This window comes from Phymastichus coffea, unplaced genomic scaffold (assembly GCF_024137745.1).
Source record: "Phymastichus coffea isolate CEN01 unplaced genomic scaffold, Cenicafe_Pcof_1.1 PCOF00077, whole genome shotgun sequence".
Classification (NCBI taxonomy): domain Eukaryota; kingdom Metazoa; phylum Arthropoda; class Insecta; order Hymenoptera; family Eulophidae; genus Phymastichus; species Phymastichus coffea.
Window position 1 is genome coordinate 177,072 of NW_026706888.1, and position 60,948 is coordinate 238,019.

General features: G+C 31.3%; 6 protein-coding genes across 8 annotated transcripts; 3 read left to right on the plus strand and 3 right to left on the minus strand.

Annotated features, from left to right (window-relative positions):
- Nucleotides 1-19,832: 19,832 nt before the first annotated feature.
- On the plus strand, nt 19,833-28,098 carry LOC131668436 (uncharacterized). Its single transcript, XM_058942606.1, has 12 exons — nt 19,833-20,123; nt 20,210-20,616; nt 20,873-20,972; nt 21,054-21,155; nt 21,245-21,403; nt 21,499-21,554; nt 25,925-26,225; nt 26,727-27,133; nt 27,341-27,440; nt 27,610-27,711; nt 27,799-27,957; nt 28,009-28,098. Exons 1-12 carry the CDS (start codon nt 19,833-19,835, stop codon nt 28,096-28,098), a joined length of 2,274 nt encoding a protein of 757 aa, XP_058798589.1.
- A 1,758-nt stretch (nt 28,099-29,856) lies between these two features.
- LOC131668390 (uncharacterized) lies at nt 29,857-31,570 on the plus strand. Its single transcript, XM_058942506.1, has 6 exons — nt 29,857-30,183; nt 30,315-30,721; nt 30,927-31,026; nt 31,102-31,203; nt 31,282-31,440; nt 31,508-31,570. The coding sequence occupies exons 1-6, from the start codon at nt 29,857-29,859 to the stop codon at nt 31,568-31,570; spliced, it is 1,158 nt and encodes a 385-aa protein (XP_058798489.1).
- A 146-nt stretch (nt 31,571-31,716) lies between these two features.
- Nucleotides 31,717-36,021, minus strand: LOC131668391 (probable cytochrome P450 12a5, mitochondrial). The gene is made up of 11 exons (XM_058942507.1): nt 35,871-36,021; nt 35,225-35,518; nt 34,865-34,976; nt 34,666-34,788; nt 34,155-34,305; nt 33,316-33,566; nt 33,057-33,237; nt 32,799-32,965; nt 32,654-32,732; nt 32,383-32,583; nt 31,717-31,827 (listed from the first exon to the last, which is right to left on the minus strand). Exons 1-11 carry the CDS (start codon nt 36,019-36,021, stop codon nt 31,717-31,719), a joined length of 1,821 nt encoding a protein of 606 aa, XP_058798490.1.
- Nucleotides 36,022-36,759: 738 nt separating this feature from the next.
- LOC131668392 (uncharacterized) lies at nt 36,760-37,462 on the minus strand. The gene is made up of 3 exons (XM_058942508.1): nt 37,363-37,462; nt 37,016-37,299; nt 36,760-36,924 (listed from the first exon to the last, which is right to left on the minus strand). The coding sequence occupies exons 1-3, from the start codon at nt 37,460-37,462 to the stop codon at nt 36,781-36,783; spliced, it is 528 nt and encodes a 175-aa protein (XP_058798491.1). The 3' UTR covers nt 36,760-36,780.
- A 463-nt stretch (nt 37,463-37,925) lies between these two features.
- LOC131668416 (uncharacterized) lies at nt 37,926-38,973 on the plus strand. The gene is made up of 4 exons (XM_058942549.1): nt 37,926-37,995; nt 38,142-38,404; nt 38,485-38,595; nt 38,710-38,973. Exons 1-4 carry the CDS (start codon nt 37,926-37,928, stop codon nt 38,971-38,973), a joined length of 708 nt encoding a protein of 235 aa, XP_058798532.1.
- Nucleotides 38,974-39,230: 257 nt separating this feature from the next.
- On the minus strand, nt 39,231-54,754 carry LOC131668415 (centrosomal protein of 164 kDa). Of its 3 annotated transcripts, none has more exons than XM_058942548.1 (11): nt 54,415-54,754; nt 50,860-51,111; nt 48,657-48,947; nt 47,951-48,361; nt 46,427-47,670; nt 46,019-46,350; nt 44,352-44,773; nt 43,978-44,150; nt 43,349-43,586; nt 42,975-43,154; nt 39,231-42,065 (listed from the first exon to the last, which is right to left on the minus strand). In XM_058942548.1, the coding sequence occupies exons 1-11, from the start codon at nt 54,491-54,493 to the stop codon at nt 41,818-41,820; spliced, it is 3,870 nt and encodes a 1,289-aa protein (XP_058798531.1). In that variant the 5' UTR covers nt 54,494-54,754; the 3' UTR covers nt 39,231-41,817. The 3 variants fall into 3 exon arrangements, with proteins under 3 accessions (XP_058798531.1, XP_058798530.1, XP_058798529.1); XM_058942547.1 differs by having other exon boundaries at nt 39,231-42,062; nt 42,975-43,175; XM_058942546.1 differs by having other exon boundaries at nt 42,975-43,175.
- Between the last annotated feature and the right edge of the window lie 6,194 nt (nt 54,755-60,948).

The window sequence follows — 60,948 nt, forward strand, 5'->3', positions numbered from 1 at the left end:
CTTCTCAAAATCTATTTTATTAGCATACGTACACGACCACCGAAGTTGTTCTTTAACGTTCAATGTTTGACTTCCCTTCCCAAAGCTCTTTCATCTCCATCACGATGATTAATTCACTTTATTTTCAGGTCAGCTTACAGCAAAACTACGTTTACGTTTTCAAATAAATAAACCGTTATTTGAAATGTTCTAATTTGCAATAAGTTGGAAATCAGTCATCCATGCTATTAATTAGAATGAAAATGAAAAAAAATCATTTTGGTATGGTTGCGCTGTAAATTACTAAGAATTTAGCGCAGTCAAAAATTGTCTTGTTCGGTTCCTAGAAAAAGTAAACCTCAAACGTCAGTGCGGTGTATTTCAAGATAAAAACGGAGAGCTAAATTTGGGATTCATAGCAGCAGCAGCAGCAGCAAGCTTAAAATAAAAGAATGTTCACGCGAAACTCTGAAAGCTAGGCAAAGTAAAAACTATTTTAACCCATCCTTAATGCATGCGCTCTATAATTTTGCGCTGCTCAAGTAACCGCGACGACCCCTCCGGCGCTCGCAATATCGAGCAAGCGCGAGAGAGAGAAAAATCTTGCACGCATACGTGCTTTTTCCGGAGTAAACCCGGGGCTGATTTCAAAGTCAGGTACGAGCAAATTTTTCGTCCCAAGATGTACGACCAGCAGTCGCTGTCTCCCTCGCCCGTTTTATCTCTCACCCTCTCTCGATTACCATAAATTAAGGCCGGATTTTAATTAAGATTCCATTTTCGAAGACTGAAGTTGAGGCGCAAAGAGCTACCTTCTTGACTTTGCTCTGCAAGCGCTAATGTTAGATAGGAAGAAGCTTCGTCTTTGATGGTTTGCCGCTTTTTTTTTTCAAAGGGCAGAATTTTGTAATGAAATTCATTAAGACTAGCTCATTACTTTCAAATATCCTGCTTATCAATAAATTGATATAGATAAGCTAGTAATAGATAAAAGATTTAACAAAGAATATTATAAATCATGTAAATTAATTAATTTTTGCTAAATTTCACAACTAATTGATATCGATAATTGAATAATCAAAACAAAACAAAACTTCATTCTGAAAAAATGTCAGTTCTGAATGTGAATTGGAAGATTAAAAAGAGAAATACTTCATTTCTTTTCTGTTTTGTTATACGTGTAAGTACATTACAAAAGCCGATCAAAAAGAATAATGCTGAAAAATATTGTATTTAATTGTTTATTAAATTTAAAAAAATTTTAGCGCTAAATGAAAATTTTTATTACAGCAATTATAATGTCATCGTATTCTAGGTGAAATACATTATTATATATAAACAAACAATCTAATTGTCTTCATAGTTAAACCAAATAACCGGCATATGAAACACTTTATTCGCTGAAATCTTTACGAGTGTTAAAATTATTTTCAAATATATATAATGCATGTTTATAATTTATTTTTTCACGTAGAACGTGATGGCGCTTTTAGTAGATGAGGAGTTTTTAGTAGGTTTTACTTTTTTTAGGATTGTTCTGCCATCTTTAGAAGTTTAACAAATATACAGGTGTTTTTATGCCGAAAGTTAACAATACATATTATTGAAATAATGAATTTTTAAATTTTTAAAACAGTTACCAAATGTAAATTTAGAAAATATTAAAATCAACTAAAACCAATCTCATGAATGAAAATTTCGAGTATTATAAAATTGATAAAATAACCCAAATGTATCTATGTTATTAATGTAAATGTTCTTTGAAGATATTAATGCTCATTTACAACTCGTTATTCAAACCCAGCAATTCTTCCTACGCTATAGCTGTAAGTCTACGATGAAACCGAATAGCACACATAACTGCGATACCAAAATCGTAGTACATGACTGTTATAGCAGCTTGGCACAATTGGCTGGAGCTGCAATCACAAGAGATTTCCGTAAATGTCTTTGATTCGCATGCTCGGACGGTCGGCGCGCAGCGACTGTTGGCTTGTATGATTTAGAGGAGGAAAGGAGGAGGAGAGCCGGAAACCCGCAGGCTGTCTCTAGCGCGCGAAGACTATACTCCGAGAATAAGGGCACGACGGTGAACCAGGCAGGCTGCTACAGCACAGCGTTGCGGCGGGTGGTTGTGGGGCCAAGTGTAGAGGTAGGTTAATTCAAGTTCCCCGAGGGCAGTGCGCAACGTCAAGTCGGGAGCGAACAACGCTGTGTTACACGGATGTATGCTAATAGAGACCTCGGCAGGATGTCTAACATCTAACATTTCGAATTGGCCCTCTCACACTGCCGCCACCGCCGCTGCTACTGCTCTCTTCTCTCTGTGATTCTGTGCATGGGCCAAGTGTGTGTGCTCCAGCGTGGAAAGGATGTCTGAAATTAGCCCTCGTTAATGACTGCGGGTAGGCTGTTATTCTCGCGCACGACGCGACGTCTCCCCACGCTTACACCTCTCTATATATGCTTCTGCTCGACTACCCAGAGATCTCTACGTGTCACTTTGTGCGATTTATTCACGGGCCGACCCAAGTGGATTTTCCACTCTCGCTTGCTGCCTGACTTCACCTGTCAAATGAACAACATTATGCTTCCATTTTACTCCCCCTCGCTTGTCTCGTAACGCGCTCTTGAATTATGCAAATTTAGATTCCTACGGTAAAAGTGTTCTACACTGGGACCGTTAGCTGTTCTCCATATACGCGCGAGTGTAAACAGACTCATCGATGCCATACAATGATTCTCTAAACGATTGACTAGATCGTAATGTGGAATGCGTTTTCAATATTCGGCTAACTAGCACACTGATTTCGTTTAATTAGTGCATCAATGCAACAGCATCGAGCAGCTTATGAGAAGTATTACATTGTGCAAACGCACGAAACATTCACTGATAATGAAGCTTCGTCATGCGTGCATTGCCTCTGCTCGTTGGTAATTCACGATCTTCAGCAGACGGGTTTATTGAGGGTGCAGGCGCCTCTTGCAAAGTTAATTATACGTGACCTGGATTCTAGCGGTTGTCACTTACGGAAGATATCGAATTTATTCATATCGATATAATTCAAATTTTCAATCGCGGAGATAAAAAAAATTTAACTGCACGTATATCTCTATTGTATATATACGTGGAGAAGTCGAATCGCTTAACGGTTCCTATATTTTCCGATAACACCGGAGACAATACATATACGTATATACATATAGGTTGACCGAAGTGAAAAGAGAGGTGGGAATGGAGAGGAAACGTGGAAGCAAAGTGGAAAGAGAAAACTCGCGTTAAAACCGGAAATGAACTTGAGAGTGCAGTTTGCTATCTCTCCAAAACATTTTCGCGACGATGGCGGCGGCGACGACGTAAAACTGTGTGGCACACGCTTTATGCGAGCAGACGTCCGAGGACGTACCGCAGATTCGCGTCGCCCGCACACACAACGCGTTGTTTGTGTGTCTCTGTATGTATATCTAGATCAAAACTTTTGATCAAGTGATGGAGCGAAACTCCCTAGTTTTGTTTCGAATGCTTATAACACATACATATACATGTACACATAGATACGCGGCAGACACTCGAGTGAGAGAGGAGAGGGAGGAGGAAGAGACGATGAGAGTATCCTCACGAAAAAGTACAGCCACGTTTTCGGTCTGCTGCTAAAAAGTTATTTGTGACGTTGCACTGTTGCGTAGAGCGAAAACGGGAGATACTATTTTCTGGTTCTGCTTACTTGCTTCGAAAGTGCTGACTTTTTCGAAAGTATTCAAACGGTTATCGTGAAACTGCATTATCGATTATTTTGTCTAATCATTTATAAGTATGATTACATACGGTTGGACAGATGTTTTAGTCTGATCTATTATTGAAAAGTTATTTGTTCTACGTTAAAAAAAGTTACATAGAAAAGTATAAAGATAGTTGCAGCAATATTACTTCAATAAGTAACTAAAGATACAAGTTTGCATGCAAAATAGTATGATCCACCAATGTATACGTATGTGTATATGAATAATAACTTTGATATTTTTGAAACGAATTATTTTCGACGTATGTTAACGTTTCCAAATTCCATTTTATCCATTCCATTCCATCTATCCATTCTTAAAAAAGCTGAAACTTAGAGTTTTATTGGTTCTTGAGGCGGCCATATTGGCGATTGGCTGTTGGAGATCGAGCATTCGAGCCTTTTTTAAGCAAAAAAATTTTTTAATTGTTATTTTATTGGCCAACATTCATTGGATTATATAATTGTACGCAAAACATTAAGTAAGGGTACGCATGCTTCTAGTCCTATAGAAAAAAGTAAAGGCCTGCCGAATAAAATTATATTTTATTCGTGATCTAATTGGGTGAAATATGGTGATGTGAGTTACTATCATGTAACAGCATGCGTGTGTGTATGAAAGCAAATAGGTATTAATAAATAACTCGAGTCGCTGTAAATCGATTTATTATTGATTGATTAAGCGAATAAAATGTAAATATAACCTTAAAATTGTCACGGATGAATGGATGAGAGATAACAATTATGTTGATTACCGAAAGTGGAAATATTTAATTTTAGTTTATATAAAGTACTGCACCAAATAAGCCATAACTGATTTCCAGTATTTTTGTCAAAACAATACATCATTTGAACTGGGGTTATCCTACAAAAAGTTTTAAGCCATAGACAAGTATGTTACAAAATAAAGAAAACGAGGTTGTCAAGCACAGCTGCGACGACGGTTCGATTTATTTCGAAAATGTAAAAGAAGAAATGAGCTTGATGTGTTGTCCACTACCTGTAGCTAACCACCTAAAAATCTAGAACATTATTAGATTTGAAATTATAATTAAATCGGAAAATATCAATTACGTACTTGAATTTTTATTTGCCAATTAATATCGATTACAGATATGAAGTATGTAAACTTAAAATTATTTTACGCCTACGGTGTATTATAGAATATTGAACTTTGTTTATAATATTTTTTATTTGATTAACAATAATAATAGATAAACGAAATAGACTACGCTTGTCGATGTTACTATTTTTGCGTCTGACTAAAATAGCGTAATTCTACTTATACTTAAGAACATGATAAAACTGTATTTCTTTTGCGACGCTATAAATCAAGACTGTCGCCTAATTGTATAACGTTCTATGATATGCAAATTGAATTGGGTCAGTACCAAATAAAATTTCTCGCCTATTTCTGTATTTTATTCTGTGAATGTAGAGACGAACCAAGCAAAAAAGATTTTATCATCAAAAAGATAGAACAAGTTTGATTTTTATCTTTACAATTTTTTTAGAAAAATAACAGTTTTCAAAATAAGATAAATCTAAACATAAATATAAAAAAAAAAGTTTGGTATTGCAGTTCCCCAGAAAGAAATTTTAACAAGAGTCAATGTTTTTCTTAGCAGACAGCCTCACATTTTCGAAGTCAACTATCCAAAGATTCGTACAGACGAAACCAAACCGTTACCGTTACGCTGAAGCCGAAAAAAAGTGAAAAAAGATTTTTTTTAAGTAAGGATAATCTATTCGAAGGTCTGGTAGCCAAAAATGTGTAATGCGCAGCAGGGACGAAACGTGAACAAAGCCGAGGACAAAAATTAGAAGGACCAGACAATGTCAGGAAGGGAAAAAAAATGAAAAGTCGACGGGCAAGTTTTAATGTAGTGAATATAATACAAAACGCAGGCAAATCCACATGCACAAGCCACGAAAAATCTTGAAGCTTAATGCTGCCTCTGTGTGTCTTTACTCGTAGGATGAGCCCGATTTTATCATCCACGAAACAACTACCGGAAAAAAGAAGCTTAACTTTAAATTATTCATCCTTCGTTCTTTTGCTCTATGTCACTGAATTATTTTCCGCCTATCTTTGATTTTTGCGCTTTTGTTTGTTTCCACATTCATTTATGAATATAATTGAAATTTCAGGTGCATGTTAGTATATAATAAATGGATATTGGCAATATTCATTGACTAGTATAATTTGATGTCAAGTGAGAATTGTTTTGTCATCCGAATTATAACAACAGTGCGACACCATATTATCAAATACTACGTGTCAATTAAAAGTCTTTTTCAAATTCAATCATATCTACAAAGCTAGAATTAGAGTTTCAAAAAAGTTCTACTCAAGAAGTGAAAATTGTCTCTCTGTGAACTTTTTACGGTGACAATTCAAAATAAAGAAGAAACTTTGAAAATGCGATATAACATTATGTTATTTTAAAGATAACTTTAGTAAGAGAATATAAAATCGATTTTATTTTATTTTTTTAGAAAAATAACAGTTTTAAAAGTAAGTTAGATCTAAAAACATAAATATAAAGAAAATAAGTTCGGTATTGCAGTTTTCCAGAAAGAAATTCTAACAAGGGTCAATGTTGTCAATAGAATTTATTTAAAGAAAGTATTTTTATTATGCTAATGCGAGTTAAATAATTACAGTGCAAGCTTTTATTCTATGAGTCATAAAATATTATCAAATTTGAACGAACCATACGTTCGATAAAATAACAATTTCCCTAAAGGGATCACGTTAAAGAAAATTAGGGAATTTAGTACAAAATTCGCTGTTCAATAAATAGTGTAAATTACTTTCCAATTATATGAACTATTATTTATTAAAAAATCATTTACATAAAATAAACTTCGTCATATTTCAGCTAACAAAAAATATTTCTACGTAATTCACGCGGAAAATTCTTTCATCTTGTATAATCATGGATTCTGTAAGAAATATCTGGAAGCTATTGGTAAAGAGCAAATTTCACTTTTTGAAATCTGAACAATATTTACTGGGTTTAATAGTTTCAACTTTTCGTGTCTTTACTCGAGTGCAAACAGAACTGTCGATGAGAGAAAAATGTTTTTAAAGAGCCAAGAAAAAGTTTTCTCTCTCTCTCTCTCTTTCTTGCTCTTTCGGTGTTCCTGATCGTTCAGAACATTTTTGCGATCAAAAGTCTGCGTCGCGTAGCAATTTCCTTGCTTGATTTACGCGAAGCCGCTCGTTGTTATATTGCTGTATACGCCCTGACGAAATCGATAATATACCACGGATTCTGCGGCCCTTATATGCCGACCACGCTCTCCAGCTTGAGTTATCGCTTTTTTCCTACTTTGATCAGACGACCATACACAGAAGGTTCGCTAGAGTATGTTGTAGGCATATACAATAGTATCGCGGAAATGCGTAGCTCGTAAAAATAAAGTTTTACGGGCATGAGAAGTATATATTTCTTTTCTTCTTCGTTTGATTGCTGACGTGTCTATTAAGTTTTTTTATCTTGTTTTATTGCGCCTCGAGCTAACTTATCATACTACGACATTCGTGTACTATAACGTTTACTATAATTTTTTTTCTGGCGACTCAATTCAAAACGTGTTTTTGGATATATTTCTGGATTTTGGAGTATTTTTCAAGGGTATAATTTTATTGTCTACTTCTATAACTCATACTGAATTATAGAGACTTAACATTCATATTAATAAACATGAATATTCATATGTTCTTACATATTTACCTTTTACATCAATCAAATAGTGTAATGCTACTCACACATAAAATAATTTCCATCCCGAAGTTTATTTGGCAAGCAATGTGAAAATACAAAATTGTAAGTCCAAATAACCCACGGGCTGAACAGAATGATCAGCTATGAAGATCTTACAGCGTAAAACTATATAAAGTATTTATGTTCATATTGTTATTATTCGCTGTTGAGAATCAATTTATATCCGAATACATAAACCACTGGTAGCAGAGCTGTCGTCTCCCAGGTTTTTTTCGTAGACTACTAGTGACCCTTAGCTTCTGGCTTGAGAATAGTGAACCGTCTACGCCTCTAGAAAAAGATAGAAAAGAGAATAGGGGAGAATCAAGTCTTTCTCTTCTGGACTTCAAGCGCTTGTGAGCTTCATATTTCTTTCATCTCGCCTCGCAACCTGAAATCACGCTCGGACGGACGCTCTTTTACGTGCTCGTAACTTAGTATCCCGAAGTGTAAGTAGTACGGATTCTATACGTGCATGCAAAGTGACTTCGATACAGTGAGGCCCTAATGGCACGACAAATTTCCAGATTTTAAGATGAGCATCGTAATAAGTAGGTAATAAATTACAAGTTTCACAGGGAACTTTGTGCAATGCTTTTTGAAAATTATATTTACAATGTTTTTATTGTATCCGTAACAATTATTTAAAAACATCGTTTGTTTATAATTATTTATTGAAAAAAAAACAACCTAATTAATTTAAAAAAATGAATTGAATATTAATCTATTAACTAATTATAACATAGTCACCTATTTCTTTTAGAATTAATCAAGTTACTAAACAAAGTACAGCTTTCGTTTATACGATTAGCTATCTAAAAAAAATAGTAATGAAGAATGTATATTATAGAATTTCACTAACTGAAAAACTAATGTTACTATGAAAATAATAATTTTCACGATTAAAATTTAAACGTGCAAACACCGCGTTGCGGGAAGTTAGCTATCAGCACAGTAATCAGATAGGATAGTCATTGTTGGGGGACTGCCTTCTTTTATCGATCGATAAATAAGTAAATACAGGAGGAAGGTTCTGCCGGTAGCGCTCATGGCTTTTAACAACGATGTTTTTGTTTAACCAATGAAATTTGTCATTTCTATGCGCTCGTTAGAAAAGAAAAACAAGAAAAAGAACAGCAGATGGCGCTTGACGATCAAGACGTGCGGACGTGTATTTCCTTGATAAATTTTATTAGATTAAAAACCAATTAATAAAAGTTGATTGCGAAAATATTCGATTTCTTTTGAGTCATTAGCGTAAATAACTAATTAATGTTTCATTGCTTTCTGTTTTAAAGAGACATGTAAATTTGGATCTCTACGCGATTACAATTTAAATTAATTTCAAAATCTTACAACTTTGCTTGTAGAAGTTTTAATAATAGAAAAGGAAAAATAAAAAAAAAAAGAAAAGAAGACAAGCAAAGGAGACTAAAAAAAGGATTGGGTGAATGAAACCTGTAGTTGAATACTTTTTGGTACACAGGGTTGAAACTTTTATTCTCTTTTGTGGACTCAAATAGGAATTTCACACTGGCTTGTCTCTAAATAAAATATCGCTTATGGGGTGTGCTCATTCTAGTCGAACTAGTTGAATTTAAATGTACTTGAACTATTCAAAACTAATATTTAGTATTTTGCATATTTCAATTGTAAATGAAACTAATATTTCAAGGAAGCAAGCTTACAATAACTAATATACATAATCTATAATAAAATGATTATTTATTTATTCACATGGAACTAAAATAAGTAAATATAGTGTTGATATAAAAATGGCTAAAATTAATTTTACGTTACCTAAGACAATGACTAAGGTTACTGAAGGGTGTCGATAAATTGCGTTTGAACTATTCAATTTTCTGAGATCAATATCGCCCAGCTGTAAATAAATTAAACGCTACCAAAAATAGTGTCGACCGAGGCTATCTTTTTTTAACCAAAATGTGCGCGTGAATATACGCATGCTTTCAAAGTTCCTGAATTTTTTAGATAGAGGTAAATTGAATTTGCAATGAGCGGAGTGCACATGTAACTTGTTTTTTTTTCATGATTTTTTGCGACTGTCAAGACGTTCTCATTTATGTAGGGAATAATTAAAGTGTGCTTTTTATTATTTTCTACACTGAGATAACTATAAAAAAAGTAAGAAAGATACACTAAAATAAATTATTCATCATGACGTACGTACATATCACATGAATATTTTTAAAAGCAGTTGAGTAATGTTCTCATTCGATATTGCACAAAGATTATCGGAGAACATTGAATATTTTCCCTCACAACTCTTGCAGTACTGTAAAAGAAAGACTTTCTATCCTAATTCCTATCGAAACATTTGTTTAATACCTACAAAATAATTGACCTTCTCAATACGAAGCCAGATATTACTTGTATTATTGTTTTAATTGGAGAAAATTTGTGCAATATTAATGAAGTAAACGGAGATAAAAAAAGTGCATATAATATCAAATCTTTCCAGTCCTAACGTAATGGGTTCTTAATTTTACAAATAACTAATATTATACTTATATAAAAGTAGTTTTTATTGCACAAGAGAATGACATTTAACAAATTATAAATTATATGTTGAATAAAATTTTTACAATAGGAAATTATTTTTCAGATCGTCTCCTAAAGAAGTGTGCCATTGATGGAAAATATATTTTTTAATCCTACCATCGTACATTTCCATTACACATTCAAAATTATTCCTTAATCCTTCAAACAGCAATGTTAAAAGATTTATTAGCATATCTCTACACATATACGCAAGCTTACCGCTTATTTGGCAAATAGAGAACTTTGAAAATGATAAAATTTTAAAATGATAAAAAATGATAAATGATGTGTTATATTATTTATGAAATAAATTTGTGTGTCCTTTATTACATATATGACTTCATTTATTGAATACATAAGGAAGGCTATGTATGAAAGGATGTTTAATACTAACTAGTAAAATAATACACACAGTTTTAGAAATAATAACGTAATTATGACAGGTTAAGTATGAAAGAAACTCTTAGTGACGAACAATCTCTGATAAATATAGATGAACAGCATATATGACATTTCTAATATTTTACATTTACTTTAAAAAATGATGAGAGCCAGATGGGGTTAAAAAAGGAAACTGGACAGTATTATTTATTGTAGTACAAAAATCGTAATAATGAATATACAGATCTGAAACTTTTTCTATCTTAAAGTACTTAGAATTAGTCAAAGTTTCATTTAATTCATTATGTGTTTTAAAATCTAAAATTGAAGTTTCAAAAACCTTATGTTCCCATAACACCTTATTTTGAAATGAACGGAATAACATTCGTAAAATTCAATTTTTAAGCCTAAAAGAATTATCATAAAAGTGCGCTATTGATTCCAAAGAACAAATTCTAACGAAGCCCTCAAAATTTTTGGTTACTTCAAATCTTAGAAAAGCGTGGTAAACTTAATTTTTCTAATAAAAACAAAGAAAATTAAAGATTTCACTGAATCCTTTAATATGACAAAAGTTTCAAATCGATATATGTATTATTAGAACGATTTTTATACGACTACAAATAAACCTTGCAATTTTATCTTTTCAACTTCATCTATCATCCTGAATAGGAAACATTTGATAAAATAATATTTATAATTACTCGGTGCTGATAATTAATAAATAATCAATGGATTCATTCATATTATTTAGATATCAAAAAATATATGACAGACTTAAAGATCTATACTACTATTGTGTGATTAAATTTATTAAAAATTTATTTAGGCTCAACGTGGGCATTAAATTGATAATGACACAGCACTAACACGAAAAAACCAGATTGTAATAGCAGAGTTCATACTCTTTGCGAAAGCAGTAATAAATCATGGGTGTATAGTTATAGGAAATACACGCAAGCCCGAGCACGATTATAAATTAAATAACATTCATCTGCAGGTGCAGAAATGTTTATTAATATCTCACTCCACGTCGATGTTAATGGATGCCAATATATTTTTCCAGTAATAAGCCCCATTAAAAACACCAATATCAACTTCATTTAATTAAATATCATCGTTGGAGTTTTTCTCTTTTTTGCACTCCCGTAGCTTTTGCCACTTCATTGCACTGCTTATTAGCGTGAATGGGAGTTCCAGCTAACTCCTCGTCAACGATTTGTACGTTTCTTTTTTCCCACAGAGCAAATTGCTTCTAGATTTTACTTTTACAACGATGGTAGAAATTTCATCTGATTAGCATCGCTCTACAGTTGTTGGAAAAGCAAATACTTTCCCGAGATACAGATGACTTTTTCAATTTTGCGCAAACTTTCCCGCTTCGTCGTTCTCTTTCATATTGGCGATGAATTTTTCCCAAGAAGATTCTTCCACTTGCCGAGTAACCACTTGTCCCGTCTCTCGGCTGCACGCGGGTATATATACCTGTAGACAGCACGAATGATGAGTTCTCGCGGGCTGTTCGAACATTTTAATCAAAGCTTGCTCTATAAAAAGTTGCTTTTTGAATACATGTACAGCGTTTGGAGCCAGGAGAAAGGGGAAATCGCGCTTAATTAGATGCTTCAGACAAGGGTGAACCGTGAGGCGAAGCGAAAAAGCGTAGCGAAGCACTGATAGCATATATCTATAAGATTCTGAGCAGAATACTCGAAGCGAAGGAAACTTTATTTTCTGGAACCCAATGATTAAATTACACTACGCACATGGGCAGCCAGAACGCGAACAGTAATCAATTCGATTTCTCTTATGGATAAGAAACCGTCACTGCGAAATTTTCTATTTCTTCCTTCCCTTGCTGTACGTTTATTATTACTTTTCAATGTCGATTTTTATTTTATCTTGTTATTGAATATTTATTTTTTCTTCTGATTCGCTTAAGAATACGCTTTGTTATAAAAAAAATTAACTACAAGTTTCATTTCATCGAAGCAATATAAAAAGTATGACATGAAAATCTAAAGTTTAACGTAATATACGCGTACTTTCATCTTTACTTAAAAAAATAATATTTTGGAATCATTTATTAGCATTCAACAATAAAATCTTCATTACATAATTTTCATGCGAAAATTTTCTAAAAATTTCATGCAAATTCTTTCAGAGATACATAGGTATCTGTACATATCAACCACGGTTCCCGCTATAGTAGTCATGAGAAGCATACAACCAATTAGAAATTCACATTGTTTCCACCTAACTTTATGCAATTTATATAACAATGAAAATATTTTGCAAAATAAAAGTATAAATTTTCGTTGGAGGTTATTTTCATTCTCATATTTCGTTTGTATTCCTCGATGAAAACTACAAAAGAAAGAGCATAAAAAAGAACTAGTATCCGGCGACCCTCCGATGTTACGGGTACACAACTTTACTTTCCGAGCACATCTTCATCATCGCGCCGCACCACCACCACCGCCATCACAACCCCTTCTGGTGCCGAACGATAGCAAAAAAGTCATCTCTCCCTCTCTCTCTTGTGAATACATTTCCTCTTCAAACGAACAGCGTCCCTAATTGCTGCCTCGAAGAAAAACGACAAGCAAAAAGAAGAGCTGCCATTTCCAAGAGGTGCAAGCTTCGATAATGGAAAAATTCTTGTACACATGCAACGGCACTTTAGAAAGATAAAAGGCAAAGTATCGCTAGTTCAGAGAAAAGGAACGAGAAAGAAAAAAGCGAAGATACAAACAAATCCATCGCGATCAGCTCTTCTTGTTTCACGAGACTCTGAGGCTTAATTAAAAGCGATGGAGAATAGAGATTGGTATAACACTCTCTGGGGCATTGACAGATGACTACATCTTCTTGTATTTTAACTCTTTGTTCTTTTTTCCGCTGTCTTCAACAGCTGTTTTCTTTTCTTTGTTCACAAGATATTCAATATTTTTCTGCATTTTCAAATAGTAAATGAAACTGCGGCAATAACTATTGAAATGTCAGAACTAAAGATTTGCGATTAAAAAAATGTGTATTGTTGTACTGGAATATTTGATGCATATTTTTTTACGTATAAGCTTAATTTTCTTAATATAGTTGGATCGTAATGCATACTAAAATTTTGATAATAAATGACTCAACCTCTAAAGAATATTACATGATCAAACGAAATCCTAGTGTATTTATTCTTATTTCGAGGTTTTATTATGTTGAAATAATATTTGAGTAATAAGCGAACCAAGCTTTCCAAAAAGGTTCTTTCATTCAAAGCTTGTTTGAACCCAGAACGAAAGGAGAACTATGTCTATTCCAATAAAATATATAATTCCTTTCGGAATTGGTATTTCAACTTCTGAACTTTATGTACAGCGACAATTGTTATCTTTATTCAACTATGAAGGCTAATAGTTTTTTCAAAAATAGATATTTTTTGTAATCTACATTCTTAAAAAATAATATGGAATCAGAGAAACTTAATGAACGTTCCAATCAAGTTGGCTATTTTCGTTTGATTAGATTATATTATATGGTCTAGTAGATACTGTTCGCTCTGATCATATCAATATGATGCTGAAAATTAGATCAACTGAAATTAATGAAATTTTCCGGGGAAAAATATCCGCAAAGATTGGCTTAACAAACAATAATACCATTCATTAATGAGGATACAGACACCCGTGCGAAAGACAGTGAAAGTGCGAGGGTGGAACTCAGTGAAGCGTGGCTAAATGATCAGACCGAGTGTGTTCAGGCTTTCGCACACGCGTCTATAATTATTAGCTAACGAGAGAACTGTGCACGCATGCTGAAGTTCTCTCTCTCCCTCTCTCTCTCTCTCTCTCTCTCTTGTGAGTGCATGTTTATGCTCGGCTACCCGGATTAGCGACAGATACTGGGGACTTATGAGCGTGTGTACGTTATAGTATCGGCCGCCTAATCACCACGCGACGATAAGCCGAGAGTAGAGAACGAGGTAGTCGCCTCTATATTTTGTAGCGTGTGAAATATGAAAATCATGTTGACTTTCTGCTACCACTGATATTCGCTGGCTTTTCTGCTGCGCTGATACATTGTTTGGATTGACAGAATTTTTAACTCTCTTTCTCTCTCTCTCTCTCTCTCTCTCTCTCTCTCTCTCTCTCTCTCTGCCTCATTAGAACCGGCGACCGCGACATATAATATATTATTTACGACAGATCCCGGGAAACGAAATACTTTTGTAGTAATGAAAAAATTGCGCGTGTCGCTCTAATCTGATCTTTGTTGAAGTGTACGTATTCTCTTACTGGCTTATTGACAAATATTACAGATACCCTCATTATTTGTGACAGTTTGCCTGAAATTATTTATCAGAATTTATATTCTTCGAAGAGATGGTTGATAAATAAATGTGCCAGTTATTCAGAATATTAAATTTATAATAAAACATTTTAAGTAGCTTTTGAATCAAGTTAGCTGAAATTTATTCTAAATATATTTTATCGTAATAATATTGTATAGAAAATAAAAACAATCGTACTCACAAATGGGTCCTTTATGATAAATGTTATCACACAAAAAAAAAATAATCTTAGCTATTTTCCAACATTAAAATCTGTTCTTATCAGCTCAAATCTTTTCACACTTAGATTAACATTCGTAATACTATAGGTGATAAATTACTTACAGTAATAAACGAATTTAAAGTAGTTTAAATCGATTTAAAATTACAGAAACTAAATAATAGTTGAAGCAAGCTTAAAAGAAATATTCATTGAAAATTAATTAGGAAAGAAATTTTTGATAGAAATTAAAAGAGTAAGATGATTTCTATGAGCTGGAAATGATAATTTTTTATAATTATAATAACTATAGTTTTATTTAGAAGTTATAATTCGATAAGTAAAGATAAACGGCTTACGAAAGAAGTAAAAGTAAATTCACAAATATTACAAAAATTTTTCTCGTGGTATTTGAATAATCCACAAACTCGAATAAAGGTATAGCATATAAAAGTACATCACAGAACTGACTGGTAAGGTAAAAGTGTAAGCACGTTGCATAAGGCAGGTAGAGTGATGGCAAACGTAAAATGCGTCCGGTTCGCTATAAACGCATGCACCGGAAGCTGGCAGGCCGCAAGAGAGCTTTCTTGAAGAAGTGCGGTAAAGGACGCGATGCCGAGTGAGTTAAGACGGAAGTTTTACTTTTCCCGTAGAATTTGCACCTAAACAAAGTTTCCGTTCGCTCTCGCAAAGCCAAAAGGAGTTAGCAAGCCGTCTCTCTCGTGCTCTCTCTTTCTCTTTCGGAGCTTCGATGTTGCGCGATTAACCTATTTTATGCGCGCACACCAAGAACGACGTGCGCCCCCTATGTTTTCAGGTCGAGCGATCGACGCTAACGAGCTAAGTTTTAAACAATCCACCCAATCCCCTCTCTTTTTCCCAGACGTAGTCCGTCGCCGACTGCCGATGAGCTATCGGTTTGTACGCCAAACTTCCAATATGAATCTCTTGGCAAAGGTTACTGCACATTACGCGTGCTCACGCGAGCCTATTCGTTGCGCTGCGGCTTCGATTTCCCCACACACCGATCGAATGACTTTGCAGTTCCTTTATTGGTTGTTCTTCTGTATGCATACAGATTAAATTGATATGTCCTTGTAGGGTGCCAATCAGCCGTGTGTAGTCAATTTCGAGAGCATGTAATCTCACTGACGGATTCCCTCCATCTTTGCTACACGGTTAAATTATACTTTTTTCCTTTTTTTTGAAACTCATGCTGTTTACAATTGAAAATGTTGTTCTAATAATTGTCATGTTATATTCCTATTATCAACATTCATCAATCATTAATGTTTACGTGTTCGCAAAGTGATTATTATTATTATTTTTTCAAATGCAGCAAAATTTGTTTTTTTCAAACTTTAATATTTTCTTAGTCCAGAAACTCAAAACCGCAAAACTAGTTGAAGATTTTCTTTGAAAACTTTCAAATTATTAATTTTCAAAAATCTTTTGTTTAGTACTTGAATAATTATTCATTAAAACCATTCAAGTGAATAGCTCGTTCTTTACTAGTAAATATTAAAAAACTTATTAAATATCGTTTAGCTTAGATATTAAAGCATTTTCAAGCTCATTTTTTGAATTCGTTTGAGTGTATGAGTTAAATAATTATCAAAATCTCAACCGTCATTTCATGTTTTTATCTAATTTAATGGTAAACTATTTACTTTTACTTCATGTTTAAATGTGGGAATAAAACTTATTTCATGATTAGAAAAACAATGATTGCTTTATAATATATATGATGATTTATGCTAATGGACTGGTATTGATTAGATAAAAATATCGAAACCTGTGTTTGTAACTTAAACATTAAACAATATTTTATTAAAAATAGAATCAATTTTTAATTCTTGAAGCATTATTAGAAATTCATAATTTTTACACTTTAAAATATTCTCATTTCCTTAATTATTGTTCAGTAAATGCATGCATGGGAATGGATCGGATAACGACGCACTTAAAAGCTAAACGAAATTCGGTTTTCCTAATGAATGCACTCTTTCAAATACGAGAGATAAACTCAAATAAAATAATCTAGCAAAACTGAAACAATGCGATTGTTGAAAAAGATAAAATAGCAAATTTACTATTTTCCGACTCATTATTTATAGAATTTTATAAATAAGTTATATTGTATTATTCTGAGAAAGGTGTATTTCAACTTCTATAATTTGTCATTGTTTCTAAAACGGTAATTATTTTCTCTTCGTAGTATTTTTGTTTGACCAAACTCTTATTTTTCTATAAAGGAGAGAAAAAATAAACGGAAACCGTGCAGATTTTTGCGGACAAAACCGTACGATGAAAGTTCGGAAAACGTATAAATATAGTTTTGTTGTAATTGTTTATTTTACAAATCACTTCACGCTGTGAAATTATTTAAAAAATCAAATTTTTAGAAATAAAGAAATCTCTATTACTGTATAAAGATATTTTATCGAATGATAAGATGTTCTCACGATAACGTTAGTCGAGAATCACACTTGGTTCATTAGTTTTCTACATTACCATGAATAGTGAAGTGTATGTTACCTATATATAATAACTGTTCAGTCGATAAGTATTGCTCGAAATTGAGAAATCTGCGAATGTTAAGCTTTCCCTATTTTAAACATATATTGTACTGATGTACAGAAAAAGTAATTTTTTGTCCGAAAAAAACTGTAATTTTTGTGTACAAATTCCAAACGGATTAAATAAAATTTTTTTAAATAAATTATATGTTTATAAATATGCAAAATAATGTCAATAACTTTTGTAGAGAATGAATTAATTATATGTAGAAAGAAAAATCGATTTAATCGAAACTTGAACCCGAAGTCTTTGTATTGTCAGATTTATACTTTATCACTTTCCTGTCGATAACTGTTGATACGTAAAACTGTACAGTATCCATGTTTTTCCAACTGTCGTACGGTTTTTGTCTGAAAAAGTCCGCATGGTTTCTGTACATTTTATGTACGAATCCTATACAAAATCTATACGGGATACCTACAAATTCTGTATAAAATTTGTACATATTTTACATGTACTAAACCAAATTTTAGAAAAAATAAATAATTTAAATTAATATAAAATTTTGTAATATTACATATCTTTTATACATATACATGCTTCAAGATCTTTATAAAAACAAACATTAATTCTCTTCAATAATTAAAATACAATTAGAGTTATATTCATGTATTGATAAGACTGTTCCAGTTCGGTTTTCAGATCCGTAACGTGTAGACTAGATAATAATATAATATAATAATATAATAATAATAATAATATAGCATAGAATATACCTTCGATCGCTGTAACGTGTTTAAGTTTTATAGTAAATTATAGGAAATCAAGTCTTACTCCTTCTCAACGGGGATATTTCGAGGTATGAGCATTGATACAGTCAAATATTGCATATCTTTACCAGACCAAAAAAGAGACCAACTTATTGAATTGGTAAATAATTTTCTTCTCACAAATGTTTGTACAATTCGAAATTTTGTACATTTAATTGGTAAGTTAGTCGCAGCGTGTCCAGCAATCGAGTATGCTTGGCTATATACTAAGAATAATTTAGAGAAAGGAAAAATTTTTTAACTGATTATGAATAACTATAATTTTGATAATGTAATGACTTTATCAGACTTAGTTTTTAACCATCTGGATGGTGGAAACAAAATTTACACAAGAGAGTACATTATACCAAAGATGGTTGCTATGATAGAACTATTTATACAGATGCATCCTCGTCAGGCTGGGGTGCAACTGATGACATGCGTAAAATATTTGGTATCTGGTCAGAAAAAGAAAAAGCGTGTGGCACTTAGCTCAGACGATTTCTAGTATCTCTGAATTCGTGGATCAAGTGTAGCTGCTGGGGACATCTACCTAATGTTACAGTAATCTAGTTCGAGCGAAAACTTCATATAATTATTATCGAACGTCACGTTCAGGTAAGTTCGTTTGATTGTTCAATTATTCGTGTAATAGAACGATATGCGCATACATGTCAATGTATTTATATGTTTATAACTTAGCAACAGAGAAACGAATTTTATTTTAAAGAACAGAAAATCTATTGTTTTCATAGTAATGTTTGTGATATAAAAGACAAAAAAACCAGGGAGAGAGGCTTTTTGTAAGATAAGAGCGATGCCAACTAGACGAAGGTCTCTAACATTGTATTTGAAAATAAATCAATACAATCACTAATTTGTGTTATGAAAAATCGTTACATTGGTTCTTATAGTTCGTGCATATTATTGTTAAAATTAAGTAGAAAATTTATTCATTTCTGTACATAAAAGTGTACAGAAATTTATATGGAGTTAGGTTGCAATTTTTTCATGAGGTAAGTAGTTGTAGATTGTAAATTTTTTGAAATGCTGTGAATAATTTAAGATGTAAAGAAGACTCTAACACAATTACGCCAATTTCCATTGCATATGCCATAATTTGAACCTAATGCGTTATTTAAAACTGCACTATATCGGATCTCGCCGACTTTCCTTACTTACTGCTTCATAATTCATTGATCAGTTAGTTCATCCAAGACTTAACATAGATGGACAGAACGTAGAAGCTGTAGGGCAATCATTTTTTATATGTTTCATTCTGTAAAGACAAAAATGAATATTATTGGAAAATTTTCATCGTAACAGTGGTTATAGTGAGTTTTTTAATGTGAAATTTATTCGGTTATACATCATACCTGTGACATACTATTACACAACAAGAACGTATCCATTGTGGATATTCTATAGAATAATAATGACTTTCTGATTGCTATAGAAGTCAATTGTTTCAACTTAACAAAAATGAAATCTAATTCAAGACTGAAACTAGCTCTTCATTTCACGAAGTATAGCATAACATTATTATGTTGTTGGCCACCTCGTAATCCTAGCAAATTACAACATTTCATTTTTGAATTGTCATGGTGGCTAATGTTTATATCTTCATTGTGTTTACTTTTTCCACTGATCAATGCAGTTTATATTTATAAAAATAATTCCGGAATTATGACGAAATCTATTTGTCTTTCCTGCGCTGTTTCTCAATGTACATTAAAAACTTTATTGTGTCGAATACGTCGCACCAAATTACAGGTCAACAACCAAAACAAAAAAATATGTATATTTTATGGTTCTATAAGAATACTATTATTGAATATTTCAAAAAATATTTGGTATAGAAACTACTAGAAGAAATGGAGGATTTTGTGGATTATCCTAGCGAGCTAGACAGAAAAATTCTTGAAAAGTATATTTCACAATGTACTATGTTACACGTCGGCGTTGTAATATGGGCTTATTTGACATCAATTTCATTTATAATTGGACCTTTCTTAAATTCTCAACCATTTCCAACTGATGCAGTGTATCCTTTTTCAGTAGATAATACATTCGTAAGGATTCTCGTATATTGTCATCAATCTCTTGTTGGACTACAGACATCAGCGGCAGTTCTACTTGATTGCTTAGTAGCAGTATTATTATGGTTTATAAGTGCTAGATTTGAAGCATTAGCAATATCTATTCATAAATACAACAGCTTTGATGAAATTAAAATTCATATTGAACATTATCAAAGATTATTACGGTTAGTATTCAGTAAGAATGAGAGAATAAAATACTCTTCTTACGTTTTATTAACATATTTTTACTAATAGTGATAAAATTAATTGAATTATTTCATATATGGCACATACTAATGAATGTAGTAAGACATAATTTAATTATACGTTGTACTTTTATTTATTGATTGTGCTTTATTTATTTGTAAAATGTTAAGATCATTTTTTTCGTTTTTTCTATTAATCAAAGTAATTATTACAATCATATTTTTATTTTCAAAGATATACGAATGATATTAAAGAAACAATAGATTTATTTATATTTGCTACGATACTAACTTCTGCTGGTGGTATGTTATTCGGTGCCATTCAATTAGCTGTAGTAAGTAGATTTTCAAATTGTAAGTAATTACAGTTTTAATATGGTAACATTGCCAGAAATATTTTTCTTCTTGAATTCAAGGACCAGCCCTTAGCTATCAAAGTACAATATGCTGTTGTAGTGGTTACAGGAAGTGTAGGTCTTTTTATATGTTCCTGGGCAGCTGATACTCTACTTCAGTTGGTAAATTTATCAAATTTATATAAAAACAAGATTTCATAGTAGATATTATAATTTGATATATTTCATATTATAATTTGATTTATTTACAGGGATACCTCATCGGAATAAATATATTTCAAACCAACTGGTATGCTATGGAAAGGAAATCAAAATTATGTTTAATGTATTTAATTGCCCAGTCACAACATCCAATAACGATAAAAGCAAATCATATTCTCCCTGCATTATCGCTACAATTCTTTTCTCAGGTAATAGCATTAATCGTTCGCACTATCTTCATTAGATCACGCAAATATAAATGTAAACATTTGAATTGCATGTTCCCGCCAACAATGCTGTATAGTTTCTTATAACATCTTTCAAATTTTTTACAAGTATGAGAATCATGATGGGGATAAAGTAGTCATAATGTTGTTATCAGCACCACGATAATTTATTTGAAAATATTTTACCTGTTGTAATTTATTTTTATGTATATATACTTCTATAAAGTTTACAAAATAATAACACTTGAAAACAATAAGAACTTTGCTTATTAAGTTATTTTTTTCCTAAATTTTATATTCTAGTTACCGATCTAATGATTATATAGTATAATTTTAATCATTGCATCGTTTAAATATAGGTTACAAAATCATAATGATATTGGATTATAAATACAAAATGAACAATGTTGATTTTCTAATGTTCTACGGAAATTGTTAGATATCTTGACTTGACCGAATTTGATTTTAGTTTGATAACTAAAATAATCTGTAGTTCGACAGCAAGTTTTTAGTGCTATATGCGTTATCGTAGATTAAAGAAGTATAGAGCATACAATACCTGTATTAATCTGTCGTCAAATTTTTTATATCTTAAAGTTGACATTGTACTATCTGCACAATTGACGTAAATTTTGCAGCATGCCATTCTGTAATAAAAGTATGCATACATGAAAACGATTGAATATTCAATCTAGTACAACATTAATTGGTAGATAATTTTGATGTTTTATCGATAACTATAAGACATAGTACAAACTATGATATAAGAAAATGATTGATAATAAGACTCACATAATTTTATATTCATTAAGAAGTTGTGAAATTACCCGGGAATCTACGTAGCAAAATAATTATCCATATTGTCGAGCAAAGCATTGTAATTGAAAATTATGTTTAATCTGTGGATTTTCTATTTTTAGTTTATGCACCGGTTTTTCATTCACGTAAAACAGATTGCCTGATACTTTATAGCTTTTCGCTCAGTCGTTTGACTGTGATAATGAAATATAGAGTAACACTAGAGGTAGCGTTGCTATTTACAAAAACAAGTATAATGTTAACAGCTATTTGGCCTCTACATCAATATGTTAATAAATTGAAACTTAAACTGATAAATATGGTACGGTGCTTTGCAATAATGAGCCCATGTGTTTATCATGTGCAGTATTTACATAATTATTGTAAAATCTATAATTTCTCAAATTCATCGAAAAAAAATCCAGGTATTTTTATTACATTCTGATTTTTAGTGCTTATGTACAGATAAAACGTATAGGTAATAATATTATTCTAATGTAGGTTTAACGAGCACAATCATGAGAATTTTTGAAATGTACAATTTCTAAATGGATAACAAAAAGTATTCATTACATTTTCAATAAGACGCGTGACGAGGGATTTGGGGGATAAACCGCCTGCCGAAATCTCGCCACCGAATGAACGTTGATGACTCGTCTTCTCGACTTATTTATCGGGCGCCAGACTGCTCTCTTTGGGTGCAGCAGTCGTCGGGAATCGGAGTCGGAAAAACGCCGTACAACCTCTCACAACGCCTATCGATTGCGACAGGGGCTGGAGGTTGCGGCGTTTTACGGCCGGGTTGTCCTTCACAAAATCGCGTGGCTGCCTCTTCGACGCTCGTTTGAACTCCTTGCTCGTGCAAATAGTGATGTTGACTAGGCTAACTCTCGTGGGCAACTTTATGTTCCAGGGCAGGGTGCGAGCGGAATTTATCCAAAGACGGACAATTATTTCTGTTACCTTTTCTATGCTACAGCGAGTCGGTTTCGTCGGAAATTTCGGATTTACTTAAGAATTCACGAAGACCGTTAACTCGTGTGAGCACTCAAATCACTAACCAAGCCTGGCTTTCCGGTCGCGGCTGAAAATTAAATGATAGCATACACGGAAAAGATGCGCAACTTAGGTCAGAGAAAAGAATCAATTAAATCTCATACACTTTATTAATTACCGAACTTACACTGATATCCCCTCGTGAAAATTACGGAGGGTTCTCGTTTTTCGTTTCGTCTTTGAATATCAGATAATGTATATTTTAACTTATATAGTTAAAACTTATATAGTTAACTTATAAAAGTTTGTATATATTATAATTTACATCTCTTCACAAGTAATCATTGCGATAATATAGATTTATATAAAATATATAAGATATACAAAAATGATTACAAACATTTACGTATATGAATATAATTGAGAAACAATAAATAATGACGTAGACCACAATTACAATCTAGTCATGGTCAGGAGTTGAAATAGAGTAAAAGAGTTGATTCGAGAACTTCGTACGTGAAGTAATCGGCTGGTTTACAATCATACTCGCGCAGCCCTCATTCATATTATAATATTGTATTATCTGGAAAACGTGAGAATTTTCGGAAGATCTATAAAGTATATAAAAAAATACAGCAATTCTGGAAATTAGGTTAAAAAATTGTGAGGCCACGAATTGCTGGATACAAAATTTTTAAATAGCTCGTGCAAATAAGGGGAGATAGTTTTCTCTAGAAGCTTGCAACAGGTTTTAATAATGTTTGTGAAATTAGCTCTGCATGTATTGTAGGGTTCAATGTAATCGGTCGAATTGTATTCACTTTATATTTCTATTTGTCACCGATTCAATTTCGAAATTTGTATTTAGAGCTTTATTGATCGATTAATTTATACTTTATCCCAGCTTGCTCTTACCCCGAATGATTATCTAAAATATACAGTGCCGCTCAGCCACTTTTACCCCCCCACGGGCAAAATCAGTCTAACTTCAAAGTTTTATATCTCTGGTAGAAATTAACGTACAGAGACGCGCGTGGGTGCGTTTGAAAGGTCTTTCGGAGAGCTTTCAAATGATATGACTCACGGTTGCCATCGATTGTTTTTTTAAATTTTGCAACAATTATGCAAAATTGAAAATTCTGAAATTTTTTTATTATTTTTGACAATTAGCCAATTTTGGAAAAAAAATCGTACGAAAATTTGAAGTACACCATTTTTTAGCTATTACCAAGCCCTATCTGAATCACTCATCAAAAATTTATTTTCGTCAAATATGACGCGCGCACGGGCATTTTTTCCTGGAAGTGACAGTTTTTTTCAACATTTTTTACCTCCGTCAAATTGTAACAATCGAAAAAAATTTATAGGAGAAAAAATGTTTGTTTTTTCACGTAGAATACTGCAATAATTTTTTTTTTGGTTTTTCGAAAAATTTTTTTTTTCGGTTTAAATTATTTTTCAAGGTCGAAAAAAAAAAGATTTTCTTTTTATGTAATTTACGATACTTGTTATGTAGTATTATTGAATGGGTGGAAAAAAATTTTTTTTGTCGTTTCTCATCTTTTTAGCGTACCGACTGTGAGAAAAAAAAATTGAAAAAAACCGAAAAAAAAAATTTTTCGAAAAACCGAAAAAAAAATTATTGCAGTATTCTACGTGAAAAAACAAACATTTTTTCTCCTATAAATTTTTTTCGATTGTTACAATTTGACGGAGATAAAAAATGTTGAAAAAAACTGTCACTTCCAGGAAAAAATGCCCGTGCGCGCGTCATATTTGACGAAAATAAATTTTTGATGAGTGATTTAGATAGGGCTTGGTAATAGCTAAAAAATGGTGTACTTCAAATTTTCGTACGATTTTTTTTCCAAAATTGGCTAATTGTCAAAAATAATAAAAAAATTTCAGAATTTTCAATTTTGCATAATTGTTGCAAAATTTAAAAAAACAATCGATGGCAACCGTGAGTCATATCATTTGAAAGCTCTCTGAAAGACCTTTCAAACGCACCCACGCGCGTCTCTGTACGTTAATTTCTACCAGAGATATAAAACTTTGAAGTTAGACTGATTTTGCCCGTGGGGGGGGGGGGGGGGTAAAAGTGGCTGAGCGGCACTGTATGAAGTCTTGCTTCTTCGGATGGAATTATAGAAAACACATAAAATATATAAAATCGAGCGGCACTGTATGAAGTCTTGCTTCTTCGGATGGAATTATAGAAAACACATAAAATATATAAAATCGTCTTTAGCTAAAATTAAAGAAGAAATTAATATTTTTTATATAATAATTTCCGAACAAGCCGTACATTGTATTAAAAGCAATGGTTTCGTGTAGAAATATCTAATATCATACCTGTTTTTTTTAATTATTTCATATTTATCTATTTAAAATTTCCAACAATAAAGGTATTACTTTTCGAAATGCCTTGATTTCTATTAAAATGGGATTAACAAGTATATATTTACCGTGGTTCGACTGACAATGATCCATACAATCGGATACCTCGATTTACTCTTGATAAGTCTCGCTAATTTATTTACGGAGCGTCAGTCAGTTTCACGTGGGAGATAAGTACATAGCTTTACAGTAGCAATTTACGTGTTTATTATTTATATTCGAAACTGAAAGTACTAGTAAACTGGAACTTATCCATTTTGTTTCTAACGAATAAAAATTTGTCTTGACTTTACCTGTTGTTGAAACAAGAAAAATGAAATTCTATGAGAATCCTAGAAGTTATTACAATGCACTTCGATTGGCTGGTCAAATGCTAGCTATTTGGCCATCAAAAATTGGCGCAAGTGTGACTGAAATACTGTTTCATGAAGTAAAATGGTGGTTCTCATTTTTAAATAATACTGTGATACTTTTAACACCGCTAATATTGGGAGTGTACTATTTTAGAAATCAATCTGTTTTAATGACCAAAGCTTTATGTGAATTAACTGCTGTCAGTGAAGTTTTTATAAATCTTCTACAATTCAAAACTCAAAATAATAACTTTCAGGTTAAAATACTATTACATAAATAATTATATAACTTCCTTCAATATGATATTATTTGAATCTTATTTATTATGAATTTATATTGCACCATGCTTAAACGAAAATATTCGAAAATGTAAATGTAACTAACGAAACAATAGTTATTGATATTTAGTTTAGAAAATAATAGCATATTCAAAATTGAGTTTATTATAAATCGGAAACAGCAAATGTACTAGGAAGAAAAAAAATCTTACAATACTGCAATTAACTCAAATTAATTTTTGCACATCATACAATTATCTATTATTTCGTTCAGTATAAATATAATGTTTCATAATAAGTATTCTAGACAACTGTTGTTCATACTAATAAATTTCATTAATAAGGCTTATATTGTTTGCTAATAAAATTGCAAATATAATTTCGCATTTTTAAAGGTCTTGAAATAACTTTCATTAAAACCAAAATTGATAATATCCATTTTCTCATAACTGATAATTTATTCACTCTATTTTAAACAGATAATTCTTCATGAAATGGACGATTTTATTCAAAAAGCAAATAAGTATGAAGAACTAACCATTCAAAAATATATCAATAGATACAAAAATTTCCAACAATTCCTTGGTTTTTCTTTTATAAGTACTGCAACTCTATTTGTCTGTATACCTATCGTGACTTCACAACCACTTCCAGCAGATGGATGGTATCCTTTTTCTTTAGAGTCTTTTCCAGTTCATATCTCCATATATATATTGCAAGTTATAGCTATTGGCGCAGTTGGATTTGGTTTCGTTATTGATATTCTACTTGCAACTATTCTTTGGTTCTGTGCTGTGAAAACTGAATTATTGGAAAACTACGTTTGCAGGGCCAAAGGGAAAACGGATATAAAATACTGTGCTTATCAACATCAACAACTTATTTCGTAATTAATTTATTAAATATAGATTTCAATTCTTAATAAACTCTATTTTTTTATAACACGAAGTGCTTTTATCAAAGATTTAAAAAAAAAACTTAAAAATAATATAATATGATTAATGAAAATATACTATGATCATTTGTTGAATAATAACTCAATATTTATTTGGTACTTCTATATTTTACTAAGAAATTACATCATTTCATGTAGATATGCCAAACGAGTGGAGATTGCTGTAAAATATGTTATACTGAAAACAAACGTAACAATGCTTCTATGCAGTATATGCGGTGCTTATCAATTGATCAATGTACGTTTTAATTGCTTAGCAACAAATTTTAACATATTTTCTTAATTTGAAAGCACTTGATTGGTTCTTCACATATAATAAAATTATATCATTTTCTTCAATAATTGTGTCCCTTATAATTTTTACAGTTTTAAACTATGACATTGATAATATTCGTATTCGTTTTCAGCATGAGCCTTTTGAAGTATTAAGTCGGTTTATACTTATGACTATAGCAGGATCATTTAGACTTTATGCAAGCGCTAAACCAGCAGATGATCTAAAGGAAAATGTATGAACGTGATTTTCCATTAAAACAATGCATTATTTACTTATCATAAATCTATTCTAATTAAATAAAATGAAAATAAAATGTTAGTGTGAAAATTTAGCTAGGTCAGCTTTTGTAGCAGCTTCAAAACAGGATTCGCTATCGAATTCAAGACTTGCATTGATGCTAGCTTATCGTTGTCAGACACCAATAGTCATTTCCGTGACCGGAATCATCAAATCTTACTGCTTAGAATACTATGGCTTTGTGAGTTTATATATTCAAATATTATTTAATTTATTATTAATATCATTACAGTGTATGCAAAGAAATATTCTCAAAAAATTACAAAATGATTTGGAAAATCTCGGCAAATCATTTTTTATTCCTGTTTTGCTCATCAATTAACATGTAATTTTTAATGCCCAACTGAAAACAAGTGATAAGTGATATTTTTTTACTTTGCATTCAATGTAATTATGTTTATGTTAATAAAAATAAAAAATGTAGTCTTTCGATCTAACTCATGTATGAGCCTCCGATGGCATAGTACATTACGATACAAGTGCGGGAAAGTAGATTCTTGTCTCGTGTGGCGTTTAAAAAGTTTTTAACTGCCATAACCGAGCCAAAAATTGCGATTACATCCATAAGAGAATGTTTGATAGTTTGAATGTTTGATTTGACATGGCTCATCCAAGTACTTTTATTGATAACTTTTATATTGACTAATTCATTATATTTTATGTATGTAAATAATTCAATAAAGATAATTAATAAAACATTTCAGTTCCTATCAACGATGGTAAAATATTTTGTGAATTTAAGAGCAGTTTTAAATTAAATGTTTCACGGATACTCAATTCAATTAGTATAAAGAGTTTTATCTTTTTGAAATTCCATGATGAATTCCTGATAAGCTACATTATTAACCCAAAAAAGGACATTGTATTTTCATTATGGAAAAATTTCCAAATATAACAGATTCTGACGCTCTTCGGTATGTATACGAAAATTATAAATATGCGCTTTGTAGTGAAAATTTTTTGTTTTAAATATACATATCTTTCATTATTTGATCGTTCCTCTCAATCTCACTTATACTATAAGTATTTCTAAAATACTAGTTTATATTAAATGATGCATAGATTAAGTAAGTTTCAGAATCATTAGCTAAACAAAAGAAAATTTGTCACCTTTCATTCAATAATGTTCGACACCGCTTGTCGCTGTATCAATACGTCAAATTGTCACAGATTTTTCATGAAGGTTAGTTAAATTAATTTATAAATTTTACTTCAGTAATTTCTTCAATAGAAAATATTTATATCAGTTTCAGTACCTAAACTATGAAATCTCATATAATTACTTTGTATGCTGCTATTGAACATTCAATAGAATTGAATTAGCTTATCATGACAAGATTTTAAGTCGGCTAAAAATCAGTATCAAACGTGTTAAGAAATATTAGCTGATATCGAATAAAAGTGTAAAACCAATTCGATCACTTCATGCATTTATTATTTATCTATCATCTATATCTTTTGATATATTGTGAATCTTAATTTACTCATGACAATTATTTTTGTCTGAATATTCAATATGGATTTATCTATTTACTGTCTACATGTAGCAGAAATATAAGCTAAGCATTCCTTATCCGTCAATCAGTTTTTAAGAGCAAACATATTTATAGTACTTTACCGATAATGATGTTTACCTTCTAATAAACGTTGTCACGAAAGGATTTCGATTGAATAGTCCATGAAATTATTTGGGTGTTAGTGAACGATAGTAGTATTCAGCATTGAAATTTGTTCAACATTTATAAGTTTGTAAAATAGATGATTATAATATATGTTTTTAAACGTCCAACATGTATTTTGTATTACAATTTTCCATATCGATAGGAAAATTGTTAAAACAACTCTATTTAGTAAAATGTAGTAATAATAAAACGGTATAAAATTATTTTTTCTAAATGATTTTTCATCATTTTTTATCGATACATTTTGCAATAGATACCAAGCGTAGTTTTAATTATAGTTATACGTTTACGTAATTTGTGTTGATTGCGACAACGAAATAAAATTTATTACTTGAAATAAAAATAGCTTTCATATTAATTTCAGCAATATTTTGTAAATGACTGTATTACTAGTCTGAATGGAGAATAATATCTTAGACAGTTATTCAAACATCAAATCAAAAATTGATCCTATCAATGCTTTGCAATATTTGAGGTCTTTAGGAAGGATTTGGACAGTTTGGCCACTAGACATTGAAGCCAGCCGGTTAAAAAAAATTTATCATGAAATTTCATTGTGGTTCATAATAGTCAATTTATTTTTCGCATCCATAACTTTATGGATGTCAGTATGTAGTTGTGGAAAATATCCTATATTAATGGCAAAAAATTTATCACAGTTAATGATTATCAATGACTCATTCTCACATTTAATACTTTATAGATTATATCGATCAGATTTGAGCGTAAGTTAATAACATAGTATTAGATGTTGATTAAATTATTTAATTGTGATTCAATGTATTGTTCACATTCACTTCTGCATTGAAGAGTGATAATGCTAAATCTGCATTTTATATAATATCATATGTTTTAGATTTTAGTACAAGACGTTTTTAAATATATGGAGATTTGCAAAAATCATGAGAGAACCAAAATTCAAGAGTACTTTGTACGTTTTTTTATCATTTACATATCTCTTATAGTAATGTATATCATAGCCGCATTAGCTTTCTTTTGTGGTGCTTTTATTTTGAAAAAAGATTTCCCGATCGATGCTTCTTATCCATTCTCTACTGACTCTGCTTTAATGTCCACAATTATTTATACTCATCAAACATTTAGTATTGTTCAGAATGCTACTTTGATCATGATTGATTTCTTAGTAATTACTCTGTTTTGGTACTCCGGTGCAAGAATAAATATTTTAGGGTATCGTTTGCAAATGATACAAAATGCTGATCAACTAAATTTGTGCATTCAAGAACATCAAGAAATTATAAGGTAATTTATTATTTATAATTTCTGAAAACTTCAAGAACGTTAAAACTCATCTATGTTAAAAACCCAATTGATTTTCATTGGCTTCGAAAAAATTAAGAAATTCAAGGAGCTATAGAATTTAAAGGGTTCATTTAAATTAATGTAAATATAATGTACTACCATATATGAGTATATAATAACTTAAACAAATATTTTAATGTTACAGATTTATTCAATATTCAGTCACCGCAGTTCAATTTATTGTTTTTAAAACTATTTCAATCGTCGCAATTATTATCATTTCAGCAGGTCTTCAATTAATTTATGTAAATATATTTTACTTTATATGTACTAATTACATATAATTATATGACAATGTAACTATTAAAAGGAACTTTCAGTATGATGCTCAGATTGTGGGATCTCAGTTTTCATTAATTATTACTGTAGCTATTCTACGAATGATAACGTACTCGTCAACGATTGACGAAATGAAAGAATTGGTAAAAGCTTTTTATTCAATATCGCTATATAATCAAATTAAAAATAATTCAATAAATAATCCATAAACTATATTGCAGAATGATAATTTAAGGTGGAAAATTTATAAATCAAACTGGATTCAAAGTATCTCAAACACAAACAAGAATGTTCAAATTTTTATTCATCGCTGTCAAAGCCCGATTGTTGTATTACATGGGCGAATGTTCAATATAATATCATTGAAATTTTTAGCTAAGGTTAGAATGTAAATAATATCAACGATGAACGATTTTGTACCATTTAAATGAATAATTAAATTTTCAGCTAATATACACGTCTGTATCACATCTAACAACATTGCGAGCTATAATAGAAAGATATTCTTAAAGTCCATTATCTTATGGTATAAATTTAAATAGCATATTAAATTATTTATTATTTAATAACAAAATCTTTACTGACAATATTATAAAGGAATGGTAAATTAATATTTTATACAACTACTATTCTTTAACGTGAACAAGTTTGTCTGTTTATTCTCTGTCAACGAAACGGAAACGAAGTGGTCTACTTGGCACATTCATCATTAGGAAGCGACTGTTGATGTCAGCGTAGTCATACTCTACTCTAAATTCGCGCAATACCTACAAAGTAATTCGATTATTAATATAAATTAATATGGTACATTTAAAACTGCGAATAAAACACTTTCGAATATTATTACTGACTTAGAACTACATTACATAAAACACTAATACAAACACAAACACAAGCACAAGCACAAGCACAAGCACAAGCACAAGCACAAGCACAAGCACAAGCACAAGCACAAGCACAAGCACAAGCACAAGCACAAGCACAAGCACAAGCACAAGCACAAGCACAAGCACAAGCACAAGCACAAGCACAAGCACAAGCACAAGCACAAGCACAAGCACAAGCACAAGCACAAGCACAAGCACAAGCACAAACACAAACACAAACACAAGTACAAGCACAAGTACAAGCACAAGCACAAGTACAAGCACAAGTACAAGCACAAGTACAACCACAAGCACAAACACAAGCACAAGCACAAGCACAAGCACACTTACAGACACACACACACAGATACACACACACAGATGCACAGAAAGACACGCACACAAATGTGAGCCTGTTAATAATGGTTAACAGCATAAAATAAATAATTAACGAACCTTTGTTGTTAACAACATCATTTCTAACTTGGCCATACTCTCACCGATGCATGATCTAAGTCCTTTACCGAAAGGTAAATAACTATTTTTAGGGTAGGATTCTTCATTGGTATTCAGCCATCTTTCTGGTTTAAATTTTTCAGGATCTTCAAAATTTTCTTCTTTTTGAGAAGAAATTTGATTAGCCATAATAATGTATGTCTAAAAGAGTAATCAAATTTAATGTTAAATATTCAGTGAATCAATATCAAAACTGTTAATTTGTGCTCACTCCTTTAGGTAATGTATAGCCATGTAATACAATGGTCTTAGGTAGTAGCCGAGTGAGATAAGGAAATGGCGGACGTAACCTGAAAGGTTATTTATTCCATGATTTTTAACGTATGATAATCAATTATAGTTTAACTTTTATTTACCTTAAACATTCATTGATGCATGCACTCAAATATGGCATATTATCAAGCGTCGCTTTAGTTATTAGTAAGTCATTTCGGGCTTTCAAATTAATCTCTGCGTGTAATTTTCTTTGAACACGAGGATTTTTCGCCAAGTAATAAAGTAAAAATGCTTGTGAATTCACTGTCTACAAAATTAATAGAACGCAATAATTCTGTTTTTTATTCTGTAAGTTAATATTTCATTATATCTCCAAAGAAAGATATCATTTTTCTTACCGCCTGCATTCCCAGTATAACCATATCCATCAATAATGTCGATACGTCATCTGGATTCATCCGCTGCTTAATCAGAAGATGGTCAAGTATTGTTGAGCGAATCTGCGCATCTTCTTCATTGTCCACTGATATATCTTTTCTTAGATTTCCTTGAGCAATACGAATATACTTTCCTATCACACTATCAATAGAATTTCCATATTCAGCGTGCAAAATTGAACACTATACTAATATAAATATTTCATTAAAAAAGACATACTTATCAATAATATCGCAAGAAGTAAAGAGTTTTCTGCTGAATGGAGTTTCCATAAATCGCCAGAATTGAAACCCAGTTTCACAGCGACTCATGTAAAGATGTGCATCGACTAGAGCCTCAATAAATCGATTCGTTTCAGAATTTTCACTATAACCAGTAGAATCAAGGAAACCGATTTTCCGATTCAACATTAATATCCAAAAGCATTCCATTCCCCATCGCAAAAGTTCCTGATGAAAATTGCTTGGAACCTGGAAATAATTGCATAATACTTTATGAAATCACTTTTTTCCGAATACTCGCCCCACACATGTTTATAGATATACGTATTCGTATTGAAAACAGGCGATACCATGCTCTGTGTTAACCGTGGTGGAGGAAAATTGGAAGTACCCAGCTTTGTGATAAATATCTTTTGATATCTGCAGTCTCGATAACTTTGTGCAGCCAATTTGTTATAAAAAAAAATAAAAAACGCACGAACAAGAGCTCATTTTATAAAATTAATAACAATCAGAAAAATACATTCTTATTTGTTTTGTTTACATCAATGATAGCTGGATTTATTATTCCATTTATGATTCTTTTTTCGGCTAAAACGGCTACTTAAAATTTGCTGCGCATACTGGTTTAGCGTAAATTATATATTAAAAGTATTTGCCATAAATCCATTGAATTCTCCATTTCGCTCCACCAAAAAATTATCACGAAACAAAGAATCGTCTATTTCCAACCTATTTTTGTACGTCTATACAGATATCGAGGAAGGGGCCTTAATCAGGACTTCAGAATCTCAATTCATCTCAATCTCAATCAATAAACATCTGTGAAGAATTTACCTCGTCTTGTCGATTTTTCGTTTGTCTAATTCTTAGCACTAGTTCATCGCAAGCCATTTCCAGTTTCGGAAATTGCTTAAGTACTTGTTCCGACATGGGAACTTCTAAAGACTTCTTTGTTTTTATCCATTCAAGACTATCAGTCCCTTGCCTACAAATATTAAGATCATCTTGAATTGCATTCTCTACACTTACGTGTATTTATAGCAGGCAATTTCATTTACAAATTATTTGCTGGAACTATAATTAATTTTAATTGCTACCCTTATTTATCTTTCACGACTGCAAAGCAAAGTTCGAAGAAATATAGACAGAGAGACGGACATTTTACGAGACCATAGTCACTTAAAATTTTAATGACGATTCATTATATATCCGACTCTCAGGCATCCGAAGAAGTAGAAAATAGCGAAGTCGGTGCGATGCGATATCGTTTATAAAATATTAAGCTGTAGCGCTTTATAGCAGGAACAAACTATTGTTACAGTAGTAGGTTTGTATTAAAACATACGTGCAAAATGGCCCGGAAAATCGATATTTTCGATAGTTCAATCGATAGTGTTGAAGTACGTCAATACTGCTTCTTGTTGGTGAGTCTCCCTCCTCCTGGAAAACCTTGGCAATATGTTCAGGTCTGTCATTAAAGAAAAATAATGAATGTTTTGTTCTGATGATTCATCAAAGAAAAAAATTTTAGAATCATAATTCACCTATGGATCAATACTACATCTCCTGTAAACGGACCATTTAAACGAACAATTGGCCCATATTCATTAAACAAGTACCTTAAAGGACTGACATTTCTATTCCACAGCAAACGTCCTACATTCGACAAAAAAATATAAAGATTACGTATGATTTAGATTACAGGATATTTTATTGATTTTTAAACAAATTTTAAAATGTCATCGAATATTCTCGAGAAAATAAATCTAACATAAGCAAAAAAAACATAAAAAATTCATGTAAACAGAAAAATTATGAAAGCCTCTACCACAAATGTAACATCGATGAAAATAATACGAGAGCCTTTTCGGTGTCAAATGAAAAAAAAAAACGAACGAGCGTACCCTCGGAAAGCCCGTTGATAAGCACACTGCGAAACAGTTGCGTACCGAATAGCGGCACGTATCGCCAATACTTCTCCCATAGTTTAAGCAATGCTGGGCCGGGCACATCTTGGAACGGCTGGTGACCGACCAATTCGTCTGGGAGGTGTTTTGATGAATCGTCGACTATTTGCCCAGCCGTTTTGTCAAACGTTTCGAGAAGAGGAATCGGCGCTTTCAAAGAAATGTTAGCATCTGGTTCCCTGAGCAACGCTCGCTGGCTTTTCACTATTGATGCATCTATCGATGCACCACCTAATGTTTAAATATAATTCTGAGAAGAGATTTTTTCGAGTGTTAACGTACAATTCTTATATGTAGTACACTGAATTCAAAATATTAACGATCACCAGAAACGAAAAAATTAAGTTAATAAATGAATATCATGAATAAACTCATGGCAATAATTCGACCGCTGTTGTCAATATTTGTCGTTTATGAATGTATAAACGATGCATATTTTATTAATAAGAAAGATATTTTATAAATTTCGTACTTAACGTTAGATAAATCGGGTATCGATATCGCTTCACTTTTGTCTAAACTGACTCACTGAATTAAAAGGTTATACAATGCACATAACGCTGTTATTTCAAAAATCACTTACTCAAAGCAGTTTCAGTGTCGAGTTTCGATCTAGCTTGCCTCTCAGCAACAGTCGCGGTATTGGTAAGCCTTTGCGAACAGTGATAAATATACCTCAAAGCTGATCTCCGAGGATGAAAACGAGGAAGCAACAAACGAGCTAAGAGTTGCATTTTTCAGTGTATTTCAGCCTTCGTAAATATTTTATTTAATTTACGTAAAGAACAACTAAACGCATGCCTTGTATTTGTGTTTGTGCACTTACTGTAATGTAGCACAATTATTATGATTAATAATTAGATAATCCAACAACAAATGTCTAATCAATCTAACACGGTAAATGCTTCGACGCATTAATAAACAAATGTCGTTGCTATGGCGACGTAACCCCATTGCTATCGTTCTTTCAATTTCATTTATCGTTGAACAAAATCATACCTATTTTCAGTGTTAATTGTTAATAAACATATACTTAAAACTAGTTGTATTTGTTGTACACTATTGAAAGTTTAAAAAATTTAATATGATGGATATAAACAAATTTATTTATTACATTCAATTGAATAAATATATTTTCATAAAAATATCAATTAAATAAATACATTAAGAATTATTCTATAAAAATTATTACAGAAAAAATCGTGTGTTGAAAATATTAATAATTAATCTTACTAAGCCTACAATGACGATTAACATTGTAATTTATACAATTATGTCAAGAATAATGGTGTTGTATGCACGTATGCGCCAAAGCATTTAATGATTGTACGCGATCTTTTATTAAACATATTACAGATTTGTTCTAATCTTGTTGACTGTAATGAAAAATATAATAATAATACTACATAATCAAAAAATAAATAATTATCTTAACGCCATGCAGAACTATATTTGATGCCGTTACACCTTGAGCATTTTAATGAAATGGTAAGTTAATGATATTGTAGATAACTGTATTTGTCTGATAACATTATCATTCCTCTGTAAAAACATTCAGGATCGTAATCATTTTCCATAGGATTATACATTTGAAATTCACGTTTAGGTCTCTTAACTTTCGTTAAAGACTGTAGTCCCTAGAATATCATAATTATTTGTCATTGTTATTTTTTGTCTGTGATAGATTAATCAATCAAATGTCTGCTCTCTTTAAAATATGTTTTATACCGAAAGCACTATGACGTTACTTTGTCCTGGATTAGCTTGCATTTGATTTCTTCTGATGGCTGAAATGATAAGCGCCAAGAGATAACCGCCAAATGCAAGAAATGAAAGAGTACAAATAGTCAATTGGAATATTTTTGATATTTTTGAATCCTTTCCACCTTTTTCTTCCCATTCATCATATCTACTAATTGGATATTTATTACCGTTTCTTTTCAAAGGCATCACTGGTAAAGTAAGAGTCGAAGTACTTCTACTTTGTGGTGCATATTCATCCTGATCTATATTTAGTTATTAAAGGAAATTACATTAACTATGTATGCCATGACCTCATTTCATGAATAACTTACTTTTCTTAGCAAAAGAAGATTTCAATTGAACCAGCTTTTCCAACGGCAATTCACTCAAACTTCGTATTTCGTTTAAATAAAAATCATCAATATAACTCATATTTTTTGCACAGCAATTAAAAATAAAATTGTGCAATATTAACGAAGTTATGAAAAATTCGAATCTATTAAATTGGAACATATTCAACTTACAAAATAATAAAAAATATTTAAATAAATTTTTTTAATTTATACTAAATATATTAAATATTAAATGGCTAGAAGATAAATATTCTAACAGAAACAACTTCAGCGTCTCAACTATGCAAGTGACACTGTTGTACTACAAAGGTGACAGTTAACGTCAACGACGCGGCGCTGAAATAATTACGATTCTTGCTTGAGCACCCAAGCGGCACGAGCATGTGTCGAGGAACGGCATTTTTTCAACGAAAATAGATGATTTTTACGATAGTGCCCAACATAATTATGGTCATTTCGATTGTCTTTTTTCTACGACATAGTTTTTTTAAAGTCCAAGACGTACCAGACTGCAGTTCATCGAGAGAGATGGCAGTGTAAAGATGTCAACTATGTTTTTCTTATATTGTGTGGTATTGATTTTCTTAATTTCGTTCACTTCCGGAGAAGAAGGTAATATAACGACGTAATACAGATCAATTAATTCTGAAACTATAACAAGTTTATGAAAATTATTTTAAATGATGCAAATTACTAATAGAAAATTTTTAAATGTCTATTTATCATTGAAATATATAGAATATAAATTTTACTTTCAGGAGTTTTTGATAAAATTAAAGCTGGTTTGAAAAATGCGAAAGGTTACTTAGAAACTGCGAAAAATATTGCAGATTTAGTTTCGAAAAGTTTGAGACAGAAAGACACTACTAAAAAACGTGGCGATGATACTGACTTTAGCGAGAAACAAAATAAGCCATTCGAAACGATTAATGTTGTGTCCACATTTTTCAAACTTTTAGGATTAGATTCTACAAAAATGACTGCGGTCGCTGTGAATAGTTTTATTTTTGTAGCTCAAGTGGTAAATAAATATACTAATGAAACTCTTGCACTAATAAAATTTGCACTCGAACGCCTTGTTACCATAGAAAATATTTTTAGATCAGTGAGTTATTTAAATTGACTCCCAAAGTTATCCACGCAAAGACTGTAAGCGACGAAACAGATCTTTCAGGCCCGATGAAACTCATCACGGATAACGGAAATGAAAAAGTAGGTATTTATCGCTTGGGTAACATGGCTAATATTATATTTATCTTGAAATATCCATACATTTTTATATGAATATCGATGGAATACTATAATTCATTATAAAATACGTTTTAGATACAAAATCTTCTCCAACAAGCTTATGATAAAAGTTTACCAAGTAAACTAATTGAACTTACTAAAGGTTTCGATTCTTCATGCGTACGTCTATTGGTTTGCAAAACGTCTCCTGTAATTTGGGCTGCTCAAAAGTCATTAAAAAATCAAATGATTAACCATCGAGATATTAGTTCATGGCTCCCTTCAAGAGAGAAATTTGAAGAATACTCAGATATCTGCGATGAGAACCATAGTGATTGCAACATCAATTTTCATTTGTAATATGTCCAATTATTTTATTCAACTGTATTTTGTATTATAAATGTTTACTCAAAGAAATTAGTACATAAAGTCAATTATAGGTCAATCAAATTTTTATTGATACAAGAAATAGATCAAAAAATAATCTGGATCAACGATTGTCTTCCTACTTAAATGCAAAAGGTATCCCATATACTTTTAATACGATACATGCATTTCTATAATTTTATGATCATCTAAAAAACTACAATGCTTGAATATATAAAGTTTATTCTTTGCAATTATATTATGGAGGGAATCAATATAATTAAACATAACGTTAAAATTGTAAATGCATTTACACAAAAATACTTTACATGTTTTATTGAAAATATTAGTTTCATATTTTAAATGATTTAATATTATTTCCAGACTATCAAGTTAAATTGTTCCTATTTATTTTGATTTGTTCTGATACTGAAATTTAAGAATAATTTCAAAAAAATATTTACAATTTTTGTAAAAGAAATGTTTAATTTCTTCAGAAATATTAATATTTCTATATATTATAAATTAATATGGATACGATTATATATAAATAATATGACTTCAATACTTGAAGCTTGACGTATATATCTAGGTCACCTATTAATGATACATTACATAGGTTATTTGAATTGATTAAATTCATATATAGATTTTCATCTCTTTTCGAAATACTAGTTATTTTAATCAGTAATTCATGTTAGATACATATTTTCGTGGACTAGTAATAAATTGTAATATTTAAATTTCCCACAAATTGTACAGAAAATATTCAGAAAATTTTTGGCATGGGTCTTTTAAAATTTATATATATATACTGGTGTAACACTAAAGTATTTATACCATTTTTTAAGCTGGTATATTTCAGACAGTTATTTCTTTCGTAATATAAATATATATACTTCCACAGTATATATAAAGTGTGTGTGTGTGTGTGTGTACGTGCGCGTATTTTGTAGTAATTTATATTGTAACTATCATGTCCATGATGATTCTAAGCTTTTTACACAAATTCATTTATCATACTCGATATCATTAGTGACTCTATTTATTTAGTACAACATTGATACTTTTTATTTGTAATGTACAGATTTTCTTATTCTTTAAATTATTCTGAAGAACTATGCTAGATACATATTAGTTAGTTATAATTTCCAACAATTAACTTTGAATAAATAGATTATCATATATATTTATGAATTTGGCATCGATTATTTTCACGTTTCTCTAGAAATATTAAATTTATAAATAAAAATTATTTATTCTAATACACATCATACGAAACAAACTATTTACATGATTCTCTATTAACTCAAATAATATTCATTATAAATACAAATATCACTTCTTACACGTTAGGAATTGACAGAATAAATATGTATGTACAACGTTAAAAAGTAGATGCATAAAAAGTCTTCCATAATTCGATATATATTTAACAAACCATATCTCATTTATTTTACGCAAATAACTAGTTTCATAAAATTCATTTTATATTAAACAATAATTTCATATCACATTTTATACAACGAAGTAATATCTTCGCACTCTTTGAATTATTAATCAGTCATACGACAAAACATGATTTTCTATTATAAATACAAATATTACGTTTCTACGAAAATTAAATACAGCTCGAGGAATAATATATTCCATGCAAATGCTAAATTATATATTGTACACAATCTATTTATTATCATGTGATTGCATTTATTCTCTTAACAAAAGATCGTTGATCATTATTGTGAAATTCTCTATCTTAAATTTATTTAATTCAATTTATAATTTCTACATTCGCAGAAACTTGTCACTTTCTCTTTATCATGTATAATAAGACATTTAAGATTATGTTATAGGTATCAGTCCCTTCAAAGAATGTCTGTATCTTCAGTCTAATTCATATACTTGGTCACTACATTTAAATATTTTCCCAAACATTAAATAGTTAAATTATTACGATAACTAGAAATTCATTAGAACAATATTGAATTAAAAACACTTAAAATAAAGTGATTATCATTCCTCTTCTTTAGAAGTCAATTGACTTTTGAATTTCAATGAAACAAGTTAATACGAAGAAAATATTTTATCTAAAAATTTGTTCGAATATGAATTTTCAACAATTTTTGACAGTATTAGATAATTATTGGTAAATAGAACAGAATTAAATTTGGAATAAATATATATAAAATTATCATGGCGACAAAATATTCAAAAACTATGATTCTATTTACCAAAAAAAGACGCTGTAAAAATTATTAAATAGGTTTTATGTGTTAATATAATAAGGTATAAGCAGAAATAAATTAGTACATCAAATTTCATGTATAACTTTTTTTTGTTTTTGAATCACTTATAATTTACGTACAATTAATAGGTTACGTTTCATGAAAAGTTGTTTAGTTTTCGATCTGATTCTGCCAGATCATCTCAGACTATCAGAGATTGTTAAAAATTACTAATTGAACAAATCTTATGTGCGATAACTTGTTTCATTAATCAAATACTCAGCCGTATAATTCTCTTTTTTACGATATTCAATTCATTACATGAAATTAAACAACGTTCATTTCTTAATAAAATTTTTATCTAACAATATATTATTAATATGTACACACACATATATATATATATATACTCACGCGCGCATATATATATATACATATGTATATAAATGTACTGGTGACATCTCCACTATACACTCCATTTCTTTTCAAAAAAAAAATATTGCACTATTTCAAGTACACTTTAGGCCAAACACACGAGATCTTTCTAACTCGATTTTTCGAGAATTACTTTCATCCTTATATCCGTGTTAGCATATTTTTATTAAAGTGTCATTTAGAGAGTTGCCTGGCCAGGGCTTACGAGATCTGATGTCTCGATTCGCGCTTGGCGAAGCCAGTCTTTGAGATTACGAGTTCGCTCTATAAGACTAGAAGCCGCCGCACTCTCAACTGTACCCACGCTCGTTGTATAACCACTACTTGGACCGTACTGGGCAATTATATTCTGAGTTGTGCCTGGTGGGTGGTTAGCCGTCAGCTGTGAAAGCAAATTCGACTGAATATTTGGGGTGCCGAATGCTGCTGAAAATAAAGTAATCTATTAAACTTGCAGTTTAATTTCTTTAGATGCAACAATTTAATGAGCATGCTGTGAATCGATGCAAATGTGTCATGGAAAAGTGATATAAAGTAGCTATATTTTATTTCATATTAATGTTTCAATAAAATAGTAGACGAGCTAAATATAATAAAATAATATTAGGCTTATTTAATATTTATAATGAATAGTAGAAAAAATAGCATTGCAAGATTACTCTAAAAATACGGTACTAAACAGTTTTAGTATCATAAAAAACTAATACTAAAAACTGTTTTTGATAAAATCGATTAAGCATATTATATAAGGACATGCAAACCAATTACTGATGATGCAGTTTAATCAATAAAAATATTTTGGAATATAAATTTTTTTCGTTAAAATTACAATTTTCAATACTTTAAAAAGAGGTAATTTGCATTCATCTCGCATTATCTACAACATTACAACCTTGGATAAGAAAATTTAATGAATTCTGCAATAATAATTTTTAAGGACTAATTGAAATGTCGTTTTTACTACAGTGATTGATGTTTAAATTAAGCAACGTAGATCACGACTCGCTCATTTTTTAAATCCTAACATCTATGCTTCAATTTTAAGTGATTACAATTGAACTAATTAATGATTTTTAAAATTAAAATTCAACTATGACGGTTTCTGTAACAAATTACTTCGAACGTGTAATATTTTTTTAGTACATTTTCAACTATTAAAGTTATTATTACTTCAACTATCATGCATTATATAAAAATAAAAATCGTATTTGAAAACTAATGTATCATGCGAATATGAAAACGAAATATCAAAGTAATTATATGAAAATGTTTTGATACGAATACGGCGATTCCACTGATGATGAATAGGTATCTATTGGTAGAAGTCGATCTAACCTGGTACACTGGTGGCTTGATTGGTGAGATGCTGATAGGGAAACCACGAGAGATCGGTGTACAAGAGTGTGGGAGGTGGTGGCGGTGGCATACCGCCGTCTTGGCGCTTATTCAATACGCCCCAAATCTCACGAATTTCCGAATTAAGGTTCTCCAAACTCGCTATGATTTCCGTTGATTCTTGATAATGAGAGTACTTGTCTTAAATATTCAGAGCAGTTTTCATCGTAAGAAAAATAACGTCAATCCTACATTTTCATATTTTTTATCTCTTTTTCATAACATTTTCTTTTTTTAAAGTAGTTGAAAGATGAAATCGACAGAACTTGCAATCAAAGTATGTTAGAATCGCATAAAGAGCTTTGAAAATATACCGATAAAAGTATCCGTTCCCAAGTCGGTCGAGCTAAAGCCGCTGCTTGCGCTTGACATATCACTTAACGTCACGTCGTCGCTCTTCGTAACAGCGGTGGCGCTTTCATTCTCGTTGCGCCGCGCGTTCGCCACTCGCTCTAGAGACTGCTCCAAGTGACGCAAGTGGATTATCTTCTCGCCGAGAAGGCTACGCGTTCGATGCAAACTCACTTCCATATCGGAAAGCTCGCGTTCTTCCTGTAAAGTTTTTTCCGTATTACATGAATATGATTTTAATTACCGCATTATAAAACGAAATTTTTATTTCTCAAATTTTCGCTATTTCGTATTTATTTTTCTTAAATATTATCTAAAAGAACTTAGTCATCAATCAAAACTATAAAAAAATTAATTACTATACGAAACTTGTAGTTTCCAAAAGACTTGCCATATTTGAAAAAAAATTGTCGAGAAAAGTGGATTACGTTTGCTATTTTTAAAAGCCAAGTGCTTATTCTTACTAACACACTTGAAGCGCTATCAAAGGAAAAAACAAAGAAATCTAGCTAAAAATACCAAGAGCCTACTCAGTGTACTAATTAAGAAAAGAGATTTATTTAATATTAAAATTTATCGAGGCCGTGGATACCTTGACTAGCTGCTCCAAAGTGGCCCTAGCACTTCGTTGTTTCCACGCCCTCTGCCTACTCTGGAAAGCACTCTTTTGTTGCCTCAGTGCCTCTCGAGCTCTTTTCACAGAGTCTCGTTCTACGTGGATACGATGCCTGAAGAATTCCAATTCCGACGGTACGTTGGTTGGCGCTGTAAATATTAATGTCAGGCTTAAGTTTCGCGTATTCTTAGCATTTATATTTCATTATGGGTCTACTAGACCAATAATTTTTAATGGAAAACTCAAATAATTAGTGAATATTTTTATTTCGTAGACCTGATATTGTATTCGTGAGGATTATTTAGGCACTTAAAAAAATTATTGCCAATGTGTAACTTTCTTTTACTTACATTTATCTTGGAAGGGGTAGCGTACAGTATAGGCTGTCTCATTACTTGGCAACTGATCGCCAATATCTTCAAGTTGTTCCAGTTGCTTTCTGATATTTTCAACTGGATTGTCTACAAGATTATTGTTTAGCTTATTGGCTCCAGTACTAGGCTTTTTCGTTAAAACCTTTTTCTTTTTGCTCATCATCAGATTAGAGGTAGTTTCGCTGCACGTCGTTGTATCGTCGGATTCAAACTTTTGTGCTTTTGTGGGAGCAGTAGTGACACTGGCAACTGTCGTAACTTGATTGACCGCTGCCGTGAAGACAACACGATGTTGCAGAGGTTGTGAGTCGACTTGAGCCTTCAGCGCATTAGGATTTTGACTGGGAACCTCCTTGGGCTTCGAGTTCGAGATGGAATTTGTCTTCGTTAACGGCGATCTGTGATGTTTTGAGTTAAGGCCTATAGCCACGTATTAGGACAAATAGTATGAAGATGAAAGAGGCACCGTCACGGTTTTTTTCCCGCTTCGTTTTGTCTTTATCGCGCAGACTCTACTATCTCTTCCAGTAAACTGTAGATCCTAGTAATATTACAATCGAATACTAAATCGAAGAATAATTTCTCAAACTAAATATTTGATAGAACAGATTTGTGCCATTACAGATCGTTCTATATTACAAAATAAATTGTTAATGACTTTGAAAACGTTGAATTATTGATGAAAGTTGAAAAAAAATTCAAACTAATAATTTTTAAACACGAACAAAGAGATCTATAAATATGTACACATAATTACGGAAGAAAACATAAGATTCTGAACAGACACTTACTATATTCTCACTGAATAAGAAATAAGAACAAGCAACCGTGAAAGTACCATGATTTGTTGATCAAATAATGACGGTGCGGCTTAAAATGCTATAATTATAACAGTAAAATATATACTATAAGTAATAAAAGTAATTGTGACTATTAATGTATCTATCAAGATAATAAGTTAGTGGATTACTAGCAGAATAAATTAATTGAATCAGTGTGTCCTTTCGTGTTTGTAATATAATGAACAAAAAATTGAGATAATGTCGTGACTATAGGTCATGATACTATAAAATATGATTTGATGCCATCACATAAACATTTTCAACGTATTTGTCCTAATATCTTATAATCTTAATTATAAAAGAAAAGAAACTAAAGTAAATAAAAAATTAAATCAAATTTATTAAGGTCACTATATCGCAACATTTCTCAATTAAAAGATAAATAGTGATATTTGCGTATAAAGCAATAAGCGTGTGTTTATGTAACAATTGTCAAAAATGGAATCGCAAAATGACGTCGTTATCGACATTTAAAAAGATGTAATATAATACAATAACGTATAGAGTTAAGCAATTTGTCTTTTCTGTTTGAAAATATATAGAGCCTCAAAAGACTGATTTTTTGCTTATTATGATTATAAATAATCATTAACTTATAACGTATTTTAATACAATGTTAAGTTTTTTTCATGTCAAAAAATCAGAGCGCATATTTATATACAGACGCATTGATCTAAAACAAAATGTATATAGACTCGGCAAACGAATCTCGAAATGGCTGCGATGAAAATGACTAAATATATCGAATTGCTATTGGTAAAATGATAAGGATAAACGATTGAAATAAAAACGTGGACTAACTTGTGCTCTGACGACTCCGTGCGTTCTGTTCGTGTACGAGTTGAAGTAGACATTTCGGTTTCTGAAGCCGTCATGTTCGCTTGTTGTTCTTTTCTTCTAGCTCTTTTTTCAATAGCAGCACGCATATCTTTCTTCATTTTTAAATACTTTTCCTTAAGAGTATTATATTTATCTTCAAGCAAACGTTTTTCACAACGCAGTTTCTCAAAATCTACTGTCTCCTGTCGAATAGCTGAGTCATTGTGGTTTTTCATTTCTTTTTCAATCTCCTTTGCGAAGTCTGCACGAATTTGTTCTAATTGTTGTTTATATACTTTTCGAACTGATCCCTCCTATAAGTTTATTAAAACATTTTAAGATTTTTATTTTCGTAAATTGTATTCTAAATTGATATTTTATCTAACTTACATCGACTCTGAACTCTCTGACAATATCAGCAAGAATTTTTTCATGCTCCTCTTTCATTTTTGTAATCTTCTCATTTTTTCGTTCATTTAGTTCCGTTCTAATGTTTTCAAACTCAGCATCTAGTTCCTTTTTTAATTGTTCAATCCTTTCATTGTGCTGTTTTACAATCTCCTTCTCATCACCTAGTTCTTTTTCGTGTTCGCTTTCGAGCTTTGTAATCTCTTGTGATCTTATCTCTAATAATTCTCGTTTCCTTTGATCAAGCTCTCCTTTCAAATTCATCAAAATATCCTGTCGTTCTTTTTCATAACACATCTCAAGCTCATTTTTAACCTTCTTCAGATTTTCACTTCGAGCTTCATCCATATAAGCTACGAGCTTCTGAATTTCCTTTTCTTCCTTTTCAGACATTTCTTTTTGTAACTCTTTCAGTCTCTCTTTTATACTTGCTTCCAGTGATAATTTCTGTTCGTTAAATTCATCTTCGAAGAACTTTTTTGTTTTCTCGATTTTAGTATCGAGTTCTTGTTTGAGTATTCGTAGCTCTTCTGCGTGCTCATTCATCATGCTGTTCTTTGATAGTTCCAGCGTCAAAGCAGAATTCTCAATTATGGGTTGTCTGTTATTTTCTCTCGAGAATTCCAAAGTTTTCAAGACATTTTTAGACCATAAAGTTTCGCTTTCTTCTGTGTTTTGGACTTTTATTTCAGATTTTCTCATATTTTCTAGCATTATTTCTTTACTCTTACGTAAATCATCTAGAAAACTCGACTTGGATTCGGTCCCGCTTCGAGGAGTTGTTTTCTCCGAGTCACTCTTAGATAATAAATCGATATTTTTGATCTTATAAAATTTATTCGGCACCATTTCGTCGTCAATATCAATCGATCTATCTTCACTCTGCTGTTTGTGCTCCTCCTCCGAGACATTTTCCACAACAAACCGCCTAGCCACGACCTTTGACTTATTGACTTCGACGTCAACCTTTTTGACAAAAGAGTTGCTGACATTGAATTTAGCACCTCCTTGGCGATTGAGCACCTGTTGCAACGATAAGACAGCCGCCGCTCGCTTAGCCGCTGTGATTGACGACAGACTACCGGTTCTTTCCTCGATGGACTGACTGTCACCGCTTTCATCTTCGTCAGAGCCACTATAGTTAAACTTCGTCACGGACGACTGGATGGCCACTTTTTGCAAATCAAAACGCACACTTTTACGCTCTTCATCGGCATGTTTATCATCTGCATATTAAAAATAAAAATACATTTTACTACTGAATATCAATTACCAATAAATGGATGAACTTTAAGTTTTCAAATTTTCTTAAAATAAGCCATTAAAAAAATACCTCTTTTTAAATAATATATTTTAAGTGATAACTAATAGATAACTACTCTTCTTACGTGTGTGCAGTAATAGTTCTAGTTAATTTTGTTAATCTTACAAATGCTTTAGTATCTTTTCTTTTTCAGTTTAGCTCATTTTTCAATTCGTACCTTTCTTATCAAAAACAAAACTTACCATCTTCACTAGCCTTTTCCCTTAGAATCGATTTAAGCTTCTCGCCAGCAGAAGTACTCATTTCCTCTCCAGAGCCAGGAGTCAAAGCGGTAAGCCCGCTTGTCCACGGTAGACTATCATCGAGAAGCTTTGGTCCGTCGTGGATAGGCGTCACGTCGCGGCTCCTATTGCTCTTGAGGAAAATCGATCCACCACCGCTGAGAGTTAGTTCCTTTGGTTGTTGCTGCTTTTGCTGCGCGGGGCCACTGCTCGTAGGCGTCGTCACTTTTATCGTTGCTTTCAGATTATTTACGTCGATGATATTTTCGTCTGAGCTGAAACGGCCACTCAAACTTTGCCAATCTGCCTCGTGACGGGGACTCAGCGACTCCGATCTTTTATGTACGTTGTAGAGCTCGGACTTTTTAATTCCTGAAGAAATAAATTCGGAAATTATGGTCTACATGCAGAAGAAATGGCGTTCGAAAAGTTTAGGGTTAGCATTTTTCTATCATAATGGCAGATATCAACAACATTATGCTTAATGTTTATGCGATTATTCATGAAATGTGACATGTACGTGGCACAGTACAATAATATATTATAATTAAAATAAAATGGAATTTACCAATTGCTACTGAATTTTATATCGCGTCATTTACTTTGCCAAGCACTAATAATTTCTAACATTTAGTAATTAACTTTTCAAAGTTAACTCAATACTTGCCAAAATCAAGAGCTCTAGGGCTCTCATAAAACTCAGGATCCTGGAAGTGTAAATTCGTGTAGTCTCTAGAGGCTCGTTCACTCGACTGCGAAGTCCGACCAGAAGTGGATTCACCGTCACCACTCTTCCAAGTTCTGGATATGCGATCGAGTGAGTTCTCAGATCTACGTGGCTCGCTCCTATGTCGCTTTAATGGTGCCAGCTTCATTGGGATTCTTGTCGATGGAGATTTGAGTTGAATTGCTGGGGGCAATCCACCGCTATCACTCTCCTCAAGCTTTGGCTCGTCGTCTGTGAATAAGTCTTACTTGACGAATGGTTCCAGAACAAATAACCATGGTATATTTGTTATATTTATTATTTTACGATTTTATTTTCTTCCGAATATCATACTGTTTTTTCAATGGAGGAAATAAATTCATGAAATATCAATTAAAATGGCAATCTTTTTAAATAATAACTTTATATATTATTAGAGACTTTTATTTTATTTTTAAAACGTTTATACAATATTTCAATTTTTTTCTTTAAAACCTTATGTGATTAATTTAGAGATTTTTGAATGTTTGATTTTCAACTAAAAACTGTTAATACGATATAATGTAAAGGTTCTTAAAATTATCATCTGAAACCGAAAATTACAATATTAAATTCGTTAAAAATGGAGTAATAATGTACTGTTGATGAGTCTTTCAAGTAAATTAGTTACAAATTTTGAGAAAATGAAATCTTATATCTTTTGGTATTTTAAGTAATTAGGAGATTATTTTTATAAGTAAACATTTATAACGAAAATTAAAAAAATTGAAATTTAAACATCAACTACAATTTATCGAATCATCAATTAAAACGAATAAATATATGAAATAGAAAATAAAGAGACTACATTAGACCTAGATTACTCCAAAGTTTCTTATAGGAACAATGGTTAATTGGACAGAGATTGAGAGAGAAGATTGAAAAAAATAAGAACACGTTTTAGTTTTCATTACTTGGAATAAAGATTTTATTGAAACTCTTTGCAAATGACAACAAGAATACTGTAACATACTATGAATTTGTATGGTAATTTTCAATACCTTCATGGTTTGAATAGTTGAGAGATAGATACATTCTTAAACTAATGAATTTTTCCTACTGATACCAACAGGAACTCGCGAACCTTATGAATTATCCATTTGGATCAAACTTTCATACTGAAATATTTGTGTACTAAAACTATGAACACAACCAATACTTTAATTTTTTCATGAACTTTTATTAATTGTGAAAAAAGATACTGGACTCGTTTCGTTTTTAATATCTATTCAATAATTTGATACCATAGTTATTACTTATTACTAAAATCAAACTTTTCGACGGATATTTTGGCCCAGTTTATACTTTTCATTTTGGCACATTAACTTTATTAAGTCTCTTATGAGTTTTTGACTTATTGCTAAAGTAATGTTTTTCTTTTTAAGAAATTATGTGCATCCACCGTTATTTTTCGAAATATTTAATAAATAATACAATGTAACTTAAAGTTATGCTTTTCAATTTTACTAATTGGTCCAGATTGAGACCCTTTTAAAATACGTATCTAAAATCACCTATCTTAATCTGACTTATTTATATTTCTATTTATTATTATTGTTGTTATTATTATTATGACTATTATTATTATTATTATTATTATATAATATTTCATAGCTGCACAAGCTTTATTAAAAATAAATATATTATACCATTATTATCTAAATTTTTAGCGATTCGATCACATTAAGTTAAAGTTCAAAAAAATAAAACTTTCGTATTAGTTTAACATTTAAATAATCTTAGGATTAATATATTTTCTACTGAAAAATATGTTATTTCAATAAAAATTGAATAAATGTTAAAAAATTTATTATCATATTTACTCCAATCACTTTACTCAAAAGAGCTTTTTTGCATTCCAATTATAAAAACATCAACTGTATAAAAGAAAAAATTAAATTGATTATTCGATAAATTGATTAATACGATGAAAAATAAAATATAACAAGTTAGACAACATAAAAATCATTTAGTGAAAATCAGTCATAATTCAAATAATTGCCTTACCGATGTAAAAAAAAAACCCCAATTTACGAATAGGCTACTTAATTTGAGACGCAAACCTACATATAATATAGATATCATTTAACTAGAATATAAGCAAATGAAAATTAAACAAGCGTACCGACGCTCGCCCGACGTCGGTTAGTGGCAGCGCGAGCCTGCGCAACCAGTTCCTTATAAACAGCGTCAAGTGGATGATTCCAAGTGGTCTTGTTTGTTGATCGTTCGTGATAATAAAAGGTCTTTGAATTCTCATCGAACAGTGGGGTCCAGCCTTTAGGCAATGCTGCCATAAGTCCCTCGCGTGCCAATTTGAGCAGGTGTGGCTCGGTGTCCGGATCGATGCCCAGTCGACGCGCGTGGTCCAGGACTTCTGTAAATAAAACGATTACAAGTGTATCACGGTCAAGGCTAATTTCGTTGGTATTTCATTCTTTGCATGCAACATCTTCAAAAAAAAAGTTTCATTTCGGTTTGTAGATTATAACGTTGAATTGATACTATGCACATATTTTATATTCAACTCGATATTGTTCTGATAATTATTACTATTCAAAGAATAATATTCGACATATTTTATAAAAAGAGTAATTTGAGAGTAGACGATACACGTTCATCAGAGTGTATTAAAATTATAAAATTTATATATAGATATAGATGGCTGAAACAAGTGAGCATAGCAAATAGAAAATCTTTAACTTAAGTCTAAACTACCGAGCTAAAAATAAATCTGTGAGCTTCTTTATTTGATAAATTTGAGGATAAAAGGGATAAAGTTCTTTGATCAGTTTTTTCCGGGGTACTCTATCGTCTACCATAATACGTCATAGCAAACCATTATTTTTATTATCTTTTTCAGTAGAACGAAAACATCTCCTAAATTCATGGAAGTGTAAATATTACATTTATAATTCGTAACATATTCAAAGTGATGAAACTATGTTTGTATAAAAACACCGATATAATGTACAGTCACAAGCATTAGAGACATTTTTTGTGAAAAGAAAACACGTTTTCCTTCACCTGAAGAGCATTAACGACACGTGCCACTTTATTGAGAAGAAAACACGAGAAAGACAAACCGATATCCTGTCATAGTAGACAGCTCAAAAACATACCGTAAAAACAAACAGTGCGAAAGAAAGAAGATTCGACATCGCGTGGGTCAATATTTTTCCAGTCTGTTATACGTCGTATAACCGCCCTTGAGCAATAGGTCAGTTCGCTGCGCGCACACAGGTTTCTATAGCACCAGGTGTGTCAACACATACACTACACATGTATACCATACATTTTATGTATACACTTAAACGTTTCTCTTTCGCTATACACATAACGAATGAAAAGGTTACTCGCGAAATAATGCAAGAGGCGAATTTTCCATCTGAAAGCCACCTTAAAAATTCCATCTTCCCAGTGCCAAACGCCTTTGACATGAGGTGAAACTCTCTTTTTATTTATTTTGTTTTGTATGAGGATGACGGGTATCAGCTGTACGCTCTACCGTTTATAACCCTCTACGCGTCTACCCTCATGTCTTTTCGTACCCTTCATTTATAAGTGAGAGTCTGCATGGGATTTTCAATGTTCTGTTTCCAAAAATATTTCAACTGGTTTTGCGAGAAATTTGTTTCTGAATTTGTCTGAGTTATTACTGAATCACAAAAGTAAACCGAAAAATAAAGAAATAATTCAATTTCATTATGTGCTTCATTTAAATTTTTTTGCCCACGTTTCAAATGGTATAATCTAGTTGAAACTAGATATTTATTTTTATTGCCAAGGTTGCTTTTGAGGCTGAATACGTTACAACTGGTACTAATGCGGCTCAAAAGAAAGCAGAAGCTATTACGGAAGTAAGTTTCAGCAGTCCATTTGGACTTTCAAAGTGAATTTACAGTTCTGGCTTGAAATTCTCTAAGACATTTATTATGCAAGTGCTTTCTAAGAACCATTACATCCTGCATTTGACGTAGCTTTTCTATATAATACTTTCAATGAGAAAAATACTGTGATTTCAATAAACATTCACTTAATGATATTTGAGTTGAAATCCTAGAAAGTAACGCAGACAAGCTCAAAGCGTTAAATGATGCCTTGTTTCTATCTCCAATGGATAGTTCAGAGATGAACCCCTACGATCTGACCTAGTTTATCACGAAAAATAACGCTGTTTATCTCAACTTTCGGTAATGAAAATCCAATCGATCATATAGTTGTACAGTCTCCTTATTTGTCTGCCTAACCAAATCCTCTTAAGATACATATCCCGAGAGAAAAAGAGATGATCACAAGATAAAGAAAAACAAATATGCAGTAACAACACAAGTCGTACACATGCGTCGGCAGGTCTGTTACACCTCGTGGAAACCCGGAAGTTCAGTGCACGAGGGTGACAACATTTTTGCCGCACTGCGGGCTCTATTGATTTTCCCTGTATGCGCGCAAACCCCACACGCACGAGCCACTCTACAATCGTATGTTGAACGCAAACTTATTATATACGCAATGCACCGTTTGACAGCGTCGCCAATCGATTATTATACTAGTAACATAAAAATGATTGAGCTCGCGATACATCCGATTAAACTGTTTTTATCAATCGATGACCGTTCTCATTACATTGATTTCTCAAACTAAAGTTATTCGATGATCATTATCATAAATTCTTTGTCGACGGTGGTTATTGAATTACTTTGATGTAAAAAAAGTTAGATTTGTCGCTTTGATTGTTTTAACCTATATAAACAATGTTATCTGTGCAATTTTCGAAATGAACTGTCAATGCTTTTCCACATGTTGACGCACAGCTTAGTCACATAATAATACTATTTCTATCCAATTAGAGTGTTAAGAGGGCTTTCCAGTAGAACTACTTAATTATACAAAATTTATTCAACCTTCAGCATATTTTACGATTACTTGTTACCTCTATAATTCTTCTATTTGTATACTAAATTAATAAAACAACAGTTTACGTATGTAGATATTAAACATGTAATCGAATCCTTTCAAATTGGGTCATTGAACTGTATGAGAAAACACATAGCTATTTTAGCATACTATTCTTAGTTATTCGTAGTTATTTCAGCATACTTTTCGACATCTGCTAATAATCTGCTATTTAAGGTCACACATTAAAAAATAAATGGTCTTCGCACCAATAAAGCGCGCGAGGAACACAAATTAAATTTTCAGGATTCCATACTACCCACAAGTAGTACATCGATTTCCTTTGTCCTATAAAGCTCGTCGGACGAGTCAAAAAAGAAAGTAAATGAGATATAAGACAAAGAAAAATATTGCCAAGAGTCAAGCTGAAGATCTTAACAAAATTATCGCCCGTCAAAAAACAACAAGCGGATACTTTACTTTCAATGGCACGTGTAAGTTTGCGTAACACATGAATTGATGAAAAGCAAACTTGTTGAAGTGTGAATAATGTTAATGAATTATTCATGAGACGAGATTAGCGATTTTGTTTGTACAATTTGTCGATCGATATTTATTCATTTGTGAGCTTGAATTGAAGAAGTCTTATTTAATATTGACTATATATACAATATTTACTTTAGTTTACGAAAAAAGTATAAAAAATTCTAAACAAAAGTTTTATTTTGAATTGATGTAAATACATAACTGACCAAAGAAACAAATTGATGTGATAACGACATACCTTTTTCGGAGGGTTGGGAGTTCTCATCGAAGACTTCCTTGCAGACGATAGGGGAAGCACTATCGTGGGAGATGCTCATTTTCGACTCTGTTAAAAAGTCAAATAGAGCAGAAATACCAAGCGGGCCGCTAAAATTTTGCAGTCCGTTGTAATTAAGCGGCCAATCGGTCCTCGACCTCCTCCTTATCGTGCGATAATAGCCACGCAGTCGCTGCCATTATTCTGAACTGAACTTTTTATTCCTCTCCTCTCCTCTCCTCTCCTCTCCGTGCCACTCCTCTCCTCTCTCTCGCTCTCTCTCTCCCTTTCTCGCGCGCGCGCGCGCGAAGACCATGCGCGGTCAAAGCTCGAGCTGCTCTGAATCGCAGCACGGCAACCGAGAGGGAGGGTGCCTGCTATCGCGATGGGCTTTTTGTTTGGAGCGCTGGTGGCGCGTCGATATAACGCTCTAAAGGGTGGAGTGCTGCTGCAGCTGTTCTTCAAAGTTACGCGGAAAACGAAAGATACCTGCGTTACCGGTCGAAAAAAGAAAATCAATGAGAACTGCATATGCATGTAGGTATGAGCGTAGATTACGAGGAGTTCGAGAACTTGCTGATGGTAAGTTCACTATCGACTTTGGACAACGCAATTTACTACATTTACGATTATCAATAATTAATATCAAGAAAAATATTTTATTTGAATATCTATGTCTTTAGTAATATCCACACATTTAAATAGTGAATAATTTTATAACAAGTTCTAATAATTGAAAAAGTACAACTTTTTGAAATGTAAGGCAATTGATTAATAATAATATTGATTTAACTATTTTTTAACAAATTTATTGGTATTTCATTTTTATTTTTTATTGGAAGCGATATATAAGCGATATATAAAATTAAGTATTTTAATTTATAAAGAAATTTTACTCTATTCGTTAAATATTGATTTGTTTCTAGTTTCGTGACACAAGTGATAGGTAGCGCCAACAAAGATATATATGCTTAAGTGTTTATCTTCATTGATATTGCTAAGAGCAACAGAGTGATATGAATAAATTATTGCCCTACAATTTACTGCATCAGCATACCAACAACTTGTTCAAAGCATTTTTATTACGAATCTTAAACATGATATGCTTTAACAAATATTGTAATAAAAATGTATCAAAATCTAATGTTTTTAAAACTTCTCAGTCATAGAAACTTGATAAACAAAAGGATATAAGAACTGATTGCTGTTTGAGTAAGGTCATTTTAGCAAAACTCGAAATTTTTCGATCTACGTAACATAATTTTAATAGAAAAAAAATGAAAACTGCTGTCAACTACTTTACCCTTGGACTCTTTAATTCCAAATGATAGGTCAGGTTTTTTTTTGATATTAGTCATTAAAATGGTCGGGTTCATACACTTAAAAATAATTATACTAATAAAATAATCAAAATATTTTGAACGTAGTTATTTAATTTTTTGCTTCAGGCAATTTCAAAGAAAGTAATCAAACATTGTATATACTTTTTTTTATTTAGTGTTTTAAAGAATTTGGAACAAGTTGATTAGAATTCGTTCCAAAATGTTTATATTCACACGCAATTATCAGCTAAAACAATTCTTATAGTTACTGCTTACCAGTTTTACAGCTTTTAAGTCGCTAAATGAGTTTCAATGCTTATAGTGAGTCACTTATTCAATTTTTTGATTGATATTGATTGATAGCTTAATTTATTATGACTCGCAACTAAGATAACCTGACGATAATTCTTCGTAGCATTTTTATTTTTTAAAATGACTATAATATCGTATGCTTTTCCACATGTGTATGCACAGTTTATTCATATAATATTATTTCTATCCAATTAGAGTGTTGAATGTAATTAAATCCTTTGAAATATATACTGTAGTACTATATAAAACCGTGCTACTATATTTATTAATGATTTATTTGTTTGAAAGTGATGTAAGATAAGCAGGTATGATTGCTATTATAGCAAAATATCAGTAGATATTTTTTAAGTCTCCTCTCAAATAGACTTTGTAACAAGTATACTGTCTTTTACGGTTCTTGACACTATATTCCTACGTATTATTTATTTAAAAATTTTTCAAAAATGTTAGCAAAGATATAACATAAACAGTTTACTATACCATTTTACCTACAACTTCATGATTGATTGCTGCGTAGCAACGAAGAATACAGAAACATCGAATAATAGAAAATATACTATTTGTTACATTATATCAATCATACGACATTTGTAAGATTTTCAAAAAGCTAATATAGAAAAAATTATTATCAAGAATTTCTGAATTATTTATATAGCAGAAGTTTTATCGAAATCGAATCTTTGAAAGTATGCACCGAACCGATACACAATGAAGATCAGATTTTATACCCTAATCACTTACACTAAAATATAATTAATAAATCAAAAATAAAAATATTGATATGTGCCAATAAATGTCAAGAAGCAATAGTCTTACCAATTGCAAAACATGATAAATATAAAACTCAAATACCTATAACATTAAGATCTTGTCTGAGCAAAACCTTACGAAATATCTAGGATATAATAGCTTATTAAACAAAGAATAAAGTGCATTCCAAGAAATGTGTTCTATTACGTAAAGCTTTTACAATTCAACATTCACAATACTTTCAACCTAAATCAACATATTCTTGCAGTGTATCCAGAATTAGAAAAGGCATACGACAAAATACCGGGAAACAGCATATTAAAATTACTTGATAAATATAAAATATCAGAATACACGTATTTCTTGATTAAAAATTTATTAAACAACAAGACTATAAACGTCCACATAGATAATGTAGTCTTCAGGTCGACTGATATTAAGAATAGAATGCCACAAGACAATATCATCAGCACAATACTATATTCCTTAACGATTGCTAATATTCTAAACTGCATTTCAATAGTGATGAAATGCATCGTCTTTGTCTATCAGGTAACACTTCCAAGAATAAAAAATAAAAACTAGTAAAACCTTGTGTAACAAACACTGAAAAAAACCTTAGAATTCGCTAATAAATTGGACTTGAAACTCTCTAAAAATAAAAGCATTTATTTTTTCACACAAAAAATATACTGGTCCAAAAGTAAAACTAAATATTCTCAATGACTTAGTCTAAATTGTAAAAAAACAATAAAAATCTTAGGTATAATTGTCACCATCTATATGAAACAGCTAAAAATGATATAATCAGATCTTTGCATGCAGTATTCAACTCTAGTTTACGAATAACAATTGAAACCTTGAAATGAGTTCAATGAATTTCTTAATTATTGAAAGCAACGTACTACCGCTAAACCTTAAAAGAGAAATATTAAAATAAACCATGTATTGAAACGTTTATTAAAAAAATTAAAAAATTAAAAACTAATAAAGGAATGTACAACATGGAAACTAGAAAGTTCTGAATACCCTCTTTTATCAAAAAGCTATTTCGTTACTGAAAAACAACGATATTGAATCAGACGATAACGTATGATACGATCAAATACGGATCCGAAATAGAATATGCTTCAGAAACTTACTTTATAGATAAAACCGATTTCAATTCCCTATTACAACACTATATAGTTATTCTCTAACCTATTTATACAAACGCTATCAAAACAATACGTACAATCGGAACAACTGTAGTTTTGCCCAATCAGGAAAAATTTCTTGTAGTTAATTGTACATGGAACAATAACAAGAAATATATTGAAAACCATCGATTATATTAAGTACTAGATAGATATATATATAAAAAATTAATATAAAAACATATAAATAGAGAGAACGATACTAGTTAATTAAAAAATATTCGAGCTTGTCGTCAATAATTGTAGTCTTCAATAGGTTAACTTCCTGTAACTTCGTATCTATATCCATCTTAAATATATTTTTGTTTATTTATCTGATGGATCTACCTGGAGCACCATAAAATTCGGTGGATGTAAGAACTTATTCGAGATCTTATTAGTTCTTATCGAACTCACGGATTTGACCATGTGAGAAGCGCATGAAAACTCTTCAAGCCTGCCTAATAATCTAATAATTCTAAACGTTAACATACCACTCACAATAAAGGTCTAATATGTACCTTTAACGGATACAGTAAAGAACATAATACTATGGTAAGAAAGCGAAAGAAGCAACGATAGGATGAAATGAAAGATGCAGAAGCTATGTTTAGGATTACAGAATTTTTAGACTTCTCAAACCAAACCTAGCCCTAGTGTTGAACAAAATTTAAACTAGAAACTTCAATTTGTAAAACATCTGAATCAACCGGAGTTTACATCTTTCAACGGATAATCGAAATCAAAGGTATTTTTTAGAAACAACATAATTCAGCAATCAAAAAGATATAATCGTAACATCAAAGCAACCTGTCATGACACAAGAGACAAAAGATTAAACGATATAAATAGCGCCGGCAGACTACATTTTTTTATCCAAAATGAAATTTTATAACGAATCACATATAAAATAATCACATTTAAAATATATCAAAGATTATAAGATAACATTCATTCAGAATTTCAAACAAAATTGAAAAATTGATCAAAGATCTATTCTAAAATCTGAAATTGAAAATGTTCAAGAGAGTATAGATGATTTTTGAAAAAAAAAAAGATTCATCACTTCGTACCGGGAATAAAAGCATTTTTTGTTGATGCCTCCGAGATTTTTCGGACTTAATGTCACTTTTACGCTTTTTCTTCCCTTGCCTCATTCCTTAAATCTATAAGAAAAATCAAACGAGAAAAAAAGCAAGGAATTATTATTCCTCTCTGGAAAAATCAAACCTAGTTTTCAATGTTTGAGACTTTACGAATAGGGAATCCAATAACATTCAAAGCTAATATTGACTTATTATTATTACATTACAGGTCTATGTTTCACCTGTGAGCAAATAATCTAGATATAATTGTAAGCAGAGTGTTGAGAGATCACTTTCAAAGAGAATAATTCTCACAGACGCCACTAGTATTATGTTAGCATCTTTAAAATAGTATGGCTTAGTTTCGAAATAATAGAAATAATATTGTTATATATTCAAAACATAGCCTTTCTTGACATTTCTGCGACATCTATATTAAGATTTTTATCTTATCTATTTCTCGGCGGAACTTCATACAGCACGATTATATACATTTGCGCTTCTATCTCCAACAAAATAAGAAATCATCTAGATGTGATTACATTTGCAAAGGATATTTTTAACCTCAGATCACAACATCCTAAGTGCCTAGTGACTTGGAACTTCAGGACTGTCCTAAATTATTTAGAGAGTTTAAATGCTTCGAAGTTGAAAGAATTAACTTATTCAGGTTAGTGATGCTACACTAACACACTGCTACGTAAAGAGAATTACGAAATCGAGAAGAGATAGCTCGAAATTATTCATTTGCTAAAAAAAAACCGCATAAGGCAGTCGATTTATCAAATATTAATAGATGAGCTACGAAAGATTTAAAAAACAGTAGCGTCTATGTATCAATTTTTCAGCTCATTTAACCAGACATGCCATTCAACCAGACATACTATCGTTTCAGCTGCGTCTAAGAAAAGCATTAACTTTTATTCAATTAGAGTAATAGAAAGTTGGTCAATGAGATCAAAAGATTTTGTAAAATTTTATCAAAGACCAATCATTACTAATGGTTATAATTTTGTTAAGGTAGTTATATCTTATAACATGTAATCTTACTCTAATAAAGTAAAAACTAGAATTTATGTATTAATTCTCTAAACAACTATAATAAATGAAGACGTAATATAATTAAAAATCAAACGAACTTATTTAAGTACGTGAAGTTTTATATATATACAGAGAGAAAGTCCTTGCTTTAGTACATTATTCTCCATCTAAGATATTTTTCAAATCCTATCCCTAATCTTTTATTATAAAAAAAATTCCAATTTAGATAGTAGCTTATTTCTATATTCTGAAATTAACAAAGTTCATTTTTAAAGATATGTCTGCCATAAGTGAATAGAAAAGTTACGAGTACAATAAGTTAAGTACAACACAAGTAAGGACAATATATAATTATAATCGAACTTCACTTACAGGTCAATTAATTTGATTTTTAATTAATTTTCAAGTTTTTACTGCAGCAAGACATAAAAAAATTGAAACCACGTAGATCGCGTGCATTACAAAAAAATATCTTATTGGAATGGCGTGTTTCCCTTTGTAAAAGTATAAAGGCTACTGAAAAAGAATATCTTATAAATGGATGTTCAAGGAACTTTAGAATTATAAATCTTATATTGTTTAAGAATGTTTGCGTTTCTAAATTTTGTTAGGTTAACATTGCTAGTGTTAAAAAAACGTGAGAAACGAATGAGATCGAAATATTATTTTCGTAAAAAAAGTTACAAACCAATTTACATGTTTTTTTATGAAACAATACATTGTATGTTTGAAATTTGTTTTCTAAAATAGCAAAAAGAACTTTCCTTTAAGTTGTCGCCAGTTTTGAATTTATTTTATTTGCGTCAAGAATAATACTACATAACATTACTT

Excerpts from the sequence above, each read along its gene's own strand:
- LOC131668392 (XM_058942508.1), bottom strand. The coding sequence starts at position 37,462 with ATGAGTTATATTGATGATTTTTATTTAAACGAAATACGAAGTTTGAGT. Across the intron at positions 37,300-37,362 it reads ATCTTCTTTTGCTAAGAAAA|ATATAGATCAGGATGAATAT; the intron begins GTAAGTTATTCA and ends TTTAATAACTAA. Across the intron at positions 36,925-37,015 it reads GTAACGTCATAGTGCTTTCG|GGACTACAGTCTTTAACGAA; the intron begins GTATAAAACATA and ends ATGATATTCTAG.
- LOC131668436 (XM_058942606.1), top strand. The coding sequence starts at position 19,833 with ATGAAATCTAATTCAAGACTGAAACTAGCTCTTCATTTCACGAAGTAT. Across the intron at positions 20,617-20,872 it reads CATTATCAAAGATTATTACG|ATATACGAATGATATTAAAG; the intron begins GTTAGTATTCAG and ends TTATTTTCAAAG. Across the intron at positions 21,404-21,498 it reads CGCTACAATTCTTTTCTCAG|TTTCTTATAACATCTTTCAA; the intron begins GTAATAGCATTA and ends AATGCTGTATAG.
- LOC131668390 (XM_058942506.1), top strand. The coding sequence starts at position 29,857 with ATGGAGAATAATATCTTAGACAGTTATTCAAACATCAAATCAAAAATT. Across the intron at positions 30,184-30,314 it reads TATATCGATCAGATTTGAGC|ATTTTAGTACAAGACGTTTT; the intron begins GTAAGTTAATAA and ends CATATGTTTTAG. Across the intron at positions 31,441-31,507 it reads CATTGAAATTTTTAGCTAAG|CTAATATACACGTCTGTATC; the intron begins GTTAGAATGTAA and ends TTAAATTTTCAG.
- LOC131668416 (XM_058942549.1), top strand. The coding sequence starts at position 37,926 with ATGTCAACTATGTTTTTCTTATATTGTGTGGTATTGATTTTCTTAATT. Across the intron at positions 37,996-38,141 it reads GTTCACTTCCGGAGAAGAAG|GAGTTTTTGATAAAATTAAA; the intron begins GTAATATAACGA and ends TTTTACTTTCAG. Across the intron at positions 38,596-38,709 it reads CGGATAACGGAAATGAAAAA|ATACAAAATCTTCTCCAACA; the intron begins GTAGGTATTTAT and ends AATACGTTTTAG.
- LOC131668415 (XM_058942546.1), bottom strand. The coding sequence starts at position 54,493 with ATGAGCATCTCCCACGATAGTGCTTCCCCTATCGTCTGCAAGGAAGTC. Across the intron at positions 47,671-47,950 it reads GGAAAAGGCTAGTGAAGATG|ATGATAAACATGCCGATGAA; the intron begins GTAAGTTTTGTT and ends TTTAATATGCAG. Across the intron at positions 42,066-42,974 it reads TCAAGCCACCAGTGTACCAG|CAGCATTCGGCACCCCAAAT; the intron begins GTTAGATCGACT and ends CTTTATTTTCAG.
- LOC131668391 (XM_058942507.1), bottom strand. The coding sequence starts at position 36,021 with ATGCAACTCTTAGCTCGTTTGTTGCTTCCTCGTTTTCATCCTCGGAGA. Across the intron at positions 34,977-35,224 it reads TATCAACGGGCTTTCCGAGG|GACGTTTGCTGTGGAATAGA; the intron begins GTACGCTCGTTC and ends TGTCGAATGTAG. Across the intron at positions 32,584-32,653 it reads GCTATACATTACCTAAAGGA|ACATACATTATTATGGCTAA; the intron begins GTGAGCACAAAT and ends TTACTCTTTTAG.